This window comes from Cucurbita pepo, chromosome LG16 (genome assembly GCF_002806865.2).
Source record: "Cucurbita pepo subsp. pepo cultivar mu-cu-16 chromosome LG16, ASM280686v2, whole genome shotgun sequence".
Classification (NCBI taxonomy): domain Eukaryota; kingdom Viridiplantae; phylum Streptophyta; class Magnoliopsida; order Cucurbitales; family Cucurbitaceae; genus Cucurbita; species Cucurbita pepo.
In genome coordinates this window covers 4,793,361-4,865,144 of record NC_036653.1, presented here as the reverse complement: position 1 = coordinate 4,865,144, position 71,784 = coordinate 4,793,361, and the positions used below count along the sequence as shown (strand labels likewise).

General features: G+C 34.5%; 8 protein-coding genes and 3 long non-coding RNA genes across 12 annotated transcripts in view; 7 read left to right on the top strand and 4 right to left on the bottom strand.

Annotated features, from left to right (window-relative positions):
* Positions 1-716, top strand: part of LOC111777311 — a 6,948-nt gene extending 6,232 nt beyond the window's left edge. For both annotated transcript variants that reach the window (XR_002812382.1, XR_002812381.1), the window contains exon 4: positions 121-716. This is a non-coding gene — a long non-coding RNA (uncharacterized LOC111777311). The remainder of the gene's footprint in view (positions 1-120) is intronic.
* A 1,318-nt stretch (positions 717-2,034) lies between these two features.
* On the bottom strand, positions 2,035-2,993 carry LOC111777303 (auxin-responsive protein SAUR21-like). The gene has a single exon (XM_023656840.1). It carries the CDS (start codon positions 2,479-2,481, stop codon positions 2,185-2,187), a length of 297 nt encoding a protein of 98 aa, XP_023512608.1. The 5' UTR covers positions 2,482-2,993; the 3' UTR covers positions 2,035-2,184.
* A 1,151-nt stretch (positions 2,994-4,144) lies between these two features.
* On the top strand, positions 4,145-5,937 carry LOC111777298 (40S ribosomal protein S12-like). The gene is made up of 5 exons (XM_023656835.1): positions 4,145-4,250; positions 4,359-4,399; positions 4,805-5,093; positions 5,393-5,458; positions 5,564-5,937. The coding sequence occupies exons 2-5, from the start codon at positions 4,392-4,394 to the stop codon at positions 5,621-5,623; spliced, it is 423 nt and encodes a 140-aa protein (XP_023512603.1). The 5' UTR covers positions 4,145-4,250; positions 4,359-4,391; the 3' UTR covers positions 5,624-5,937.
* Positions 5,938-9,937: 4,000 nt separating this feature from the next.
* Positions 9,938-10,537, bottom strand: LOC111777310 (auxin-responsive protein SAUR24-like). Its single transcript, XM_023656846.1, has one exon. It carries the CDS (start codon positions 10,445-10,447, stop codon positions 10,160-10,162), a length of 288 nt encoding a protein of 95 aa, XP_023512614.1. The 5' UTR covers positions 10,448-10,537; the 3' UTR covers positions 9,938-10,159.
* A 6,507-nt stretch (positions 10,538-17,044) lies between these two features.
* LOC111777304 (auxin-responsive protein SAUR21-like) lies at positions 17,045-18,758 on the bottom strand. Its single transcript, XM_023656841.1, has one exon. The coding sequence runs from the start codon at positions 18,257-18,259 to the stop codon at positions 17,966-17,968; it is 294 nt and encodes a 97-aa protein (XP_023512609.1). The 5' UTR covers positions 18,260-18,758; the 3' UTR covers positions 17,045-17,965.
* A 2,278-nt stretch (positions 18,759-21,036) lies between these two features.
* On the top strand, positions 21,037-22,538 carry LOC111777313. Its single transcript, XR_002812384.1, has 2 exons — positions 21,037-21,233; positions 22,199-22,538. It is a non-coding gene; the product is annotated as an uncharacterized LOC111777313 (long non-coding RNA).
* Positions 22,539-24,322: 1,784 nt separating this feature from the next.
* Positions 24,323-27,067, top strand: LOC111777029 (pentatricopeptide repeat-containing protein At2g13600-like). Its single transcript, XM_023656474.1, has one exon. The coding sequence runs from the start codon at positions 24,323-24,325 to the stop codon at positions 25,790-25,792; it is 1,470 nt and encodes a 489-aa protein (XP_023512242.1). The 3' UTR covers positions 25,793-27,067.
* A 9,063-nt stretch (positions 27,068-36,130) lies between these two features.
* On the top strand, positions 36,131-36,726 carry LOC111777300 (auxin-responsive protein SAUR50-like). Its single transcript, XM_023656837.1, has one exon. It carries the CDS (start codon positions 36,220-36,222, stop codon positions 36,550-36,552), a length of 333 nt encoding a protein of 110 aa, XP_023512605.1. The 5' UTR covers positions 36,131-36,219; the 3' UTR covers positions 36,553-36,726.
* A 12,890-nt stretch (positions 36,727-49,616) lies between these two features.
* LOC111777296 (auxin-responsive protein SAUR50-like) lies at positions 49,617-50,466 on the bottom strand. Its single transcript, XM_023656834.1, has 2 exons — positions 49,898-50,466; positions 49,617-49,802 (listed from the first exon to the last, which is right to left on the bottom strand). The coding sequence occupies exon 1, from the start codon at positions 50,401-50,403 to the stop codon at positions 49,957-49,959; it is 447 nt and encodes a 148-aa protein (XP_023512602.1). The 5' UTR covers positions 50,404-50,466; the 3' UTR covers positions 49,617-49,802; positions 49,898-49,956.
* A 2,444-nt stretch (positions 50,467-52,910) lies between these two features.
* On the top strand, positions 52,911-56,187 carry LOC111776885. The gene is made up of 3 exons (XR_002812317.1): positions 52,911-53,061; positions 55,635-55,814; positions 55,925-56,187. It is a non-coding gene; the product is annotated as an uncharacterized LOC111776885 (long non-coding RNA).
* A 2,912-nt stretch (positions 56,188-59,099) lies between these two features.
* LOC111777494 (amidophosphoribosyltransferase, chloroplastic-like) lies at positions 59,100-61,221 on the top strand. Its single transcript, XM_023657133.1, has one exon. The coding sequence runs from the start codon at positions 59,215-59,217 to the stop codon at positions 60,958-60,960; it is 1,746 nt and encodes a 581-aa protein (XP_023512901.1). The 5' UTR covers positions 59,100-59,214; the 3' UTR covers positions 60,961-61,221.
* Positions 61,222-71,784: the final 10,563 nt, after the last annotated feature.

Below are 71,784 nucleotides of genomic sequence, written 5' to 3'. Positions count from 1 at the left end.
ATGAAAATCTTAGTTTCACTGCCATTGATATTTTTCATTGATGTTCAAGTGGCTCTGTAATTCTCCACCTTTTCAAATAAAATTCACTTTATAGTAACATTTGACTCTTATCTCCTACAGAAAAAGAAGATTTGAAAAAGGTTGTCAAAATTTCAAGCAAGATTGCTCTTTGTTCTCAAGCTTTCATGAAGTGTGCAGTCTAGAAGTGACATCAATGAAGGCTTCTTCTTTGCAGGAAATGGTCAATCCTCCGGTTGGATGGTTGAATCCAAACTCTTCTTCAGCCCTACTGAGCAAGTCTAAAAATGAAGGATGGAATATTACATAGTCAAAATGCAAGTGAATAGAAAAATTGGGGGAAAAATGGTAACAAATATGACAGATTTCCCTTTGCTCTTCATCCTTCAAGGTACGTATATTGCAGTGCGTTCATTGAAGGTGTCTTCTTTGTAAGGAATTGTGAAGCTCCTCCTGTGGACGATGGAAACCAAACTCTTCTTCTGCGTGGCTGAACAGTTGCTGGAATGATGGGTGGTTTAAGTAAGATATCGGAACACGCAAAATCGGTTGAGAAGGAACCAAAACTTGGCATAACGATCCAACTATATGCAGAATCATATAATTATTGAAACTCCTGAGTCCTTGCTTAGTACATTAAGCATTGATTAACTGTGAAGCCTACCAATTTGAACGAGCTTTTAGTTGATGTTTTTCTATATCATATGAGGTCAGTTGCATTGTGTCTCGATTGCACCCCTTCGGGACGTTTAGAAGCAATTGTGCGGCACTTACTCTCCGCACCGAGTGAGTCAACCAACTCAAAATCGCGTCGCCTACAACTTGATGATGTATGCTCAAGCTTCTGGCCTCGTTTGAGAATAAAGTTTTTAAAAAATGGGGTAGAGAAATTTTTAAAAGAGGGTTTGAAAGTAAGATTAAAAGAAAGGTTGAAAAGCAACATAACGGCTTAAATAACATATAACTCTAGTTAGAAAAAATTGACGACTAGTCGTATCTCTCTATAATACATTTTGGGGCATTTTAGGTCTATCAGGAATAGATATGATTTTGCAGAAACTTCTTATACTTGGGAAATACAAAAAATAAACTATACCTAATGAAAGCAATAAAGGAAAACAGTAAAGTGATATAAAGCAAAGGATTTGGCATGTAACAGGCATGTGGCTATGGGCAATATGTCTTGAACAAACAGGACCGTGACTCAGGATTAACTTGAACAAACAGGACCGTGACTCAGGATTAACTGACCCATTCCATTTTCTATGTTTTCAGATGGACCTACTTGCATTTCACCTTGGACTTGATTCGAGACTCGCTTCATAGAGCACGATATCCTTCAGCTTGGCCAGTTCCTGACCCTAGCCTCGGATCCACTTAGCTTCATACTGCAGGACTTTCGTCAAAGCAGTTGCTTACCGAGCACCTCGCCATCATTTTTCCACATGGAAGTATGTTAAGATTTGCAGTCACAGCTCCAAATTCATTGGCTGTTTTCTTTTTCTTGCCCTTGAAAGTTTTGAGGATCATTTATCCGAGCTAAAATTTTTACTCGGTGCAATAGTGTGAGATCCCACATCGGTTAGAGAGGGGAACAAAGCATTCCTTATAAGGGTGTGGAAACCTCTTCCTAGCAGACGCATCTCAGAACCTTGAGTGGAAGTCCGGAAGGGAAAGTCCAAAGAGGACAATATCTGCTAGCGGTGGGCTTGGGCTGTTACAAATGATATTAGAGCCCGGCACCGAGCAGTGTGTCAGCGATGACATTGGGGCCTCCAAGGGGGTGGATTGTGAGATCCCACATAGGTTGGAGAGAGGGATGAAGTATTCCTTATAAGGGTGTGGAAACCTCCTTCCTAGCAGATGCGCACTCGAAAGAAAAAATAAAATAAAAAAACAAGAATTTTAAAACTTTAAGGGAAAACCCGAAAAGAAAAATCCAAAGAGAACAATATTCGTTAGATAATTAGCGGTGAATAAGGCGTTGTTTGCAAAAAAAATCAAATTTTTATTTCAACTGATATTTGTCAGGCTGTTCAAGTGGCTTTGTAACTCTCCACTTTTTCTAATCTAACCATTTACATACAAAATTTTCCTTATACACTAAGATGAAGAGGAAAAAATTGTCAAAACTGTGAGGAGAATTGCTCCTTGTTCATAAATCATTCATGAAGTGTGCAGTCTAGAAGTGACATAAATGAATGCTTCTTCTTTGCAGGGAATCGTCAAACCCCCAATTGGTTGGCTGAATCCAAACTCTTCTTCAGCCCTATCGAGCAAGTCTACGAACAAAGGATGACTCAAGTACGATATCGGAACGAAAAACCGCTTTCTCTCGGTTTCTCCTACGTAAACCGGAATGTGACCTTTCGGAACATTAGACTGACATACTGCAGAAACAGACTGCATCTTGAGAATTTGCTTGGCAGCGCCAAGAAGTACCGAAAGCAAACGAATTCCCATCGCTAAATTTGATTGAAGTAAGACGACAGCAACAACAACAACGACGACGACGACGAAGAACTTCAAACGGGTATTGAATATGGATGTAGAAGTAGCTATAGCTAGTAAACTTCAATGCTTGGATGAGAAAATGTGAGAGATCTAAGTTGGAGATCAGCTGTTTGTTTGGTATCTATATATAGGCAACCAAGAAAGCTGGCTTCATCAATGGCTCACATGGGTTGCTCATTTGAACCAATTTATGGTAAGGTGGCCCCATCAGCCACAACATATGAAGCTCATATTCTTAACAAAGTGGGTCGCAGATACTTGGAGGTACTTCCAAATAGCATTACAACCATGTCAAGAAAACTAGATATTGCCCCCAATAAAGGCTTGGCGTCGCCCAACACTTGGCACAAATTTGGGGGCTGATATCTCCACATCCACAAAATTCTTGTTTGTGGCCGAGGGCTGGTATCTCCAAGTTGGTACACACTTGGAGCGTTTATGTTTGGAATGTGCGGCGTAGACACTGCAAATAATTTACTAATATAAGGTAGGATCATCTTGTGGACGTCTTGTTACATAATTGAAGGGACAGATTTTGAGCAAGCGGATTTTCTCCGGACCGGTTGACTAGTGAGTCTGTTGTCTCCACGGCCTTTTCTTTTGTCGTGAGTTAGATTGAATCAAGACATTTTTTAGACTTAATTTATTTACTAAATTATTCTTATCAATCAGGGAATTCAATCCGACCCAACTATAAAAATTTTAGTTGAGTTGGTTTGGACTATTGGATCATTAATTCTGTAATGACCCAGATACACCGCTAGCAGATATTGTTCTCTTTGGGTTTTCCCTTTCGGGCTTTATCCAATCGATGTGGGACCGCCCCCCAATCTACCTCCTTTGGGGCTCAACGTCCTTACTGGCACACCGCCTCGTGTCTACTCTCCTTTGGGGAACAACGAGAAGGTTGGCACATCGTCCGGTGACTGACTCTGATACCATTTGTAACGATCCAGATCCACTGCTAGCAGATCTTGTCCTCTTTGGACTTTCTCTTTCGGGCTTCGCTTTAAAACGCGTCTGCTAGGAGAAGGTTTTCACACCCTTATGGACAGGTATATATATATATATTTTGAAATATTTATTTGTTAAACATTTATTATTTATTTTTAAACATTTAACAGGTATATATATTTTTTTTAACAATAAATTTAGTCCCGAATTTGAATCTTAGATTTTGCATTAAATTTTAATTAATATTAATTAGTTTTGATTTACTAGTTTTTTTTTTCTCCTTAAATCTTAAATTTTGTATAAATTTTAAATTAACATTTATATTTTATAATTTTGTAAGTTGTATTTCAAATATTTTTCCCATTACTTGTTTTGATTTTTTTTTATAAAATATTTGTTAAAAATACTCCAAAATTACAGGATTTTTTGGGCAGGTATTTTCGTTGGCTTATTTAAAATAACCAATAATTTTTTTTTTTTTTTTTTTTTTTTTATAATAAAAAGTCCTAAAAACCGAACCAAAATCGATCGACTCAAACCGGTTTATATAGAAAGTTAACTCAGCCATCGGTTTGCTGACCGAATATTATGGTTCGTTTTTCGACCGAACCAAACCGAACAGGGCTAGGTCTCCAACCCAGAAGTAGGGTTTTTCCATCGGCGCATTTTATCCGCACTTCTTCTTCATAAAACCCCCACTTCTTCTTGACCTAATTCGCTGCGCCGTTGATCTCCGGTTCGATCAGTTTCTACGCTGTTCTCAAGTCGTCTTCTATCCTTATCCTTCCTCTTCTTCTTCCCCTTCGTAAATGCTTCTGTTCATATTGTTTGCCTCATTTTTCTGATTATTGTTTTGCGTTTGTGTGCAACAGGAAGGAGTAAAGAACTTGAAATCAAGAAGAAAAATGTCAGCGTGAGTTGAAACTTGTTTATTTTACTGGCTGCTAACTTTCCCCTTAAATTCTCATGGTTGTTTTTATTTTGAAGTTGTTGAATGCCTGCCCGTTCTTTCGTTTTTTGTATTGCTTCATTTGTGTATTAGTTATTGGCGATGCCTTGTAATCAATTATTCGAATGCCCACTATTTTGGAGTGTGAATATGAAAAAGGCTGTGAATGGTAACTTGTTTTGGGCTTAGGCCATATAGAATACGTGATTCGTGTGTGGATTGATAGATAGTGACTGAGGAGCCAAGATCTTTGTTGTTCCTGTCTAGCAGTGAATTAGTATTGAGATTTCTGTTGTTGTTGGCTTAGTAGTTGCTGCAAATCGCCATGTATTGCCCTCAATTGCCTGATTAACTAGATTTCTTATGCAGTGATGAAGGTGCAGTTGTTGTCGAGGCTCCGGCCCCAGCTCTCGGTGAGCCGATGGACATTGAGACTGCTTTGCAGCTTGTTCTTAGAAAATCATTAGCTCATGGTGGGCTTGTTCGAGGCCTACATGAGAGTGCTAAAGCAATTGAGAAGCATGCTGCTCAGCTCTGCGTCTTGGGAGAAGACTGCAACCAGCCAGATTACGTTAAACTTGTCAAGGCACTTTGTGCGGAGCACAATGTGAACTTGATGACAGTTCCAAGTGCAAAGACCCTTGGCGAGTGGGCTGGTGTAAGTGTTTATTCTATCTAGCCATGGAGATAAAATTGGTTTAACTTTTGCTGGGTTTTTTTACTATGATTGAACCTATACCTGCCAATGCTTGGCTAAATGTTCTTACCTTTTGATACTTAAACATGATATAATCTCTTCGTTTTTGCTTGTAATATTTGCATTCTACATCATATGCTTGATTTTAATTTCAAGATCCAATTAATATGTGTATACCAGCACTACTACGAAACACTTTCCCTCATCTGAGTTCACGATGAATATTCGTATTCATTTTCTTTGCATTTGTTCCAATGCAGCTATGCAAGATTGATTCTGAAGGAAAGGCTAGGAAGGTCGTCGGGTGCTCATGTGTCGTTGTTAAGGTACGCGCCGTGTCCATCACCTATGGAGAAAATGATCTATTCCATGTTCTTTTGTTTTCAATACAATTTTTGTTGTTTACTTGAATTTTGAATCTCTACCCCCAGGACTTTGGGGAGGATCACGAGGCACTTCACATTGTCCAGAAGCACGTGAGTTCAAGTTGATTATTACAATGGTGTTTGTTGGTGTCAGTAAGAAAGTTTTTGATCTTTAGTTATGCTTAGGTTGGTTCCCTGTTGCTGCTGAACACGTTTTTACCCTATAATGTTTTTCTTTGTTCATTGATTGGAAAGATTTTTGGCAAACAGCACACAATTTATTTATGAAGAGAGTCTCCTTGCCAAGGGTAAAAGGGAATTGATTTTTTTTTTATCATCTATTTACTAGTCATTAAGATTTACCTATTTCTGTTCTGTATGGAGGATAATGCAAGTCTTAGTTCTTTTTCCTACACAGCTCAGGCCATCAGTGTTGTTAAGTTTTGTTGTCTGAGGGTAATTTCAAAATTGGAATCCTGATCAATGGAAATTTGTCTATTACTTGTTGGAGGTGTAGGGATTTGATTATCAAGTGTTGGCTAAACGATTTTGAAAAAAACACACTTAGCCTTGTCATTTTTCGATTCAAAACTATTTGGAGTAGAAATCTTTTTGAAAATTTAGATGGGAGTTAAATTTATGGGATGATATTAGGTAAGTTATATGCTGAGATTTATTTCCTTAAACCTCTAGAAAACTATCAGTTCAATGCTGAGATTGTGTAAAATAAAAGTTCTTTGAAGGTGTGAATCATTACGGATCAACTTAATTATCTACTTATGTTCAATGGCTAAGACTCTTGGTTGGGTGTTTGAGTATAATTCTTCAGATGGCTTTGCTGAACTCAGAAACATTACTCCAACCCACCTCGCAGCCCAAGCTGTTGCACAGAATTGAATGCTTCAAGGCAGAGTGCTTCACATGGAAATTGAAAAAAAGAAAATATGATCTCCATGTGATCTGCTTATAATGAAAGACCCAACTGTTGCATTCCTGGACTCTGATATCTGATTTGGCCCATACCATTGCTTCCTAGTCTTCCTTTCCTAGTCATGGAGCCTCTCAGTTTGGAACTGTGATTGGACTGTCGTAGTTATGAGATCCCACATCGATTGGAGAAGGGAATGAAACATTCTTTATATGGGTGTGGAAACCTCTCTCTAGTACGTGCTTTAAAACCGTGAGGTTGATGGCGAGGCGTAATAGACTAAAGCGAACAATATTTGCTAGCAGTGTGAGCTGTTACAAAATACGGATGGCTCAACCCAACAAAACCCTTGGAACAATCTTGGTTCATATTAGAATGATGGGGTTATTTGATACATCACAACCTCTTACTAGGTTCCATCCAAAGATAACTCACCACTCAATTTGCATTGGACAGAAAATATATTGTTGGAATGCAACTAAAGTCCTACATTAGCTTGGAAAGAGTGGAAAGAGGAAGATCATGGGTAATGCAACATCTCCATTGGTATAAACAAAAAAGAATATAGATTAAGTCTCATGCCTTTCTTTTAGTCTCAGTTATGTAAAGTTCGTCAGCTATACCACACTAGTGTCATAGCCACTTTACCGTATAAACTGCATAGGGGGGTCTCTTGCTACATTCCCTGGTTTACCATCTTTAGAAACTTTCTGCCATGATGAATCAGAGATGATGGCAAATGAAATCCCATTTCTAAATTTGTTGCAGAAAAGTTTCTCGAGTGGTTGTGGACGACACATCTAAAGAGGAGGCGAGAACCCTCTAAAAAGATTTCTCTGGTTGATGAATATGTTCAGAGTCTAATTGTGTGTTTGAAGGCTCACTTGTGTTTGTGACTGCTGAGTGGTGCATGCTTCATTTCTAATGGACATGCGGTTGATACAATGTCACTACAAATGTACACACGTTTCACTCGTGGCAAAAAGAAGCAGTCATGTATGGAACCCATTAGTTAAAATTTTCTTTATGCAGTTTTCGTATTCTAAAGAGTCTTCCACTTCATTTCGGAGGATGATCTTTCGTGATTGAGTCATGATTCTATTGATATAGCAATAGTGGTAAAGACTCCACTTTCATTTCTATTGTTTAGTTATCTTCTTTGTTTCATGAGAATGATCGTTCATGATTGTGTCATGATTCCATTGATCTAACTATGGTTGTAAAGACAATGCTTTCATTTCTATTTTTTTAGTTATTTCTTTTGTTTCAAGAGGGTGTTCCTCCACGATGAGTCATAGTTCCATTGATGTAGCAATGGTCATTATACAACTTGTATAAATGGTCATAAACATCAATGAAAATAGTACGAACAAATTTCAATTTAGTCTCGAGTACTTTTAACTTAGAGGTATTAAAGTTCCTTCTATCTGAGTCTTACAATTATTCAAAATAGGTTGAAAGAAAATTCTCCTTCCTCCACACAAATACCGTCTACCTCCACCTACGAGAGACCCTAACTCGATCGTAGGCTTGGGCCTGTAACAGTGATGTTCTAGATTGTTGTTAGGAAGACCCTTTCATCGCTTTGATCAACATAGAAAAGAACTCTACATCTCTCTTACACACGCACGCACACTAAAAACATCCAAAACAAAGACTAGTGGAAATTGCACAGCCATGTGATCGACTTTCTAGGAAAGAGCTTATGGCTATATCATTGAACCTAATTTTCAGGTTGAATGAGGGACAGGGTGGATAATGTATTTTCATCAAATCAAAAATTATATCGTGTTTGGGTGCATATCAGTCCATCATAGTGACCAGCTGGTTGAGTTGTAAAGACAAACAATGGAACAAGGATGAGTTATGCTTTTCACTGTCTAATGGAGTTAAGTAGAGTTGCATCTAACTTTGAGCAGCTGGCATAGCTGGACTTTCCTAGCTCAACTCTAAAATGGATTGAATCTTATCATAGATTGTGGTTTGTGGGACTCTAAAAGACCACACCACAATGCGTCGAAGTTTCGTTTGTTTTGTTACTTCATGACTCAAAGCGCGTAGAAGATGAATATTTTGAGACCACAATGCGTAGAAGATGAATCTTATCATACATTGTAGTTTGTGGGACTCTAAAAGACCGCATTGCGTCGAAGTTTCGTTTGTTTTGTTACTTCATGACTCAAAGTGCGTAAAAGATGAATATTTTGAGAGACCGGTCTCTCCCCATCGTCGTGATATGGCAATGATGGCTCGTGACTCACGACAACCAACAACAACGTGCCATGTGTGTCCGCTTTGACTCGTTATGTATCGCCGTCAGCTTCAAGGTTTTAAACGGCATATGTTAGGTAGAGGTTTCCACACCTTTATAAGAAATGTTTCATTCCCCTCCCATTCCAACCAACGTGGGATCTCACAATCCACCCCCTTAAGGGCCAGTGTCTTCGTTGGCACACCACTCAATATTTGGCTATGATACCATTTGTAACGGATAGGTTTCCACACCCTTATAAAGAATGCTTCGTTCCCCTTCCAACCGATGTGGGATCTCACAATCCATTCCCCTTGGGGCCCAATGTCCTCATTGGTACACCACTCAGTATCTGCCGATACTATTTGCAACTCTGATACCATTTGTAATGGATAGGTTTCCACACCCTTATAAGAAATGCTTCGTTTCCCTTCCAACCGACGTGGGATCTCACAATCTACTCTCTTTGGGGCCCAGTGTCCTCGTTGGTACACCACTCAGTATCTGCCGATACTATTTGCAACAGTCCAAATTCACTGTTAGCAAATACTGTATTTGCCAACACTATTTATAACAGTCTTAAGTCCACCGCTAGCGAATATTGTTCATTTTGACCCATTATGTATCGCAGCCTCATGATTGACCCATTATGTATCGCAGCCTCATGATTTTAAACTAGAAATGTTCAGTGGATCGCATCCTCATGATAATGTTCAGTGGTATTTCTCGGTTTTGGAGCTTTGGATTTTGATTTTGAACTAGAAATGTTCAGTGGTATTTCTCCGTTTTGGATTTCTACAACGCTTCTAGTCTTGGTCGTCGGACGGTTGGTCACCATGCCCCTATCCACTCCCTTAAATAAGGAGAACATCTACATGTGAGAGGACCCAATGCAGTGCCCAATGGCTAAAAATGGACCTCTGGTGTTGAAAATAGGCCTAGAAACAGCTACTGTGAACAAGTATGGCACAGAACTGTGTATCAATTCGCAGTAAGGCACTTGGATTTAAATGTACTACAGTTGGAAAGTTGTTAATATCCACTCCCTTAATTCAATTGTTCCTGGTCTTCTGATTGGCCTGTCTTAAATCATGAACAGAGACCAACAAAAACCTGGGAGTTCATAAAACTTTCCATAATTATTATGTTCATGTCAACAGAATAGTTACTTTTCAAGAACTTTGAATCTTAATGCTACTTTTGGATTGAACAGTAAATTTTTTAGGTATAATGCTAATTCATCAGAGCATAAACAAGAGAATGATACAAAAAAGTTGTATTTGTATTAGAAATTTTGGTGAAAAATTCACCATTCCAACACCGCTAATTACACATCCGAAGGCAGTGTAATTGGGTTCCATCAACATTCTAACATCAGTCAGAATGCAAAAATCAGCAACAACATAAGGATCTCCAAGAAAAAAAAAAGGAAAAAGAGTAAGCCAAAGGCAAAAATCGAGAATCGTCCTAGTTCTTCATGGATTTAAGAGGATTGCAATCTAGAAGTGAGATCGATAAACGCATCTTCTCCACAAGGAATCGTCAAACCGCCTTCTGGATGATCAAATCCAAACTCTTCCTCCGCTCGATTTAGAAGCTGTTGAAACGAAAGATGATTCAAATACGAAATCGGAATCACAAATCGCTTCCTCTGAAACTCTCCAACGTAGACGGCCACATGACCTTTCGGAACCGCCGATGCATTTCCCGAGCTCCTCTTCAGCAATTGCTTGGCCTGAGGAATCAAAGACGATGGAAGACGAAATCCCATGGCTGAATCTGAGTATTGATTGAAGAGAAAAATAGATGTGATTTGAGTGTTCGATTTTGATTTTGAGAGTGCTAGGGTTTTGAATTTATAGGGAGGGAAAAGGGGTGGGGCTGCTGAGCGGTGGTTGGCCATTGGAGGGCCCTCCAAATGGAGAAATTAATGAAAATATAGTATTAATTAATGGTGTACTATATCCACTTCATTATTAAAGTGATGTTGATTAAGATAGGCTGTCAACTCAATTGAATAATTATCGGAATCAAATGCACTTGTCGACGACCAACTCGAGTCAGATTTAAAAATCAAGAGATCAGGTCGAGATATATAATTTAGTTTTGATACGGCACACACCATATTAGAATAAGTTGTCAAGTCCATTGATTTTTTTAAATTAAATGTACTGCCAATAAACTCGAGTTATTTTGAAAAACAAGTCAGATTAAGAATTATAGTTAAGTTAGAGATGTCCACTTTATCGGTCCCGAATGGAGAGAGGATTCTCCGTTTAAACGAAAATAGGTGAGAGAGTGAGGAACAATTTTTACGTTAGATAAATGGGGTCGGGGACGGGATTATATTCCCCATCCTGTATATGCCCAATTCTTCGCCCCACTTAATATAAATATATTTTCAATACTCTGTAAATTTTATTTAATTATTAAACTAATATTAAATTTTAATTTTTTTTTTAGAATTGGCTTATAAAATATATTAATTTTTTAGGATTTTTTTGTTTACAATATTTTTATATTTGAAAATGAAAACTTTAAAATAACTATTTAAAAAAAATATATAATAGACCCGTAAAAATTATCTATGAATAACTTGATCTCTTTGTGGGATTCTCCGCCCCGATCTCCGCAAGAATAAAAGGAGAATTTTCCGGGAATGGGAAGAAAATAGGTGGCAGAACATCTCTATTTACAATTTGATACACAATTTCTGAATGAATTGTCAACCTCATTAAATAACTTTTTAAGTCAAATGTATCATTCATGAACTGAGTCAGTTTCAAAAATCAAGTTAGGTGCGAAAGTATGATAAATTTTAAATATTTAAATAAAATTAGTTAGAAATTATTGTTATAATGTACTATTTCATAGTTATTAATTGATAAAATATCTTTTAAAAAATTATAATTATAGATTATTGCACATGGTATACTCATAAACCTTTTTTTTTTATAAATAAATATTTATATAAGAACATGGTAAGAGCTAATAATTATTAGTTTTTTATAACTAATAATTAATAGTTTATGGGAATATTTTAAAACTACAATAAATATTAATTGAAATATAATTAGAAATATTTAAGTATGTACTTTGAATGTGAACGAATCACATGGCTTCAACTGCCCCAATTTGGATATGAAAGATTAAACAAACATATAATTTGATTTATTTATTTATTTATTTTATACCTATTTTATTATTGGAATTGAATAATATAATAATAATGCAACATTTAAAAATATTTTTTTTTAGCCATCAACAAATGTTGGATGAAAGTCCCACATCGGCTAATTTAGAGAATGATCATGAGTTTATAATAAAAGAATACTATCTCCATTGATCTGAAACATCATACTATGGTAGGGAGGTGTGTTCATTAACAATAAATAATATTTATATAATTTTTTATTATTTTTTTTTAAAGATTATGCTTCACAACGATGAATCCATTAGTTGTACAGATTATCGTATAATCCAATCCAAACAGCTAGAACTCCACATACACCAGATGGCGAAATCATACTCCATATCTGTTCAAATTTGATTCGATTCAAATCAATTCAAGATACCTTTACTTTGCTACAAGCTCACATGCTAGAATCTGTTCTACACAGTTCGAATTTATCATCAATTTGTACGTTGTAGGCTCGCCACGACGCCATTGTCTTCCAGGTGCGACATGACATTAATCTTCCATAGCTTCACGCGTCCTTTCGTATTGTACTGATCTCTTTGAAGTGAAGGTACGAAAACGTTCATACAACGATTGTAATTAATGAAATCGATAGTCGGTTCATAATTTCCCAAGTGTGATTGAGAGATACCTAATGCACAAATGCTATATTGTATTACAATTTATTATCTCAGTTTTCTGTACCCCGATACATTGGTGGATCGATGTCTGATTCTAGCAAGAGAGGGAAAATATGTTACTCCAGTGAACGACATTGAGTAAGTATTGCTAACCTGTATTGCAAAATGGTTGAAGTTTAGGTTTCTTGATTGGATGTAGTTGATAGCGAATGTGTATTGTAAAATGATTGCGTATGGTTTATTTTATCTCTGTTGGTGAACAGAATTAAGTTTAGATATCTTGATTGGATGTGGCTGAACCTACTTTGGGCATCTGCCATACCAGATGGTATGGCTGGAGTCTCGTGTGTTTCCTAGGAAGTGTGTTGGATGGAAACTATGATAGTGATGGAATCCATTTCCTTTGTACACTTGTAGGAGAAGAAAATTGTGTCTGTCACAACAGTAACAAACTCCATTATGATGCGGATCGATTTGATTTCCCCTGCACAATTGTGTGCGGGACTTGCAGATCTATGACGTAAAAAAGAAAGAAAACATGATTGGTTATGTTGGATTAGATTGCATGTAGGCAAACAAAGAGAGTTATTTGTTTGAAGTAGACATGTTAAGTTGATAAACCATGGTTTCTGATGTTGGTCGTTAAGGTTTTCTCTCTCTAACTTAGCTTATACAATCTTTTAGCTCTCTCTCCCCCTTGAACATCCGAGGAAGAAAATCACATTTGCGTGCTTAAGTCGTGTAATGTGTTGGTGAAATCATTTAAATTTTGAGTTTCCCACTCAACGTTTGCCCATGTCAATATTGCACCAAAGAGGAAAAAATATCGACCGCAAGGACTTCAATAGAATCCAGAGAGGGAAATAAACAAATATACAATGGAGTTCATGAGTTGAAGGGACAAAGTTTTCTCTGTTGTCAGCGTTTCAGGTGGAACGACAGTTTCCCTCTTTCTGTAGTCATTTAGATTTACTTCCAATGCAATAAGTTCTACTCTGGTTTCTAGAATTAGAAACGAAAAATTAAGGTTAGGGTAACTGTGTGGAGGGGTTGATGTTTTCTCTCCATCTCTGATGATGTATGCAACGTAGAAGTAAGTAAGAGCAATGCTGCAGGGAATTGTCAGACCACAAATTGGATGGTTGAATCTCAAAAGTTTCCTCAGCCCTTTTTACCAAGGAGGGGGGTGGGGGGTGGTGGTGTTCAAGTAAGCAGCTGGAACCACAAATCTGTATCTGAATTTCCCCAAATAGACTTCGGAAATTTTAGACTTCTTCTGGGTAGAAGCACCCTGCAGTTTGAGAATTATTTGGTGTTACGAAGAATTAAATGCAAACATATTCCATCTTCAAGCTTGCTTGAATTGAAAGCAGAACGAGCGAATCTTGGTGGTAGCGTGCTTGCTGTGAATTTGAAGTAGAAAACTTCAATACTTGGATGAAAGTTCTCTGTGATTTGACTAGGAAGAGTTGTTGTTAAGTTGTTTTGAACTATATATAGAGTGATCAAGACAAGGTGAGAACGAAAGAATATCAAAATAGGAGTCCGGGAGACCTTCTTTATTCGAGGTCTCTCATGGGCTTGCCAAATTGGTTGGAACATACTTCTTTTCTTATTTGGCCTGACTTCTGGTTGCAAAGACCCACTTGTTTGAATGGAAGATAATAGAGTAGAAAACAAGTGGTCAAGGAAAACGGAAAACGGAAAACGGAAAACCAAATGCTGTGACCAAGAAAATAGACAGACCAAAAAAGAAAACACCTGATGAGAAACTTTTGATCACTTGTTCTGCCTCACTGATCCAATGCAATAGCTAAGAAATTAGACCACCACGAAAGTACATTTTGGTATGTACATAAGATACGCAACTTTGTATAGGCACTTCAAGTCCCTTTTAATTGACTCTTTAATTAGCAATATCATCATACAACTTTACTGGTTTGTATCTATTACTGCACCACCAAACAGGAATTTGCGTATTCTATATGAATTGTCTTTAGTTAGCACTTCTACCTCTCTTAAAATTAAGAGAAAATGTCAACCAAATCATTTATACTTGCTACAAAAATGATGGTATATAGTCATTTTATAGGTTTAAGTCAGTCTAGCAAATCTAGAAGATATTAGTATTCAAGTCAAGGATGATGAAGAGTTTGGAAGATTGATGCTTCAAGTTTGTTTTCCGGAAGATATTAGTATTCAAGTAAAAGTTGATGGAAGAGTTTACAAGATTGATCCTTCAAGTTGTTTTTGGTCAAGTGACTGACCAAGGAGCTTGATATTATTTTTCCTATGCTGAAAGCCTTGCTCACAGCTGTTCGAAAATCCAAAAGTCCCAAGAAGATTAGTATGCTCATATGGACTTTTCTATACAAGGATCTAAATACACCCGAATAACTTGAAAAGAAAAAGACTAAAATGTTGAAAATACCTCTAAACTTTTCAATATTTCATTAATATTCCCTAATTTTTTTTTTTCAATACACTTACGGTTAGTTTTTGACGAAAACCCTTACTCTTTTGTTTAAAAAAATACTTCTGAACTTCCTAAAATTTCACCAATACTCTTAAACTTCAAAAAAAGGTTAAAAATACCCTTACTATTAGTATATGGATGGTAAAGAGAATTGATATATGTGAGTTTGTGTTCATCAATTCGAAACATCTGACTCGTGATAATGGTTATTTAAGAAGTAGAGCTTGGTTGATACCTTAGGCAAGGAAGAAAGTTCCTTGAACCTAAATCTACAAGAGGAGAATGGAAAATCTACAAGGGGAGAATGGAAGAAGGGGGAAGTGTTGGGGTTTAGATAAATAGTTTTTGTAGTAGTAAATACATTTTTGAACTTTTCTGAAAAGTTGGTATTAATGCAATATTTGAAAATTCAAAGATATATTTAAAATGCGGTATCAACGATTTCCATCCATCCATCTAGATTTGAATGAAACAAAATATTTTTATTCCAATTATTCAAGTGTAAGATATAGGAGAAAGACATAATACATGAAAGGAAAATATCGTATCAAGAATAAAATAAAATATTAATGGTTTTACAGCTCACAACCAATATGCTCATTGTGAGAAAATTATGAGAAAACAATGTAGGTCAGCTTTCATGTGAACTTCACATAGGCTTGTTGAGCAATAAAAGAAGAAGAAGGGAAAAAAGAATGTAGGATCTCACAATCTGGATCAAGAACAGTGGATTTTTTCTCTACTTCTGACTATGTTTAACCTTATTGTCTCATTCAGGTTCAGCTTTGTGGGACTCCAACGGCTGTACTGATATACATATTACAAAGGCTTAGCTGCCAAGTCCGGTTTTGTTATATTTTCACCCGGATGATTTAGTTTTTCTAATTAGATTGATATTCAATACATTCAGACAGAAATAATCTATGCTATTAAATGGTGTGCTCATGTTGTATGCTGACAAGGCAAAAAGTAAGGGGAATGGTTTAGATGTTTCAGGCATGTCTCTAACAAAAGTGATCAACTATTGGTTTTGTTATGTGCTTAGCGTCATTAAGTTTTTACTTGGCCACAATTTTCAGCTCAAATGGGTCCTCTATTGGCTGGTTTTCCAAAGAGTTAGGTGACTTTGTTTACCCAATATTATATCTTAAATATCGGAAGATTATTATCTGGGAGACAGGACCATGTGATACAGTAGACTTCACAAGCACTTGCCTTCTAGTAGGCCTCATTCAAAGATTTCTCACCTCCCATTTCTTAGAACAAGCTAATGTCGGCATCTTTCTTCTATATGTACATGTTTTCAAGTCCCAAGCAACCCAGATCTCAAACTTTCAACCGCCCTCCAAGTTTTCTCATTCTAAATACTTTGACTTCCTGTTCTGAATAACAAAACCATGGGTTTTCATTTTGCGAAAACTGTAAATGCTGTGCAAAAGCTAGGACTTTCTTCTCTAGCAACAAACCAAGAATCATCAGTTGTCCGCAAAGGTTATTGTGCAGTTTATGTCGGAGAGAACCAAAGGAAGCGATTTGTGATTCCAATAGCTTACTTGAATCGAGCATTTTTCAAAAACTTGCTCAGTCAAACTGAAGAAGAATTTGGTTACAATCACCCTATGGGAGGTCTCACCATTCCCTGCAATGATGATACATTCATTGATCTCATCTCTCATTTGAATTAGTTGGGAAAGAAGATATATTGGTTAGACACAATCTGGTAGATTCGATTTTACCATTCTTCTGTACAGATTTTTGAGGGAGAGATAAAATGCCTCCCCAAATGGTGTATACTGGATTAGATATTCAAATCTTAGAAAATGAAGATATTCCATTCAAGTTCTTCTCTTTACATGTTTTTTCATTTTTGGACTCCTATGCATTATTTTTCCGTTAGCATAAACGTAGATAGATACTAATGTTATTCTTCTGCATGAATTTCATTTGAAAAATAGTTTCAAAGGACTGTGTAATCACCTTCATTATAGAGATTAGAATATATGAAGTCTACATAAAATAGAACATAGTCCAATTTTTTATGAACTCATATGAATCTTGTATTATTCTGTTACNCTATTAATCTGTTTATCGTCTTCGGTAGAACTTCAGTTTCATAGTTCTTCAAATCACCAGCATCGAAGTAGACAAATACATTGTATAAGCATCAGTAAATTTTATCTTAAAATGATTGTTTCTGGTTATTCTTATATTTCTTTTTCAATGTAATTAAATTTTGAGCAGCTTCCATGCCAGCCGATATGGATTAACCTGCATTGCATTTTTTTACTGAAACTTTGAACATATGGAAGTGTAATAATAACAAGGCCTGTTTCTCAGGATCTCTCTCTCTCTCTCTCTCTCTCTCTCTCTCTTTTTTACATTGAGAACACTGCAAAGCACCGTAATAATGGAGATTAAAATTCATATAATAGATTAGATTTTCACAATTTCAGTATAAAAAAATCCTATTTGGTTAGGTCGTGATAACAGATTAGATACGATTTCAACACATAAAGAGAGTTAATTGCTTCAAGATGACAAGTCAAAAAGCTTTGGTTTCTGGGAGGGGCACTTTAAAGTTCTTATTTATTTATTATTATTATTATTTACTTACGTTAAATATATTCTTTTCAGTTGTTTCAATCTGGGATTCCTACTCAAGATTCATCCATGTAATTGCATTCAACATAAGAATATGAGAACTTCGATGTAATTCAGAGAGAAAAATGGCATATATATTGAATGCGTTGATGGGGCATAGTTTTCTCTTTGAAAAAAAAGTCACTTTACTGCTCGGTGCAATTGCAGTTTTTATGTGCTATTGCCGTTTCAGGTGGGAAGATCAGTTTTCCACCCTAAATACAGTCATTTTGATGTACTTCCTATACATTGATATTCTACTATGACTAGGACAAGTTGAAAAAAAAAAAAAAAAAAAAAAAAAAAAACAGGTTGGCAAAACTGTGTGGATGGTTGATCTTTCTTCTCCATCTCTCATAATATCTGCAACCTAGAAGTGAGATCAATGAAGGTCTCTTCTCTGCAGGGAATTGTCAGACCACCCATTGGATGATTGAATCCGAACTCTTCCTCGGCCCTTTTTAGTAGGTTTAGAAAAGAAGGATGGTTCAAATAAGAAATTGGAACCACAAATCTCCTTGTTTGGATTTCCCCCACATAGACTGCAATATGTCCTTTGGGAATATTGGACTTTACTTTTGAAGAAGCGCCCTGCATTTTGAGAATTTGCTTGGTAGGAAGAAGAATTGAAGGCAAACGGATTCCCATTTTTAAATCTTCTTGAAGTGAAAGAAGAACAAGCAACTGTCAGTCGTTGTGGCCGATGTTGATCTTGAAGTAAAAATCTGCAATACTTGGGATGATAATCTATCTGCAGTTCGAGTTGGAAGATGGTTGTTCATTTGGTTTTTATGTATATAGAGAGTGAGGAAGAGGAGGTGTGAACAAAAGAATATCAAAGTAGGTGTCTGGTTGGACCTACATCATCAAGGCTCACATGGGGTTGCAAAATTGGTTGAAACACACTCGTTTTCTCATTTGGCGCAGCTTCTGATGGTACACATCCACTGTTTAATGGGAAGATATTAGAGAAGAAAACAAGTGGTCAAGGAAAACCAAAAATCAAATGCTGTGACCAAGAAAATAAACAGACAAAAAAATCAATGTGATAAGAAACTTTCAATCACAAGTTGCTGCATCATTTGCCCAATGCAATAGTAGCTGAGAAACGAGGGCACCACGAAGTACACTCCAGATTGTACATCAGGTACTCACCTTTGTACAATAAACTGTCTTGGCTCTCGTATAGGCACTTCAAATCCTCCTCACTAACTTCCTGTTCAGCAATATTATTATAACTTTACTGGTTTGTATCCATCAGATGCCCCCACCGAACAGGAAACCGAGTTTTCTACGTCTACAAGCACTGTCCTCAACATCAAGAGTTATTGGAGTAAGCTTGCACCATGCTTGATGTTTTCATATTGTTCAGTTAGTCCATAACTTAAGAATGACAATCTTTTGAAAAGCAATAGTTAAGGAAATGGTCAATCTATATTTTTAATTATTGGCTAAAAAATGCTTGATCCCTAATAGATGCTTATTTTTTTCTTATTAAGATCTCATTAAATGTTCAGAACTTGGACATCCACTCATTGAGAGGGAATGTTGCCGGTCAGCTTTCATGTGAACTTCAAAAAGGCAGGATCTCTCAATCTGCATCTGGTAAAATTTTCTCCACTTCCAGCTATGTTATAACCATCTTGAATATGTTTGTTGTCTAGGCTTATCGATTTGGTTTGTGAGACTCCAATAGCTGTACTAATATGTCATCAAAGATTAGCTGCCAACTTTGGTTTTGTTCATATCTTGAGCCAGTTGGTTTAGATTTTTTTAATTATATAGGCTTTCTTTCCATTTAGACAAACAATATATTCCATTAAATGAATGTTTCCCTGCTATTCGTTGGCATGGCAAATAATTAGGGGGACGGTTTTGTTGTCTCAGCCATTTCTCTAACAAAAGTATTATCGATTGCTTATGTAATGTGCTTAACTTAACTAACGAGCTTTCACTCGGCCACAATTTTCAGCTCAAATGGGTCCAGTATTTGCGGGGTTTACCAAAATGTTAGGTGACTTTGTTTTCCCGATATTATTTTCCAAGTAGCTGAAGATTATTATCTAGAGTACAATACCATGTGACACAGTATACTTCACAAGTACATGCCTCCTAGTTGGCCCCATTCGTAGATGTCTTACCACTCATTTCTTAGAGCAAGCTAGTGGCCACGTCTCCCTTTTTAATCTATATATACATGTTTTCAATTCCCAAGCAACTCAATTCTCAAACTTCCAGTTCACCACCAAGTTTTCCCTTTTTCTCTCAACTGCTATTGTTCTACTTCTACATTCCAAAATTCAACTCTTCCAACTTCCTTAGAGAAAAACAAAAAACCATGGGTTTCCATTTGGCAAGAGTGGTAAATGCTGTGCAAAATATTGGACTTTCTTCTCTAACAACACACAACAAATCGTCGGCAATCCGCAAAGGTTATTGTGCAGTTTATGTAGGGGAAAGCGAAAAGAAGCGGTTTGTGATTCCAATTACTTACTTGAACGAGCCATTTTTCAAGGACTTGTTAAGTCGAGTTGGAGAAGAATTTGGTTACAATCATCCTATGGGAGGCCTTACTATTCCTTGCAGCGATGATACATTCCTTCATCTCATCTCTCGTCTAAGTGAGCCATGAGAAAAGATATATTTGTTAGATTAGTCACTTGTAGATCAGTGTCATTCCGTTGTACACTTTTTTGAGGGAGAGTCAAATTACCTCCCCAGTTGATGTATACAAAATTAAGCTTGCTAATGTCAGAAAAGGAAGAGATTATTTCCATGGAAGTACTTCCCTTTATGTCAACCTTTCTCATTTTCATGTTATATTTGAGGATGTAGTTCAACGTGAATGGTTTATTTTCAATTCTTAATCTACATTCATTCATCATTTTTCTAAATAGTTGAATTCGTAACAGAGATTTTGAGCAATCAAGGACCATTGAGATATCAATTCCATTTTTTACATGGACTTCATTTTGGCAAACAGTTCTAGAGAATTATTGATTGCATCACAAGTTTGACCATTTAACTATAGCATATTCCTTCCAGATACTTGGCTCCAGCATGACAGCCAAATACAACAAAACCGTTATAGGATCAAATCTAGAGTTAGTAACTAGAATAGTTTGTTTAGATGACTTTTGGCCTAGTATCTCATTTCATTTTATGAACTGGCAATACAGATGAAAATTTCTTGTATTAGCTGACTAAATTTGGCATTAAAGTCAAGTCTGACATTGATGGGTAGCTTGGTGGAACAAGTTCCTGTGCTGTGGTCATTCTGGTTTTCTTTCATTATCATTGGAACCTTCCTTTGTCATTCAAGAAACATGATGACGTTAGCTGACGAGAATTTTAATTTCAGAGCTTTCATGGATATAATAGCTTATAAAGATCTTGTGGAGGAGACGCGCTAAAGGTAGGTAGAGGATATTGAGACACTGCTTTGCCTTCAGCTGTTTATTCCTGTTACACCTAGTGAAACGATTTATTTAGTACAGAACTTCATCAAAGCATGACATCTCCATCTAATATTTCCATCTTGAAAGCAGCAAGTTTATTTCATGCATCTTCTGCTCAACTCTGACAACATATATCTCTTCACAAATCACTACATTTGAAAAGGGTAATATTCTCTCTGTAATACATTTGTGATTTCTTGGCCTTTGCTGATATATATATCTCTTGGCACAAGCAAGCAAGCTAAAACGTGCATCTTTATTTCCATTCTAAGCATTCTGTTTGTGGAATCATATTCATATGGTTCTAGAGGGCACATGCAACATGATGTCCTAAAAGTTGAGTTTGCTATTAAATTAGTTCTAATTTTAAAACACCTTTTTAAGATCAAATTGTTTCTTGTAAGAATAGCTATAGATGTCTGGAAGCTTATCCACTATTCTAAGGCCATCTATTTATAATGAACAATGGAGCCTTCCCTAATTTAAACTGGATTCATTCCAGTTTGTTCGAAAGAGCTCAAGCCCACTGCAAACAGTATTGTCCTATTTAGGCTTTTCATTCTGGGATTTTCCTCAAGGTTTTAAAATGCGTCTGTTAGGGAGAAGTTTCCACACCTTTATAAGGAATGTTTCGTTCCCCTCTCCAACTGATAAGAGATCTCACAATCCACCCCCCTTGGGGGCCAGTGTTCTCGCTGGCACACTGCTCAGTGTCTAGCTCTAATACCATTTGTAACAACCCAAGCCCACTTCTAGCAGATATTATCCTATTTGAGATTTCCCTTCTAGGATTCCCCTCAAAAATTTTAAATGCGTCTGTTAGGGAGAGATTTTCACACCCTTATAAGGAATCTTCGTTCCCCTCTCCAACCGATATGGGATCTCACACCGAACTTGTAGGTTTGCTATGTTTTTAACCCATACACATGACATTTACTGTATTTGGCTGAAAATTCCATGTGGCTCGTCAGACAAGTATGTCTCACACCACGTCCCATATAATTAATGCATTTAATAGAATTTCAATTTTTTTTTATCAATATATTGAGTCATTCTTTGCATTTCTTAGACTAAATATCTCTCTCCGATCATAATTCATAATCATTCTCAAAACTCTCTATTTGGACAGACAACCATGGATATTTGCTGAGCTCATCCTCCATTGATCAGGAAATCATGTGGTTCATACAGCTGCATAACTCCCCATACCCTCTTTTGAGTCTATGCAGAGTAGAAAGAAGATTTTTAAACTTACTTCACCAACTACCACTGTGAGTTCATATGGTCCCAACTTTCTGCGTTTAACGTATTTCTGCTTCTTTTGCTACTTTATTATAGGAAAAAAAAATGGCACTGCTTGAGATGAAAGACAAATATCCTTTTTATATGTTTCAATCAACAGTAAAAAGAGTCAAAATCATGTAGCATTCATTTCCACATGAGAGAGAATCTGCTTTCTGTTGCCTTTGTATGTAAACGTTAGCTCATACAATTGTCTTTTTTGGCTTGCTTTCAATTTGCACCCACTCCCAGTTGCTTTCCTTGGACACCATTCACATATTTGGTCTCTCCCCACCCTCCATATAACCAAGAGCCTCCTAACTGTGCCCCTAAATTTAAGGTTCTCACCCACCTAGCTGTCCCTTTCCAATCTTCTGCTGGTCCTCAAATTGAGTAATGGCTGATTCTGTAGGACACTGTTCAGGACCAAAATGGGACACTGATACCCTCTCAGCCCTGAGCCCAAACTGCAAGTTGAAAGACAGAGCCATGTGAAACCCTTGTGAACTCTGCTCTAACCAGACCCCAACCCAACCTGCTTCTTCCTCCATTGCCTTAGAACTTTGATATCTTCCTTTCCCACCAATTTATCAATATAAATACGGACATAAACTTGTGGTTGAATTGCACTTTCAGTTCATTGTTCATTAACGACGAAAAACTGACATGGGAACCATTTACAGAGTGTCATTGTAACACCCCAAATCTACCACTAGGTAGATATTATCCTCTTTGAGCTTTCCCTTCCGAACTTCCCCTCAAAGTTTTTAAAACGTGTCTGCTAGGAAGAGGTTTCCACACTCTTATAAAGAATGTTTCGTTCTCTTCTCCAATTGATATGGGAAAAAAAGTTCTTAAACGGTGCATTTTGAGTTTTTTTTTTTTTAGTCAACCTCTTGTGGCAAGGGTTTTATGAGAAGAATGGTTACCGTGATTTCTTTCCCATACCTTTGATCTTTTTCTTAACCAAATTTATGTTACTTATTCTTTGGATCAACAATGTTAACGGAGCAACGAGCAATTGATCTGATAATGAATATTCTATCTACACTTTTAATTAAACGCAATTTGATTTGGAGAAATTCAATGTAGATGTAAATATAGATGTCCACAGGGTGGAGAAGCCTTATCTATCCCCGTTTCTTCCTCCTATTTCAATTTTTATTTTCACACAATTTTTCATTTATTATTATTATTATTATTTTTTTTTTTTTTTTTGTTTTGCAGGTCGAGTTCCTTGCCTGAATTTCATATATATATAAATTTTTTTTAAAAAAAAATTCAATGGATTATTTTTATTTTTTAATTTAATTTCTATTAAAAAATGTTAAATATCTGCATAATTTTTAAAAACTTGCATTTCAATATTATAATATAATATAAATAAGTCGTTTTCAATATTTATATATATATATATAATGAGCGGGTTTGAGACGAGAAATATAATATTTGTCCCTCCCCACTCACTTCCTTATTTTTCATTCAAATGGAGATTCCCACCATATTTAAGATGAGTCACCGTTACCCTAATTGTTGCAAGTTAAATAACATCTACGGGTCTAAATATTAAACTGAGAGATTTGGTGAAGTATAATTTTTTACCGCAACTTAAAATTTTCGATTACTTTAATTAAAATAAATTGCTTGATACTAAACTCAAATATNAAAAAAAAAAAAAAAAAAAAAAAAAAAAAAAAAAAAAAAAAAAAGCCATTAAATGGTTGTAGGTTGATTTAATGATTTTGAAAGTTACGGTATAAATTTGCTATGCTATAAAAATCAAATGTATTTTTATTAATTTAGCCTGAAAACCAATAAACTTAATTTTAAAATATTGAAAATTAAATCCTCGTCAGCAAGCTTAATTTGTTCTTGCTTGCAAAATGGATCATAACTGTAGCTTCTCAACTGTCATAACGATATTGCTCCATTGACGAAACTACCCCTGATTATAAAAGCAAAAGACTGCCAAATGCCCCTCCTCCTGCCTGTTGCTTCCTCCATTCTTTCGATGTCGAACCTTCACCATTTTCATATTAGACGAAGTCTCGATTCCTTCGCCAGTTTTTTGCGCCATTCTTCCCAAATCCAAAATCTCAAAGCCATTAAGAAGCTTCACGCCCAACTGCTTAGAACCCACTTCCAATTTTCCTCCCCAGATCTTCACTCTAAGCTTATACTATCCTACTCCCAAATCGTCCCCAATTTTGATGCGCAAAGCTTAAGCAGCTTCTTCAAATGCATAATTCCCAGAAGTTCTTTAACCTTCAACGTAATGATTTCTGACTTTTATCGACATGGGTTTCCAGATTTTTCGTTAATAGCGTTGTCTTTCATGCATTCCAATGGGGTTCCTATCGATACGTATGCCCTCTGCAGCTCTTTGAGTGCTTGTTCTCTTGTTCAGAATGCGGTGTATGGACAACAGATGCACGCCTTCGTGGGGAAATCAGGTTGGTTATGTAGTGTTTTTGTGGGGAGTGCGATTGTCGATATGTATGCAAAAAATTCGCTGATTAATGATGCAGTTAAAGTGTTCGATGAAATTCCTGTGAAGAATACGGTGTGCGCAAATGCACTATTGGCTGGATACGGCGACGCTGGCATGTGGATTGATGGACTTGAATTGCTACGGAAGATGCACGTTTTGAATTTGAAGTATGACCAGTTCACTCTATCAGCTTCTTTACGTGCGTGCACTGGTTTATCTGCAATTGCTTTAGGTAAGCAAGTGCATGCTTATCTACTACGAACGGTTTATGATATTTCGAGTGATGTTCATCTTCAAAGCACATTAATTGAAATGTATGGGAAGAGTGGTATGGTGGAAAAAGCATGGAATGTGTTCGTTTTCGCAGGACTTGGACACAAAGAAGATGGGAAAAGGGATATTATAATGTGGACTTCTATGCTTAGTGCATATGGTAGAAACGGATGTTACATAAGAGTAATTGAATTGTACAACCAGATGTTGATGGAAGGGATCAAACCAGATAGGGTGGCTTTTGTGACAGTGATATCAGCTTGTGGTCACACTGGTCAGGTGAATCTTGGAGTCAAATATTTTGACTCCATGCAGAGTGTTTTTGGGTTGGAACCTGGTCAAGAGCACTATAGTTGTTTGGTTGACTTGCTCTGTAGAGCTGGGGAATTGGATAAAGCATGGAAGCTCGTAAGTGATATCAAAAGTAGCGATCACAACGTACCTCTATGGGGAGCTTTACTCCGAGCTTGCTTGGAACATGGAAATATTAAGTTGGGTAATTTGGCAGCTCGTATGGCACTTGAACTGGATCCTACGAACGCTGGGATATTCGTTATGCTATCAAATCTGTATGCTGGTTTTGGCTTGTGGAATGAGATAGAGCATTTGAGGGAATTTGTGAGAAGGGAAGGGTTGTATAAAGGTGTTGGATGTAGCTGGATAGAGACCACAAGTTGAGCATTTCTCAAATAACCTTACGTAAATGTTGAACTGCTCTTTAGAGAGTGTGGGGGGTCTCTTCTCATTGAGCCCGCTTGGATATTTGGGTTGGGTCAAGCCAGTTCGTAAAGAAGCTAGTTCGGGATTGATTGCTTATTGAAAACGAACCCCCACTGAAAAAAGAAATTCGATTAGGCCTTAGCTTAGGTGCCCATTCCTAAAGCCATGAGAATTGGTCAGAAAAACGTTATAATAAGGAATCGGAGGAGGATTCGACGATTTTTTCCAGTAGCTTTGTTTTATGGGAAATGGTTTATTGTGAGGTGCTATGATGAAAATTGTTTCATTGAGCCTTAGAGAGTAGCTTGTATCATTGTTATCCGGCCTCACTGCTCAATTGTCATGCTATGTAACATAAAGAGAGTTCTGAACTTTAGTGAGCAAAATAAGAGGGTGAAAGTACAAGTTGTCAGATCATTCATTAGATCTATGGATCTCCCTCTACCTAGTTCAGTACTTGTATAACTCTCGCTGCCGCCACCATCTGCTTTATATTTTTTGTAACTTCCTTAGTTCCCATATGTACAAAGATGCTTCCCAGTCATGTTAACTGGCTAGTCAAACACATACCCTCCCTTCTTTCTCATAAAGCACGTATTCTTGGCATTTTGCCAATTCAATCATCAAATTACCTGCGGCCTTGGCTCTCCTCCCCCTGTCCTCGCCAGGTACGAATCTCCACTATAGTATGATATTATCCACTTTGAGCATAAGCTCTCATGGCTTTGCTTTGGGCTTCCCCAAAAGGCCTCATACCAATGGAGATGTATTCCTTACTTACAAAACCATTATCATTCCCCAAATTAGCCAATGTGGGACTCCCTCCCAACAATCCCCAACATACCTTGCTATCTATAGTTTTGCATTTCAACTTTTACCATGCAACAAAGTAAATGAGAATATTACGTCAATGCCGGGCCAGTTAGAGGACGCTGTGAAAAAAAAACAGAACAGTGCTAACAAAGATTATATCTCAGGCCAGGTACAGGTACAGGTACTTATGAACTTGTTTTTAGATAATTTATACAGCTTGCAGCACTTAACATGGGTCAGGCTGAATTTTTCCCTTTCATTAATAGTAGTTGTATTTGTCCATTTTGAGATCCTGAATGATATGCACTCCTAACAAATGTTTGTACCGTTGGACTTAGCAAATGTCTGGTCCCTTCAATCTGATCCCCATCTCATCCATTAGCATCACTGCTTTCTTCAGTATGCTGAATTGCTTATAGCTTCTCGATGATGTCTGCTTGAAAGAGCTTCACATCTTTGTTGACGTTTGAACAAACAATTGAATGATGCATTTATTTTTAGTTTCTCAATTGATGCCCTTCTCGAAGTGGTATGGTTTTCCTATCAGGAATATGTATTAACTCATTACTTATTTAGATTTTCTGCGTCATTGATCAGACTCAATTGGTCTCAGTTTTTCTGCTGACAGAGAGAATAACACGATGCAACTTGTCATTGAATATATTTTTCATTTAATGTTCTCTATCCCACAAGTTCTAAATGGCTGAATAAATCTGATCGGCTAGGATGATCCTAAACTTTGAGTTCCCCATTCTGTAATGGTTGTATAATCTTTATTTTTGCTACGTTTACATGATGTGATACTTAATGCTTCTAACAAGCTTTTTGATCTAAGTTGTGAGATGGCCTCCTTGTCATAGCTTATACTTTATAGGTTCAAATTGTTTTGAGTATTCTTAGCCTTAACGAGGGACTTCCTGCCTAATATCCACGAGTTTCACTTTACAGATGAAAGAAAGTATTAGTCTATTTGTTTTCCATGATGGTTTGATGAGCCTGTAAGCCGTTAATCTTGCTGAGATGACTTTTTTATCCTTGGAAGCTCAGATTTCTGCGTAGAAAACAAAATAAGGTTGAAGAAAACAAGTGCTCAGATATTTTTTGTGACTTGATAAGGTTTTGGGTTTCTCATAGGCTAGGAAACCATGGGAGAGAGACAATTTTGTCCAGGGGTAGTTCTGTCAACTTCCTGCCTTGCCCATCTCTCTCTTGAGACACTCGGTATTCTCTATCCAGAGGATGATAGGCATGCCCATAGACACATCTTGGCGACAATTTTAAGAAATCCATGCATGAAATAGGATGTAATTGTTGACAGTTTTCAACTTTGTTATGGTAGGAAGTATATGCATGAGTTTACAAGCCAGTGGTTACTTGGCATATATTCAGATAACACGTATTTCTGTGTGCATCTCATGGAGAAACCACATGGGAAGCTATCCAATCCCATTGAATGGAAAATTGAATCAAAATGCTCGACGTTGCAGTATACAAGAACTTTATTGTAACACTTGAGTAAAGGAGGGGTACATGAATGAACTGAGACCACATCCGAATGAAAGCGATCTTAAGGATAAGATGACTAAGAAATATTTAAAAGAACTGAAAGTTACTACTTGTACCAACAAGGTGCACTTTCCTTTCTGGTAGCTCAATTATAGAAACCTCAAAGTTAATTTGGCGTGCTTTGTTTGGAGCAATTTTATGTTGGGTGACCTGAGAATTTTTCTAAGCGTATGAATGAGGACAAAACATGTTGAAAGGACTTGTGTTGATGTATAAGGATAGTCTTCAGTCTTAGAAGCAAGGAGTAAGTAATATGACCATATTGCAAGGGAATGCTAGGGTCATCATGTGCCAAATTTGAATTTCTAATCCTGGGCATGGGTGGTGATCGAATGGTATCAAAGCGGTACCTCTCTCAATAAAATGATGTTCGAGGACGAACTGAGGCAGAAGCTGATGGACATGTGACTCCCAAGTAAATGAGGAATACATGAACGAGACCACATCCAAATGAGAGCGACACTAAGGATAAGATGACTAAGAAAGACTTAAAAGAATAGAAAGTTACTACCTATACCAACAAAGTGCGCCTTGCTTTTTGGTAACTTAACCATACAAACTCCAAAGTTAGGTGTGCTTTGCTTGGATTAATTCTATGTTAGGTGACCTCCCGGAAATTTTCTCAGGAAACACGTGAGTGAGGACAAAACATGCTGAAAGGACTCATGTTTGTCTATAGAGATAGTCTTCACTGTTAGAAGCGAGAGGTAAGTAATGTGACCATATCGCAGGAGAATGTTGGAGCCATCAAGTGCCAAATCTGGATTTTGAATCATAAACATGGGTCGTGATAGAATGGTATCAGAGTTGTACCTCTCCTAGTAAGATATGATTCAAAGACGAACCAAGACAGAAATTGGTGAGCATGTGCACTCAGGTAAAAGAGGGACATATGAATAAACGGTGTGCATGTGCACCCGAGTTAAAGAGGGGCGTATGAATAAACGGAGATCACATCCGAATAAGAGCAATAAATGGAGAAACCACGTTCCAATTCCATTGAGTGGAAAATTGAATCAAAATGCTCAACTTGTTGCAGTATACAAGAACTTCATGGTACTTTATTAAGGAGTCACTTAACAATACAGTAAGGTTACGAGAAGGGATAATTTCTATTGTTGATTTTCTGTCATGTGAACTAAAGAAAGTAAGAAACAAGAACCTAAAATTTGGTTCATTTGAAATAATGGTGACCTTCAATTGTTGGTACATCGAGTGTCCATCTCTTTATTAATAGTTGCAAAACCTTTTATACAGCTTCATTAAGATTATTTCCTAAAAACTAGGACCAACATCAACCATTATATTTCATCGTTTATTCATTTATGGTTTGAAATCTTGCAGTACCTCCCGCTGAGCTGCCAAGCTTTTGAAATGCAGTGTATCTTCGCACGTCCATCGAGTTTTTTCGTGTTAAAGGACATGTTTGTCCTTCTATTACAAATAACTGGTGCTCTAATATTTAGTCCTTATCCTTTAGCATATAGCTCCTTTCTTAAGAATTTTGATTTCTCCAGCTTACTCATTTATCTTTTAATCTGGAACTTACATCACTGGCTTTAGGGCATTCGACGTTTTCGCTTCTCCTAGTTATTTTTTAGCCTTTTGGCTATATTATGTACTTTTGAAGTTGAATATTCTCTTTTAGCCTTCTCATTTGGTCATATAACCTTATACTCTTTGGAGGTCTTTTTATATATGTATACGTTTTTGTTCTTTTTCTATTCCTTACTCAGCCAAGATTAAGGAATGATATAATAAATTGTATTTTGGTCTTCCTTGTCTGGTTTGAACACATTTAGAATCTTTTACGTTCCTAAATTTGGTTACTTTTTATGATCATCATAAAGAAGTGATTTAGATTTCCTATGGAATGTTATCTTGAATAAGGTTTTCATGTTGCTGCTTCATAGTGAGTTGTAAATTATTAGCCCTTTGCATAATTATCCAGGCCTGGACAACTCAAGGCTAGACTGCTAGTTTTCTAATTCTAACAGTAGTATGAAACTTAACAACTGATCAGGCAGACATGAGATGTAAGCATTGTTCAATACGTTTAATTTGCAAATAGAAACTTTAATAGGGTACCTCTTGTTTGTCTGTCCAAGTCCTAACAGCTATGGTGGCTTTTTCGTCGGTCAGATTTAATTGTAATGGTCGAATGTTCTGTTTTAATAGAGGGTACTGTCTTAATTCTAACAGCCCAAGCATACCTGATATGAACCAAGAGACATCATTCATATAATATACTTCAATGAAGATGTGAAGAAAATGTTGTCAAAATTATCAAAAGAGGTTGCAATTCATGTCACATTGAAGAGGAATGAAGTTTGATGGTTATAAATTTTGGGTGGGTTGCAATATAGAGTAATTTAGAGTTATTGTATTTTAAGACTTGTTATTTAATTTCGGTTACATTTACATAATGGCTAATTATGGCCATAAAGTAGGAATGTTACAACTCTTGGAATACCTTGAGTAGTTTCATTTTTTAGGCTATATAAAGCCATGTATGTTGTATTTGTAAGGTAGACTTGGAAAATATAGAAAGAAGCATTTGTGCTTTTCTTTAGCCAATGGCTAAGTTTCTTTGCAATTCTATGTAGTTTAGATTGCATGTAGAATCATTCAAGCTCGACATGATCAATCTTGCTTGTGGAGTGATTCGAATCTCAAACAAGTGTTTGAGATATTTGATCAACAAGAATCATTGAAGCTAGACATGATCGATTTTGCTTCTGGAGTGATTCGAATCTCAAACAAAGTGTTCTTGGCTTGAGATATTCGATCAACAAGGTAATCCGAATCTTACTCCCCTTGTAGTGATTCCTTATCTTATCAATACCGCTAGTAGATATTGTCTTCTTTGGATTTTCCCTTTTGAGCTTTCCCTCAAGGTTTTTAAAATGCATCTACTAGGGAGAGGTTTCTACACCCTTATAAAGGGTGGTGTTTCGTTCTCCCCCCCAACTGATGTGGGATCTCACAATCCACCCCGTTCTATGAAGTCATATTATCTTCTGTTGTGCTCTGTTTACTTGGTCGTTCATATGCTTTCTTTCCTAAACATATAGACATTGCATATTCGGAGCAAAGTTCATAGGATGATCATTCACAGACCTTTCTCTAGTACATGACCTTTAATGGGGATGGGACCCTACGGCCCTGCTTTTGGTTTGGACCTGCATGTGCAGTCATGTTCATCGTGACGTGATTTCGTATCAATCTCGCCCTTGTTTCGCATATTTGCTTACGAGGTACAGCACAATCCTATCCTCAAGTTTTATATTTGCTCCATCGATGTCTAGATGGGTCCAGTTGTTCAATTCCCATCCCAATCAATCATTATTTCATTGTGTATATCCTTCTAATCCAGGCTTCTTGTACTCTACACCCTCATTCTGTCATTTTTCCTTGGATAATCTTTTAACTATCTTAACTGTATACATATTCTCATTTGAATATTGAATTGCTGCAGATCACAACTAAACTTCCAGCCAGAAAACTAAAACGGCAGCCTGCTGCTGGCTACATTTTCAGCACGTCCATCAAACCGGTCATCTTTACAACAACACCTCACATGGGGTAAAGCTCTGCTAGTCAGACTGTCACAAAAGAGGTATTGTCCGCTTTGATCTGTTACGTATTACTTTTAGCCTCACGGTTTTGAAGACACGTTTGCTAAGGAGAGGAGAGGTTTCCACACCTTTATAAGCAATGTTTCGTTCTCCTCTCCAACCGACATGGGATCTCGGTCATAGAGATATTGTAAAAGTAGGAAGGCAAGGAGGAAAGCAGTGAGAGGGGAAAATGGTTAAGAGTTATGGTAAAGTAAAAGTGGGAGATTTGAAGTAGTTGGGGTTGATCTGCCTTACTATGTTGTCTTCTTCAGAAAGAAGACTTGGGGACAAGAGTAACATGGCCTTCCATGTGCCAAACACAAGGAATAGTCCCCATCAAACTCTCTCTCAAATATATATATATATATATATATATATATATATATATTATATTCCTTTTACTCCATTGGCTCACCGGGTCACCGCATTTGGATGTGAACCATCGACCCTTTTGGCCTTTTCACTCTCTCTGTGCGCCCTGTTATTTTTCCTCTGTTTTTTCCACCATTCATTTCTTTTTCATGGAACATGGAGGAGTCCCTTTTATGACACTGACCCAAATTTTCTTTTCGTCCCATTTCTAGTTTAACGTGATATTAGAACAAGAGATGATTAGGAACCACGACCCTTCACCATGGTACATGATACTATCCACTTTAAACATAAACTCCAGTGGTTTGACCTCATACCAATAGAGATGTATTCCTTGCGTATAAACTCATGATGTGGGACTCCGTCCCTCTGTCGAATCTTTACGATATCGCAACAGTAGTTCATACAAACATAAACAAACCATATCTTTTTCTTTTTATTTGATTTTATTTGGTTTAGGTATTGTTACAAAGTGATTGTTCTAAAAAGTACAAAAAGATTCTGTTTTTGTATTCTAGGTTTGGAAATATGGCCGTTATTCACGCAATCAACTGTCATAAGATGTTGGGGAAAAGCTTCTCTAAAGTAGCTTTTAAGGCCCCTAATTTTGAGGGGTTTTCTGTCTTTTCACAATGGCTTACCCCTTTTTCCCTTTTGCCATCATTTTGATTGCCTTCTAAATCAAACATAATCATACTCCTATAATAAATTAAATAAAGTTATTTTAATTTCTTTTTAAAAATCAAAATTATTATCGAGAAAATACTTGAAATTTTACTACATAACTTTAAACCCGAGAACCAAAGTTACCAGCACTCCTACCATATCTTGACTTATCAGCTTTAATCTACGAGGGGGATATTCCAAATCCACATGTCAAACATAAGACGGTATTTTAATCTCGAACTATACAAATCCAACTTGTAACATCGTCCCTAAGGTTCGAATCGTAACCGACATTATACAGAAAATATTATTATATAGAGAGAGAGAGAGATGAAAGTATTGATAATATAGAGAGTGGGGATAAATGTCTTGTTGCAGGCAGTTCTGACTTAGTGGCTGTAGAGATTCAAGGACCACACCAAAAATAATAATAATAATAATAAATAATAATAATAATAATAATAATAAATTATAAATAAATAATAATTTCTGATTCACTTCATTTTATCACCAAACATTGCTCTCCTTCTAATTAATGCGTAGGACATCACTATTTTATTATTCCTTTTTTTTTTCTTTACCGAAAAAATTAAATTAAATTATTTATATTTTCTACAAATTTATTGCATGTAAATAAATTTTATATTTTATATTTTTTTTTTCCTCATAAAATATCTTCTCAAAAGGGGCCCACTTTTATTTCTTTAATATAAAAATACGAACCGGATAAATTAAGGGTGGAGAGTATACAAACGGTTGGTTAGCTCGAGTTTCCACATTTTTAACCTAATCTAACTGTTTTTTTTTTTTTTTTTTTTTAACACAAATAAATTTTATTTGGATTTTTCGAGTTATTTATTTAATGTTAATATAAAAAAGAAATATCTATTTATTTAATTATTTCATTAATATTTACCGCTCAATTCCAATAAATAAGTTTTAACCTAATTTCAGCTTAAATAAGATAATTCTATTTGCTTTAATGAGTCGACTATCATCTTTGTTAAATGAACACGACGACTCTCCACAATTGTACGATATTGTCCACTTTGAGTAGAAGCTCTCATGGTTTTGCTCTTAAATTCTCAAAAGACCTCATACCAATGAAGAGAGTATTCTTTAATTATAAACCCACGATCATTCCCTAAATTAGCGGACATGAAACTTTCATCTTCCAACAATCTTAATAATAATATCATATTTCGTATCACAAAGGACATATACTATAATCATATAGAGAGCCATCATACTTCAAAAAAATACCTATAAAAATGTGACAATAATTTAATATCATAATTAGTAAAGTTATTTATTTATTTATTTATTGGGTATTTTTTTAAGTGTAATTTTTTCCGTAACAATATCACTTTTTTCTCTCTCGCGGAGTTTCGACTATGTTGCTTTATTAAACGTCGCCAAAATTATTTTCTTTGACATTTTTGGCAAAAATTTAGTTATCATTAAAAAAATCGCTCGTAAATTAATATTTGGAGTGATTAATTACAAACCATATAGTAAAAAAAAATGAATTTCGATAATTCCAATGTATTTGCATGAGTAGAAGAAGAGCACATGGGTTTGTAATTGTAAAATAAATTTAAAATAAATAAATAATAATAATAATAATAATAATAATAAATTTAGAATTATTAGAATCCCTACGTCCAAACAAACACTAAAATTCAAAACTTTCAACAGAATTTGTACTCCAACAGTACACTTCCATTCTTCGTCCGTGATCTCACCAAATATATATATATATTTATTTATTTATTTATTTATTTATTTATTTTACATTATAATATATTTTCAAAAATATTTATGAGTACCATTATTATATTTTATATTGATTTTTCAATTTTAGCAAATTATTATTTTTAATATTTTTATTTTTAAAAAAATTGGTTTCATAATTGTTTTGAATTTAATAAAAATATATGTTTTAATCATGAATTCATTTTCATTTATATTATATATTTTATATTTTATACCATTATTTATTTATTTTCCTCGAATTTTAATAATAATCTAATAATTGAATGAGACAATTCTAATTTACTATTTTACCCTTTCTTTTCGACGTTTTCTTTTTTAAATTATTAACTATAATATTGAGATTAATCTGAAATTTTCATTTGAATGAATTTGGATTCACTTAGTCAAACCGAAAATGATTTATTTCTATATAAGTAATAATGTAAATGTCTATATCATAATCAACTTTATTTCTCTTTTTTCCTATTTTCTTTTTCTTTCCACCGTGGAATTATGGAAATATAAATTAATTTTTTTTATTTTTTTATTATAATTATCGGCTCTTTTAATTATTTCTTATTCATAATTTCATATCCTCGTTATTACCTTCATTTATATACCTCTCTTTTACTTAAATGTCTGGTCGTGTTTTATTTCTATCATTTAAAACAAATTTAAAATTTAAAAGAAAAATATAATTTTATATTATTAATAATCTTGTCGGTGTGAGATCTTACCACTAGTAGATATTGTTCGCTTTGGTCCGTTATTTATCATCGTCAGTCTCACGATTTTAAAACACGTCTACTAGGAAAATAAGTTTTCACACTCTTATAGAGAATACTTCATTCCCTTCTCCTACAGATGCAGGATCTCCTTCCCTAAGGGCCCAACGTTTTCACTGGCACACCCTCAGGTGTTTGTCTCTCATATCATTTATAACAACTTAAGTCTATTGCTAATAGATAGTGTCCAAAATTTCCACATTTTTTATAAGAAATGCTTTGTTTCCCTCTCCAACCGATGCAGGATCTCACAAACCCGTGTGAAAACCTCTCCCTAACAGAGTCCTGAAAACCTCTCCCTAAAAGACCCTTCTCCAACTAACGGGAGATCTGAAGGGTGTGAAAACCTCTCCCTAACTGACACGTTTTAAAACTGTGAGACTAACAATGACACGTAACGATCTAAAGCAAACAATATCTACTAGTGGTGGGTTTAGGCTGTTACAGTCGATATTAAATAATTAGCCACATTATTTCGGGGTTCCGGGGTTAAAAGGTAACAAATTCTTAGGTTGATTAAGTATTGAACTCTATGTGAGGGTCCAAGTTGGCATTGGGAGAGCCAACATCCAAAGCAAAAGTAGACCCATCTGGTTTTTGGCTCCCACCATCTCATAGGACACATTACCCAACACTCTCATGGCCTGTCCTTCACTCCTTTCCTCTCATCCCCTAAACACAAGCCCTTTTCCCCTTAATAAATACCCCTTTCTCCACACACCATCCCTTCAACTCCATTTTTTTTCTCCTCCCTCCAAGCCCTACAGGAGATTTCTTCCCATTTCCCACACTCAAAAACACCAACACAATGGCCATCCAAAAGCTAAACAAACTCCCCCAATCCACCGTCCTCAAGCAAATCCTCAAACGTTGCTCGAGCCTCGGTCGAAAGACCAACAACGCCTGTGCCTACGACGCCGACGACGACCTCCCCCTCGACGTCCCCAAGGGTCATTTCGCCGTCTACGTCGGCGAAAACCGTAGCCGATTCATCGTCCCTATCTCCGTCCTTACTCACCCTGAATTCCAATGCTTACTCCGTCAAGCAGAAGAAGAATTCGGATTCGACCACTACATGGGTCTCACCATCCCTTGTCAAGAACACGTCTTCAGATCCTTAACATCCTCCATGCTTCGATGAACAAACCCCTCGTTCCGAAACGTTACATGATCTCGAGCTCTTTTCTTCATCATTTGATGATGGGATTTTCGTGAAAACAAGAATTTACAAGAATTTGAAGATGGCCAAAGAAGAGAGATAGCTCTATTTCTCTTCCTTTTTTTATACATCTTCTTTTTCACTTTCTTTTTCATGGATTTCNTTTTGACTTCTCTAACTTAGTATCCAATTTCCAACCTCAAGATCTCAAAAGGGTTGAGAAGAAAAAAAAAAAAATTATTATCTCTTTGTAAAAATAGCGAATGTTTCCCTCATTGAGGTGATTATACTTTACACCCTTTGAGCGGTTTCTCCTTTAATGAAAAGTGCATGAATTATTATTATTATTATTCTCATGTCAATATCAGCGTAGCTCAATATTATATTAAAATTTTTTAAAAAAAATACATTATTTAGAAAAAATATTGAAAAATAAATAAATATCCAAATGGACAGCTAGTTAAAGAAGTTAGGTCAAAGAATATTTGAAGGTACATTTTTAAGAATTATGTGTACGGAATCTTTAAGAATATTATTAGATTCTTAATCTTAAAAAAACATATATTGTCATTTAAGAAAATGTGTTTTTTTTTAATTATTTATTTTTGTTCTTAATGTAATGAACATTATTTTGTGCATGTGAATCTTCAATCTAACTGATCTCTAAAGCAAAGATTCCATTTTTTTCTTTTTTCCTAAAAATGGAAATTTTAATTGTTATTTATATTTAATTATTTATGTCTGTCATTCATATGTTTGATACACATTTCATCGAATAATAAGATTAAAAATACCATTTTGGTCACGTAGTGTGACACTGGGTATTATGAATTGTAACTGCACAAGCCTGTAGCTAGCCGATATTTTCTGTTTTAACTCGTTACGTATCGTTGTCAGCCTCACTGTTTTAAAACGCGTCTACTAAGAAAAGATTTTCACATTCTTAGGAGTGATTCGTTTCTTTCTTCAACCGATGTGGGATCTCACATGAATGAACTGAGGTTATATCCGAATGAGAGCGGTCCTAAAAATAAGAAGACTAAAAAACACTTATTATCTATATCAACAAAGTGCATCTTCCTTTCGGGTAGCTCAATCATAGAAACTCTATGGTTAAGCGTATACATCCTAGAAGAACTCCGTAGAAAAATATCAGAGTCATGAAATGCCAAATCTGATCATTAAATTTTTATCCATGTGATCTTTAGACTTTAATAATTACATATATATATATATATATATATATATATATATATATATATATATATAATTTTAAAAAGTATGAATAAATTGTTAATTCTAAATTTAAATTTACTTTTTAAAAATTGTAAATTTTTTATGGCGTATTAAATACTATATTTTTGTTTAGTGACAAAAATAAAATAAAAAAATAAAAAATACTAATTAATATTTTAATTACTAATAATCCAATCAGAAAATAACATATGGCACCATTTTTATTAATGTCTATTAAAAAAAAAAAAAAAAATTTGTTGTGGTTGGATTGGATCATATACTTTTGCATGTGACACCATTGTCGGGTCATATTCATTCTATAAAATATAAATTTTTTTTTTTCAATTTTTATTTATTAATTTTTCTTTGTTTTAGTTTTTATAGTAACATAGTTGACTTCTTCTTAAGCAGTCATAGTTCAATCAATCGCTTACTAATGACGTGTCGATGTTACAGTATCTTTAATCAATTAAGTTATTATCGATTTTGTATTTAATAAATCTTAAAACTTCTAATTTTGTGTCTAACATGTCTAAACTTCTTCCATAATTTTTTAAATTTATCACGCACGAATATATTAATTTTATATAATTATTATTTTTTTAATAACTACGAGACTAAATACATACAAATTTAATTAAATTTGTAATTTAATAATAATAAAAAATAGCAAATTGCTAAAAATTCCTCACATCAAGGATCGTTTTCCAAAGCATGGGTAACCAAATAATGGAGGATATATTTTTTTTTAAGATTAAATTAATCAAAATATCATTTAAAAAAATTAAAAAATATTTTTAATGGTTTGAAAAATACCCTTTTAACTCTAAAAAAATATTTAAGAAATTAAAATGGTATTAATAAAACTTTTTTTAAGTTTAAGAGTATATTTTAAAGGGTTTAATATTTTTTAAAAAATTTTAAAATTTAATATTTTTTTAATGAAAGTTTAATATTTTTTTAGATTTTTGAATATTTCAATTATATATATATATATATATATATATATAAAAGATGTTGTTTTCAAAGCAATAAAGTGAGATGCATTTATGTAATTTATTGTTGATATGAATCCTTTTTATGTGATTGGATGTGTGCATTTGATAATCCCAAAATTTTTAGCTTTTAAGAATGGGAAATTTAAGGGTTTGGATTGGATCCTTTTTGTGTTGGAGTTTACTAGAAAAACAAGTGTTTAAATCATTATTATTAGATCAAAAAAACTTTTGATATTAATATTTAATTCTACGTGAGTTGGATTAATGGTCTTGTATAATTTTGTGATATGTCACGATCGTATCAAATAGGGTCATAGGAATGAACTGATACCACATCTGAATGAGAGTAATAGTAAATAAACGTACACCAACAAAGAGTGTCTTTTTTGGAGGGCCAGCATTTTCGGTCCACGAAATGTTTTGTTTCTTTCTCTAACTAATGTGGGATCTCATAGTCCACTCCCCCTAGGGCTAGCGTCTTCGCTTCACACCCTTATAAGAAATGTTTCGTTCCCATCTCCAACCAATGTGGAATCTCACAAAGATATTGTCCGTTTTGACCCTAGGTATCGCCATCAGCCTTACGATTTTAAAATTCTGATCTAAATCTTGGGTATATACCATTAGAGGGTATTCTCGTATGAAAAGAAAATTGAATAATTCAAAATATATAAGAACGAAAATAAAATTTTTGAAAGATGGACTAAATTCAAGCATGTTATGTGGTAGGGCAAGCATAAAAGTGTCGGTTTCAAACACATATATTCCCTACCTGTTATTAAAGCGATTATTTATAAATCTACAAACTAAACGTCGATTCAGTCTCACAACTCGAGACTATACACAAAACTCAACTCATCGACGGAGTGAAGGGCATAAAGGTCCAAAAGTGGCATAAATCTCGAGCAGAATTTGGCGAAACATAAACCCTAAAAGTACTTAGAACACTTTTTCCTTAAGATTTGTTAAAAATGGGTTATACAAAGCTGGCATTGCTTGCCCTTTTACCCTTTTTTCTTTTCAAGTTTCTACCTTTTTGTCCACCATTCAATCTCTCCCATTGCTTTGTGTTTGTGTGGTTTGTTTTATAACTAAAGTGGACCAAAAAATAAGTGAAGAGAAAAGAAGATAATGAAGGGGAAAGAAAGGCTGCCATGGTTGGAAAAATGGTCCCTTTTTTGCATATTAAATGCATCTTCTTTGCTTTGTTTTGGTTTGGTTTGTAGCCACAGATTGTAATGATATTACTATCCCGTTTGAGATCCCACGTCGATTGGAGAGGGGGAGCAATCATTTGTTATAAGGGTTTGGAAAACTCTCCCTAACATACGCGGTTTAAAACGTTGAGTGGAAGCCTGGAAGGGAAAGTTCATAAAGGACAATATCGGCTAGTAGTGGGTTTGAGCTGTTACAAATGGTATTAGAGTTAGACATTGAGTAGTGTGCCGGCTAGGATGTTAGGCTCCTAAGGGGGTGGATTATATAAGATCTCACCTCAATTGGAGAGGTGGGTTTGGACCGTTACAACTGGTATTAGAGTCAAGACATCGAGCGATGTGTTAGTGAGGATCTGGGCTCTCAAGGAGGGGATTATGAGATCTCACATTGAGTGGAGAGAAGTGGGTTTTGGGCTGTTACAAATGGTATCATAGCTAGACACCAAGTGTTGTGCAGCGAGGATGCTTAGCTCCTCTCACTAGGCTCCCAAGGTGGTGGATTATGAGATCTGACATCAAGGGGAGAGAAGTGGGTTTGAGCAGTTACAAATGGTATCAGAAGCTAGACACCGAGCGGTGTGCCAACGAGAATGCTTGGCTCCTTAAAGGGGTGGATTATGAGATCTCACATCGAGTGGAGAGAAGTGGGTTTGAGCAGTTACAAATTGTATCATAAGCTAGACACTGAGCGGTGTGCCAACGAGGATGCTTGGCTCCCAAAGGAGTGGATTATGAGATCTCACATCGATCGGAGAAAAGAACGAAGCCTCCCTTGTAAGAGTGTGGAAAACGTGTCCTAACAAACCTTGAGAGGAAACCGAAAGAGAAAGTCCAAAGAAGACAGTATCTTCAAGTGGTGGGCTGTTACACACTATGTAACTCCTAAATATCAGTTAATTCAAATAAGTCTCAGTAAACAAATTTAGTATTACTATTAAATCAGACTTAGTTTTTCAATTCATGACCGAGTCAAGTACCGATAACTACTAGGGCAACATTTTCGGTTCATTTTTTCTTTTAACTCATCCCACGCTTCAACCATGGTCATGTAAGTAGCTCGTAGTACTTTTTTCACTTTTTCATTCGCTTTATAGAGTCACAGTTTTACTTACCGAAGACAGCCACTTAACCTAAAACATTCCGTTGTCAAAAAAATCATATATAATTTTAATATTCTATACCTCGGACAGAAGTCATCGACTCATTATGGGGTATCTTTCAAAAGTCTCTCTTATATTCGTTCTTCACGGGTTGTAACAATCACGAGATCAAATTAGGGTTTTTTTTGCGCAAAAAAAAAATAATTATTATTATTTTAATGGGTAATATTTAATAATTTGATGCCCCTACCAAATTAAAGAAAATAATAGAGCCCACACTTTAGGAGAAACACAAAGGACTATGAATTGAAATCCAACTACACAATATTTCATAAATTTAATTTCTCGTTATCTTTCAATCAATTTCAAGAAAAAGAGCATAAAAAAAAAAAAAAATTATGATCAAGTTGACTAATAAACTATTTAAAAAAAATTATTATTCATCAACATCGATCGATTATACGACGTAAAGTCGTCCAATTCGAGTATACATCAACGTCATGTTGATGATATGTTCATTAATGTGTTCGTATATTGGTATGTCGTCACTTGACACACCATTTTTAACTAACTCTAAACCTTAGTTGAGGCGGAGAACGTCACAATCGTGTATAGTTAATCGTGTCGCCCATGTGAAGACCGAGAAATTTGTACCTACTTTCTCTTATCAGCGCCTAAATATACCACGGTGTTAATGATAAAAATCAAATTAAACTATATAATCTTTTTATTATTATTAAGAATAAAAAATAGAAATAGAATTAGAAGGTTCTCATTCCTATTTACTCAAAAATAAAATATAAATTAATTAAATATTAAGAATAAAATAATATTAAAATATAATATCTGAGATATATTCTGTAACTAATATATTCTTCAAATATTATATCTCAACAATTATTTAAAGATGTCAGTTAAAAAAAAAACATCCGATGTTGATAGGGTTTGGATCATAAAAAAAAACATTCACATATGATTTAGAATCATGTTCCGAATGAGAAAACAACTTTTTTTAATAAATGATAGTCAAGATTTACCGTGAGATCTCGTCAACTTCTCCATACCTAAGGTTATATACTATGAGCCGTTGTTATTTCTCTCTTCCTTGCTTATATAACGTCTCTTTCAAAAATCTATCTCTGCCTTCGTTTTCTAAAACCTTCTCTTAAAATCGAGGACAGAGGCTCGAGCATACGTCGCTTGGCCGTAGGCGACGTAAGAACAAATTGGCTTACCTCATTTGTCGTTGGAAAGTGAGTGCTGCACAATCGCAAGTCTGCTGCCATTAAAAGTGCGATTGTGAGAGCGTTTGTTTGAGAGGGGAACCAAACATTCTTTATAAGCTTGTGAAAACCTCTCCCTAGCAGATGCACTTTAAAAATCGTGAGATAGATTGCGATACGTAAGAGACTAAAACGGACAATATTTATTATTATGAAATTATTTTTCAGCATAAATTTTGAAAATTTTAATGTAGAATATATATATATATATATATTTTCAAAAGAAGTAATAAAGATGGATATAAATAAATAAATAAAATATTCCATACTATGAAAACGCGTGGAAGGGCGAAGGAATGGGGCAGTGATCGATATCTACGGTGGGGGACGACATGTCGGGATCATATCTAAGGAAATATTACTTTGGAGTAAGACTTTGTCGGGTTTTATTATTTTTATTTTTTTATTAATTTCATTTCATTTTCAAACCTTTTTCATTCTCCCTTTCCAACCTCAAATTCTCAACAAACAAAATTCAAAAGAATAATAATAATAATAATAATAATAAATAAATAAAACCCATAAAATGAATTTTCTTTTTTCCAATTTTGTCATTTTCTAAATTCCAATTATCTATTTATTATCCTTATTTTATTCCATATATTTCACTTAAATTAAAAATATATAAAAATTCCGGTGACGAATTAATTTAAAAGAATCTAAATTCAATACATTATATTACCTACTCGACGAACTGTCATCATAAACCAACACAAACCAACACAGATGATATGTATGATTAGAAGCTTATAAGAATTTTGGCGTATCTGTATTATATTATAATAAAATGGAAAATGGAAAAGACAATAATGAAACTGTTTGGTTTTATATTAATAAAAAAAACGTATAACATTCACATATGGATGTCACATGCATATAATACTATAGTACAAATATTCAAATGTATTATCAGAATTCGAGAAAATAATAATAATAATAATAACGTTGAAAATTGGAACAAAGTAAATAATAATAATAATAATTAATTTGGAAGTTAATTAAATAAGATTTACACTGACATTTTTAAAATTTTAATCTAATTTTTAAAAATACTAATGTTTCTTAAAAGAAAATAATTATTTGGTATATATATATATATATATTATTAAAGGCAAATTGGAGTTAGGGGTCAAGTTGGTCACGTGGCAAGTTGCAGAAGCAACGTTGCTTTCAAATGGCTACCCGATTTTGGTTCTCCAAATTGCCACAGATCCAAATATTCGCTCTTTTTTAAATAATTAAATATATAAATAAATAAATAATAGCTTTTTGTGCAGAAAAAGGCAAAAGGGCTGGGGACATTATCGTCTTTTCACTAAATGGCAAGAGTACAAAATCTGTACTGTTATAGGACGGGCCCACTTATGGATTCATGATACCATCACCTGTCTGTCATTTCCGGATTCTAAGGATGCTACGTGTACGGTCCTTAACGTTAGAGATCCTGACCGTTGGATTGGTTTTTGTTGGATTCTTTGTGTTGTTCGTTCTTTGAAGGCCCAATGGGCTTGTTTATGAAATTGGGCCTTAAAATGAGTTTGAATTGATGTAATTTATATTTTAGTTTTGAGAGGAATTTATTTTCTTCTTTTTTGTGTAATTCTTTTTCATTATTGTCATATATATACATATATATATATATACATACATACATATATAGATACATACATACATATATACATACATATATATATACATACATACATATACATACATACATATATACATACATATATACATACACACATACATACATATATAACATACATACATATATATACATACATACATATACATACATGCATTATATATATATTTCTCTAATTATTATTATTTTTAATATCTTTTCTATCCTTTCNGTCTTTTCACTAAATGGCAAGAGTACAAAATCTGTACTGTTATAGGACGGGCCCACTTATGGATTCATGATACCATCACCTGTCTGTCATTTCCGGATTCTAAGGATGCTACGTGTACGGTCCTTAACGTTAGAGATCCTGACCGTTGGATTGGTTTTTGTTGGATTCTTTGTGTTGTTCGTTCTTTGAAGGCCCAATGGGCTTGTTTATGAAATTGGGCCTTAAAATGAGTTTGAATTGATGTAATTTATATTTTAGTTTTGAGAGGAATTTATTTTCTTCTTTTTTGTGTAATTCTTTTTCATTATTGTCATATATATACATATATATATATATACATACATACATATATAGATACATACATACATATATACATACATATATACATACACACATACATACATATATAACATACATACATATATACATACATACATATACATACATACATATACATACATATACATACATACATACATATACATATACACATACATACATATATATACATACATACATATACATACATACATATATACATACATATATACATACACACATACATACATATATAACATACATACATATATATACATACATACATATACATACATGCATTATATATATATTTCTCTAATTATTATTATTTTTAATATCTTTTCTATCCTTTCTTTTATTTTTTAAAAAGTATTATATTAATAGATATAATGATATCTTATATAAATTATATTTAAAGTCTACGAAGTTTAGACTTATTTGCTATTTAGTCCTTGAAATTGTATAAATTAACCTTTTGGCCTCTAAGAATAGCACATGCATAACATGTGAGTGCTAGCTAGTTATACAAAGGATGAACATCAAGCTCCACGTGATTGTAATATAGAAAGCAATTTCTTGTTAAATAACAAAATTCACGAAATAAATAAATAAAGTCAAAATATTATTTTGAATTATAAAATACAAATAGACATATTAACTCTGTCTTTCGTGTTGACTTGAGAATATATAGGTCAACTAATTAAAACATATATAATCAACTAAATGATTAAAAAAAAAATTTGAATATTCACCTGTTTACGTGTTGATATAACAACCCTAGATTTCTACTTATCTCAAAGTCGTTACTGTATATATATCATAACCATTTTAAACGAAAATAAATCACTCAAAATTTTATCATAACTCAATCTCGGGGCATCCACCTGCAGTCTCGACCCAAACATCTGCAGCAACCCAGTAACCACTCAGCCCTGTTGCAAAACACAACCCATCGGACGCATGCCAAAAACGGGACTCGCGGATCCACCTACAGTCTTGGCCTAGACACATGCAGCTAGACGCCTGCACCCTCGACCCAGACATCTATAGCAACCCTAGTAACCACTCGGACCCGTCGTAAAACACGACCCGTCGGACGCACGCCCAGAAACATGACCCACGACCCGCACGCATACAGCAACTGACCCGACAACCCCGTAGGAGTCTTGCCTTTACCTGAAAAATAAGAGTAAATGGGTTTAGTTTCAAAGAAATGAGTTTAGTTTGATACATAGAGTGGTTTACATCTCCTATGCAACTTGTGATTGAATACTACTTTATGTTAACATCCAACAAGTGGAAACTAATTAAATTCAACCCTCTCATGTTCCGTTCTCGTTATTGGTTCTTACATTAAATATTCTCGTTCTAAATAACTATTTAATTACATGTCGGGTGGAAATTCTCCAATCTAATCGTGGTTGACAACACTATCCACTTTACTTGTATCGAGACTTCTCAACATAGTCTAAAAGTAAAAACCCTGAAAGAAACGTTGGAGATATGAACGAATATATAATCTTGCATTCATACAAAAGCTAAACCGGGATTTTCTTCCCGAGTGATCCTAACCCGAATGGTCAAATAGTAAATAAGTTTGATTGGTAAGTAAATTTTTTATAGGTCGTTGTTTTATCTAAAAAATCGACTACTAAAATAGAAGGGGTTCGTACATTAAATTATGTAAAAAAAATTATATATATATATATATATATATATATATATATATATATATATATATATATATATATATTTATTTATTTATTTATTTATTTATTATTATTATTATTATTTAGACACTCAATTCAATTGTCTACTTTCCATCATATATATAAAATAATAATAATAATAAATAAATAAATCAATCAATTTTGTTTTTTTTTTCCACAAAAACATTATTGTTTTTTAAATTTGGTTCATTTGGGTATTAAATGGATCTTGAATTTTTTATAATTATAAAAGAACAATATAACCGAATAATGTGAGTTTTTTTTTGTATTTATAAAATAAATAAATAATAAATTTCTACTAAAATAAAAATAAAAAATGAAAAAGATTTTGTCGCGAGCTGAAATTATTATAAAGAAAGTAAATTGTAAAAATGGTTGATGAATGTCAACGTGAGTGTCGCTCAACAGTAATTGACTGTTAAAACATTGGTAAGAGAAGGAAACAAAGCATTCTTTACACTAGCAGTGAGTTTTGGTTGTAACAAATGGTATACGAGCTAGACACCAGACGGTGTGGCAGCAAGGACGCTAGATCTCCAAAGGGTGTGGAAACCTCTCCCTAACATATGCGTTTTAAAACAGTGAGACTGACGACGATATGTAACGGGTTAAAGCGGACAAGGACTTGGACTGCTACATTGACGTGTAATTCTTTGTTTTTAGTGATTCAAAATTCTATTTTTAACGAGAATAGGAATAGTGCAATTTGGAAGGCATCTACAAAGACGAAAAAAGAATATTATACAGATAAAATGACAGTGACATCGATCCAGAGTCGTTACCTAGGATGACGTAATTAATACAACTTAGAAGTCCCCAAAATGTAAATTCCAATATCTATAGGTCCTTACCAAGCAATTTTTGAAGTGTCAACGTTGGACCCATTTCAAAGTGGAAGTCAACGTATTGTTTATCTTTTAAGTCAACTAATGGAAAAAGGGATACTTGTGTAATAATGATAAAATAGAAGGGTAGAATTACAAATAATAGAAAATGTATACAACAAAAGGGACACATATTTAACTTTTTTTTTTTTTTTTTATTATTCATAAATTTATTAGACAATTTCTTAATATTTAAATTTTTAAATAAGTTAATATTTTAATATCGAGAGAATTAGCTGCCAAATGTATCTATTATAGCCGTAGATCTTTAAGATTCAACGTCAACTATGTTACAACAAATTGTTCGTGAAAAACATTATGAAACAGCGGAAAGAGTGAACAATTTCTTATAACGTTACAAAAAACTACATAACGTTATAACTATTCTTAAAGATTATGAATTATTCGAAGTGGGTCGTTTAACCATAGTACGAGCACGAAAAATTAAGCATTTTTTGTTATGAACTCTTTATGTAATTAAAGTATTTACTCGTTCTCGAGAGATATGGAACACAACTCTCTGGATTTCAATGGAAGCCACTTGTTGCTCGTCATTGATCGTTGTTGTATTATTTTTTTGGTTTTGTTGTTGGATGATGGAAGTCCCACATCGGCTAATTTAGGGAATGATCATGGGTTTATAAGTGAGGAATACTAACTCTATTGGTATGAGGCCTTTTGGGAAGTCCAAAGCAAAGCCATGAGAGCTTATGTTCAAAGTGGACAATATCATACCATTGTGGAGTGTCGTGTTCGTCTAACATTTGTTACTTTCGACTTTAGTTTATTTGGTCTCTCTATTCTTAAAACGTTTTTGTCGTTCTCTCTTTTTAAAAAGAGACCATTATAGCCTTCGTTCAAAGCTAAAAGTACATTATAAAACTAATATTTATACTTAATTTTTTAATTATTATTATTATACGTAGGAGTTTAATTTAAATTTCGGACCTCTCGATTAAAAATATATATTTAAATCAGGTGAAATATCATATGACCGACTCAATAATTGTTGTTATTGATTCTCCAGCTAGATTACTCATTAGAAAGAAGACTAAAACATACTTTATTATATGTTTTTTTTGTCATGGGTTGCCGTGATTTAAGGCCTAATCTCAATTACATTAGGTTAAAAAAAATTAATTTTTTTCTTTTCTAATTTTATATTTCAAAAGTTAATTACAAATTTTACATTTTTTTTAGAGTTACGGTAGAAATTTAAATCTCGAATCTCATTAAAAAAATATATATATATTAATTATCATTGAGTTATGTTCACATCGGTTAAATTATCGTTATCGTATATTAAATACATTTGTAACTTTGAGATATGAAGTGAGATTAGAGATTCGAATCTAGATTAGACAGTTCAACTATGTTTAAATTGGTCTAGATTATAAAATTGGGTAAATTTTTTTAATTAAATATAATTAATGGAAATATTATTTAGAATGATAAAAGGAAAAAAAGTAATTGTGGAACATATTTTTACTTAAAGAAAAGAAAAGGAAGTGAATGATTAATCAAATTAATGTTATATGCTATGGTGGGTGGAATCATTTGGATTAGACCAATATATTAACATACATTTTTCTACTGCTTTAGACCAACCTTTAATGTGATGTCACATGTAATTAAGTTTTGTTCACGCTCGTTTCGATAATTATTTTATTTTATTTTTACTCATAATTTTTTTGTTTTATTCTACTTTTTAAAAGTATATTTAAATAACGCCTTCATTTTTAATTTAATTTTAAGGAAGTGTTAAATTTGTAAAGTTGGTTGATGAAGACTAAATAGTTCTTTTTAATTAGAAGAGATTAAAAAAATCAATTCAAGTATTCATGACAGGAATCTAGAAAGTTAACAATTTTTTTTTTTTTTTGAAAAAAAAAGGGTAAATTAAGAGATGATATTGATTCACCGCTTAGTGAAGTTCATGATTGTTTGAGGGAAAAAAAAAAAAAAAAAAAGAGGGGAAAAAATGATTGTTTGGTAAAGTTCATAAGAAAAAGAAATTGCAATTATTATGAACCATTTTTTAAGGTTGCAATTGTAAGCAAAGAATGCTTTAATTTTTCACACTTTTTCTTCTAAAGTGAAAAAAGAGACTCTATGTTGACTTTAATTCCCACTTGTCTGTTCTTATTTAAATCTCTTTAATTATACATTAATTATTGTTAATATGATTGATTATGAATTTCACTCCTCAATCAATAAACATTAATGGTATGAATCACATCAATCCACCTAAATTAAACAAAACTCAAATGGTACAAGTTTACTGGATCAAACATAAATTTCTATTTGAAAGTTTGTGGTTCGATCTGTGACAGACGATTTTGACCTAAAATCTTGATCACTTTGGCCATTTTTTATCACATACAAATTTGAACTATTCTATCAATGAACAATAGAAAAGGATTTTAAGCACAAATGCACAGCGCAGTATATACATATATTTGTCTGCAATTTTCTACGCAAGAAGTAAATGGAGGCCTCATTAAGGCATTTACAGGCTCTGATTCATAGCAGACTGACTCGCTAAAGCAACCGTTAAAGCCCGTCGGGCCGTCTCTCTGGCCGAATCTGACCAGAGGAGGACCGTAGCTTCGGTATGATCCGAATATTACCAGTGTGATATTTGTNAAAAAAAAAAAAAAAAAAAAAAAAAAAAAAAAAAAAAAAAAAACGTATCGACTTACCGGAACCAGATTCAGCGATTTCCGAGTCGAATCCGCGGCGATTCAGCCACTCGAACGCTTCAACTATCAGCGAATCCGTACAGTAAAGGTCTCGATTCGCCTAAATACTCGAGGTTTTTTCTGACATCTTTATCGCATCGCCTCTGCAAATCCTTGATACTCGAACTTCGCGACGAGTTATTCAACTCGGAGCGAGCAATGACTCGGATAACCTCTTCGAAAACCGATTCGTCGCACGGAAGCGCCAGAGGACCTCGCGTAGCGAAGCCGTATTCCTCTTCAGCCTGTGAGAGCAACTTCCGGAAGATCGGATGGTTCAGGAAGGACGCACGGACAATGAATCGCCGACAGCCACTGCCAACGCATACGGCAACGTGATCAGCGGGGACATCAGTCGGCGGTGCTCTGGAGGCCGCTGCACGTGCCTTCTTCCGCCAGTGTTGTAACATTTGTCGGAGCCGGACAATGCTCCGGATCTTGTTGCTTTTCGCCACCACCGACGACATTTTTGTTTTCTCCGGCGAAGGTTGCAGAGGGAGAGCGTGATTGAAAGAGAACGATAGCCCTTAGCGCAGTATGTTGCGGGGATGTATCATACAAGATTCGAAGCCTTAATAAGTACCAGTGTACCAAATTACCCTTCAACTTCAACATATTTACCATAATATTTTTTCTTTATTTTAAATTATAAATTTAATTTTTAAACCTTATTTTAAAATTAAAAAAATATTTAATACACTAAACCATTTAACATTTTTCTCGGGAATTTTTTTAACAATATTTAAACCATAAATCCATAAATAAATCAATTTCCGTTATTTGTTAGAATTTAGTAATTTGTGGATATTTTATTTTATTTTATTTTAAAAATCACTTAAATAAAATTATTCTTACTAATTATTAATTTAAAATTTCAATGAATATAATTTAGTTATCATTTATTATTTTATACAATAAAGTTGGTCCCATAATATTTGAAATTTTTGGATAAATATGTCCATATAAAATTAATTTAATGTCATAAGCATCCTTTTCTTTTTATAAGATATGATTTAAATAATATCATTCTATATCTCAAACCATACTCTCAAAATAGAAGTCATGTGGCTCATGTGGTGACAATTATAAATGTAACATTTTTATTAAATATACTGCCAAAATTTAATTTGTCCGTTTTGACCTGTTACGTATTACTCTTAGTCTTACAGTTTTAAAACTCTTATAAGGCTTTGGCCCATTACGTATCGTCGTTAGTCTCACGGATTTAAAATGCGTCTATTAGAGAGAAATTTCACTCTTATAAGAATGTTTTGTTCTCGCTAGACACTGTCTGGTGTCTGAATTTGATACCATTTGTAACGGCCCAAACCCACTGCTAGCATCTACTAGGTTTCCACAACTTTATATGGTCTGTTACGTATCATCGTCAACCTAACACGTCTACTAGGGAGAGATTTTCACACTCTTACAAGGTTTTGACCTGTTATGTATCACCGTCAATCTAACGTGTCTACTAGGGAGAGGTTTCCAAACCCTTATAAGGGGTCGTCAGCCTCACAATTTTAAAACATGTCTACTGAGGGGGAGAGTTTCCACACCCTTGTAACGCGTCGTCAACCCCACGTTTTTAAAACGCATATATTAGGGAGAGGTTTTCACACTCTTTTAGGAATGTTTCGTTCTCCTTTCCAACCGACGTGGGATCTCACAACTAAAAATTTCTCCGGTCACAAATAGTTCTCCAACTGAAAAAATTCATATATTATGGTAACATCGGTATTACTCTCGGTAACTGGTTGCCACATCAGCATGATTGTATGATATGGGTCGAACAATATTAAATAATTACTTGAAATATAGATGGAAATATTGATAGTAAAATGGTAATTAGTTGAAATTTTACCAAAAAGACGATGTGGTGCATCTCTTAACTTGGCAGCAGTGTGATTCATTAGACTGCCTAATTTAAAATTAAAATTCATTTTTGTTGTTATTTTCACTCCTTTAATTTTGTTTACTTTCATCAATTTAGACTTAATAAAATAAGAAACACCTAATTTTCTCCAATTTTTCCAAAATTAGAGAATAACCCATAATTTAATTTCTTTAATTTTCTAAATTCTGGAAATATTATAAAAAATTGTAGAAATTCTACTCGACAATTATAAATAAAGGACATTACGTGACAGTCGAGTAAAAGAGATGTATATGAATGAACAGAGACCACGTCTGAATGAGAGTGATTTTAAAAATATGATAGTTACGAAATACTTAAAAAATTATAAATGTATATGTAAACTTCACATGGGTTGAAGAGAGAAGAGGTGTGGAAACCTCTATCTAATAGACACGTTTTAAAATCGTGAGGATGACGGCGATATGTAACGAATCAAAGCATATAAGCAGATAATATCTACTAGTGGTGAACTTGGGCTCTTACAAATGGTATCAGAGCTAGGTATTGAGCCGTCGCTGGCCCACAAATGAGTGGATTGTGAGATCTCGTATCGGTTGGAGAAGAGAACGAAATATTTCTTATAAGAGTGTAGAAACCTCTCCCTAACACATGTGTTTTAAAACAGTGAGGTTGACGGCGAGAGGATGTTGGCTTTCAAGTGGGGTGAATTGTGAGATGTCACGTTGGTGGGAGAGGAGAATAAACTCACATTCTTTATAAGAGTGTACAAACCTCTCCCTAACATATGCCTTTTAAAATCGTGAGACTAACGACAATACGTAATGGAAACTTAAAATCGTAAGGCTAACGACAACAGAGGTGTTTTAAAACTATGAGGTCGACAGTAACAAATGCGTTTTAAAACCGTGAAGCTGATAGTAACAAATGCGTTTTAAAAATTAAAACTGTAAGGCTGATGGTAACAAATGCATTTTAAAACTGTAAGGTTGACAGTAATATATAATGGAAATCTCTACTTAATAATAACATGTCCCTGAGCTTAATGACAATATGTAAAAAAAATATTTTAAAATCATGAGAGGCGCAACCATATGGTGTATGGCCAATTCACGGAGGTTTAAAATGGATCCCGGCAGATTCAGAGGTGTTGCAGTACGCCATTCTTCCTGAGGCCTCTTCGGGAGCGGATAAATATCTCTCGTTTCTCACCTCGATCACCGATGTCGAAATCTCCGGCGACTTGCAGGTATTTTGAGAGATTGTTCAAATTGAAGAGCTAGGCAGGGTTACTTTTTGCTGTTCTTGCGATGTTCTGTAGTGCGTAACAGAATTAGGTTTTGTTTTCCTTTTGTGCTCTTTATGCCCTGAAATTGTAGTTACATTATGGAACTGAGAAAGAATTGAAGCAAAGGACTAAAACCTAAAGGGAATGATTGAATATTTACACTGCACCCAAGCGGTTCATTTGTTGAAGATAAGGGATTCTATGGAATTTAGACTTCTTAAATTGCTACACAATTCAATTGCTGGTTGCATCTTGGGCTGTGTTTATACTGTGTTTTAGCCACTGGGAAATGATTAGGAGGCTTCAGAAGCCCATTTGCAAATGCTTGGTTGACATTTTCTTTGAAGCACAAGTGAAGAAGTATTCAAAATTTTAGCTCGAGGATTAGACTCTTGGGGAGATATTGAAATTGAAGAGAGCTCTTGAGGAAGGCTAGAAAATTAGGAGAAATATGTTGTACTAGCCCTAGCCCAAGCCCACCATGGAGAAGTATGTTATAACAACTCAAGCCCACCACTAGCTAGCATATATTCTCCTCTTTGAGATTTTTCATTCGGGCTTCCCCTCAAGGTTGGAAGTTTCCACACCCTTGTAAGGCCGGTTGAGAATTGTTGGGAGAGGAGTTCTACATCGGCTAGGTTGATCATGGGTTGATAAGTAAGGAGTACATCTCCATTGATACGAGGCTTTTTGGGGAAACCAAAAGTAAAGTCACGAAAGTTTATGCTCAAAGTGGACAATATCATACCATACCATTGTGGAGATTCGTGATTCCTAACAAGGTTAACCGATACACCCTTACAAGGAATGTTTCGTTCTCCTTTCCAACCGATGTGAGATCTCACAATCCACCCATCTACTAGGGAGAGGTTTCCACACCCTTATAAGGAATGCTTTGTTCCCCTCTCCAACCGATGTGGGATCTCACACACGTGCTAGGACGACAATGCTTTTGGAGGAATCTTTGAGAAGTTATGCTGACATCAACCACTGGGTAAACCATTGCTTCTCAATCTGGGACTAATTCTACTGTAGAGACAAATGAAAAAAGTTCATTGATTTCCTTTTTCATAAACCAACTAATCCTGATCACTTGTGTGAACTACCTAACCTCTCCCTATTTTTTAGGTGATGTAACTCGTTCTCGTGGCTTCTTCCTTCCCTGATATTACCTGAACCTTTAATTCGATTGAACTCCTCTGCCTACTTACTTGACTCCCCTTCCCTGAACCTATTTACCTTATTGATTAACCTGACCTTCACCTTTCTTTCTTTGACTCTATTCTCTGAACCTCGCTCCTTCGCCTCGTAAACTATAAGTCTCGCTGCTGCTTTTGAACTTAAAGTGGCAGCTACATAAATGGTGGTTATGTTTTTTTTATTGATGTTTGAACATTGTGTGAGCTGAGCTGCATATAACTTAGGACTTTCCTCTTTGTCTTACTATAATTCAAAATATTTCCTTCACTTAGCTTCATATATGGATATGTTAAGTGCAATACAAACTCTTTGGTCTTCTCTGAGCCATGACTGAGATGTTTAGTGGTTTGCTCTTTTTGCTCGACTGTAGTAAGCCTCCTGACTTTCAATCATGCCCAGAAATCAGTTTTCTTGCTCTCCATTGCTTGTTGTCGTCGTCGATGTGAAATGCAACGTAGAGATTTTTTCGTAAAAGTGAACAATACAATATACCTTTTTATTGTTGTGAAATTTTGAGTACTATGAAGGTCATGAAGGTCCAACCTTACTTTTGCCAATTAACTCTTCACCTTCTATGGACTGTCTTAAGTAATAAGGGTCTTAGATGTTGGAAGCTCCAATGTCCTGGGTTTAAGTCTCTAGCCATTGACCATGTTTTTAGTTCACTTAGCTATGCTCACTTTCGTGTCTCTAGCCATAAAACTTTAGTGTAAAATTTTTGTTATCTTCAAAGCTCACCATGGGTTGGGCAAAGTAGCTCAGGATTAGTGAATTTGGGTGTAACAGCCCAAGCTCACTGCTAACAGATATTGTCCGTTTTGACCCATTACGTATCGTTGTCTGCCTCACTATTTTAAAACGTGTATGCTAGAGAGAGGTTTCCTTGTTCCCCTCTCCAACCGATGTGAGATCTCACAATCCACCCCCTTGGGGGCCAGCGTCCTCGTTGGCACACTGCCCAGTGTTTGGCTTTGATATCATTTGTATCTGCACAAACCCACCGCTAACATATATTATCCGCTTTGTCCCATTATGTATCGTCGTCAGTCTCACAGTTTTAAAACGTGTCTGTTAGGGAGAGGTATCCACACTCTTATAAAGAATACTTCGTTCTCCTCTTCAACTGATGTGGGATCTAACGCATGACCCAATGAGTGGAGGCCTCCCGATTATGAAGAACACCGATGGGGGAATAGATTTGACTGTTAAATGTACATCACAAAGACTTATGTTTAAACCTCATCTAGTCACTTCCTTTTGCAATCTAAATTTAAGCAACTGGAAGATTGCTTCATGGTTCTTTCCTGTACTATTATGGATTCAAACTTTCCCAGGTAATTTCTATATCAGATCGGATTGGATGAAGGACAAAAAGAAGGATACTAACGATGAAGACTTCGAGCAATCGGAACTGTCCGATGCTCCTGAAGATGACAGGGACTGCAAAGGTGATGATGCTGATGAAGACATTACATATCCTCATCTGTGCTGAGGCATCGGTTCACTTTCGCAAGGTTCGTCATCGTAACGAGTTCAAGCAACAAATTTACTACCTCTGTCCTTGTCCTTAGCTTAGCCTTGATTTTGGATGATATGATTTTGAAGCCCAAATTGTTATTTGCAGAGCAAGAAGGCACTAAAATATCATAATGATGCTGCTCAACATTCTCCACTATACCATCCAGAATCTATGATCATCATCAAAGGTAATAGACAGAAATTGCCTATTCTACCCGAAATTAAAATATCGATATCAACAAAAATGTCCCGACAGATACTCGTATTAGTATTTTTCATGATTTAGATGTCTTATCTCCTCGATCTCGGTATTGAATCGTGTTCGATTCACAAAAGGGTGTTTGTTGAGATGAAATATTGTTCCCATCATTGCNGTTGAGTTGTCAAATATGTTTGCAATTTCATGCTTTTGATTTTTTTTTTTTTTGCTGTTTTTGGTGGAAAAGAGAAGATCCTTTTAAATTATTCCATATAGTTTTCTTCCATTGATTAAATGTCGAATTGAAAATAAATAATCTGTCCAATAAAAATCAATTGATTGCTACACTTTTATTTATTTATTTTTATAAACATTGTACCATTGAAGAATGTTAGTTCATATTATTTTTAATTAATAGATTCTTCCATCATCTAATAAATAAATATTTTAAAGGTTGTTTTACTTCACTGGAAAGTTTTATTAATACTATATTTTTTTAATGTTATTTTTTTAATTTTTAAAAAAGTTTAAGATATTAATTGAACTTTTGAAAACTATTTTTTTTAGTTAAATGTTATTTTAAAACCATTTTAAAAGTATTTTAGAGACAAAGGGTAAAGTTTAAGCGCATTTTTATTAATTTTTTAACGTTTAAATTTTGAGTTTAGAATTGTATTACATTTATCGGCTCCATTTTCTATGGATTAATTTAAGAGAATTAAATTAGTTTCATTAATTTTTTATCAATATCAAAATAATTTAAAATTTTCCCTTTTCACTTTATTCATTAATTTTTATTCTTTTGTTCGGACATGTACCTGACATAAGGACGGGTGCGCTTATTCTTAGGTCAACTCTTGGCATATTAATATTCTTGGACGATGGACACTTCAACTATTCTTATACTTGGATAATCGATCTTTAGCTTGTTGGTCTATTTGGGTCGACCTTTGGCTTATTGATCTCGTTGGATCAACTTTTGACTTATTGTTCTTGTTGAACTAATTGAGAAGTCTCGTGCGCTCTTCTACCTGATTTTTAATTATTGTCGAAGGGACTTTAGGAAGGAAAATCATGCATATGTTTAATAACCAATATTATAAAATTAGGTTTTGAGGCAGGCCTCATGAATCATGATTTTATAGATAAAACTTAGTATAAAATATAAAATTCTCAAATTTTTCAGGGAAAGCTAATTTGGCTCATACTTATCTTCAACCATTATCCCAATGTTTACATTGTGATGCTAAAATAATAATATAATAATATAATAATAAATAAATAAGCGTGATGTGATAGGTTAAAAAACACACACAAATAAAGACTCCGCTCACACATCAAAAAGAAATATAACGACTCATGTCTAGGAATCGGATCAGAATTTGAAATCCAAATTCGACACTTAATGGACCCACCAACTCATCCTAACATAGTTACATTACGGTACGACTCGTGTCTAGTGCACTGCAAAGTTACGTATTTTTTTTGGTATTTTTTAATTTTAAAATAAGTTGAAGGGTATCAATAAAAAAAATTATTTTTGAATTTGGTTTTTTTTTTTAAGCAAATAAAAGACAATGAATTAAATTATTTTAAATATATATATTTTAATAAACTCCATGTCAGCAAAAACTCCACGTCAGCGGTGAAAAAGAAAAGAAATCTCCACCTCAGACTTGGCAGCCATGCAGTTTGGAAAAGCCATGTGCTGACGTTTCCATCAAAACTGAATTTTTTTAATAATTTTTGACAACTATTATTACTTAGTCAGCGCGCATGGAATTAAATTTTCATATGACGTGTCAATATTTCCAATATTTTTAAACGTTCGCGGATTTTACGTGGAATAAAATAAATCAAAATTGTTATTTTACAGCGAAACATAAGAAAAAAAAAAAAATAATAATAATAATCGAGAAATTTGTTAGATATTTTTAACTTTATAAACTAACTTAATATATTATATTTTGTATTATTATAAAAAAATATATATTATGCTTCAAATTAAGTAATTAATTAATTAATTACTTGTAAAGAAAATTCCTATCATTGAAAATTTGATGTGATTGAATTAAATAATAAAAAAAAATAGTTTGAACCAGGTCAATGGATTGTACTGACACGTCATCATTCAGAGTACGTGGACCTCTTTAACCATGGTCCCTTCCCTCTCCCTCACCACCAAAATTTGGTAAAACAAATCGAGTGGATATTTACAAATATATTTATTAATTTTTTAAATTTATTTCACTTTAAAATGTTTAAACCTTAAATAAAAAATGGGTAAAATTTTAAAATTTTATGGAAAAAAAAACCATGGAAATTTGTTTATTAAAGGTAAATTTTAGGGTAGAAATGGTAATAAAATTGTTTTATATTTACCAATAAGGTATAAATTCAATATATAAACGTACATAAAAAGTCCAAAAATAGTATGATTATTTATTTTTTGTTTTTTTGTTTTTAATTAATTTCAAATTAAAAAGTTTTTTAAACCAATCCCATTTTAAACAAAAATCATATATTATTTATTTTATTATTAGGAAAAAAAAATACTTTCTTTCTTTCTTTCCTTATAAACTTTAATAATAATAATAATAAATAAATAAATAAACTTTAATTACTAACCACCAAAATTCTGTTACTCACTTTTTAAAAAATAATAATAAATAAATAAATAATATATATATATTTTAATTCGTTAATGTAATATATATGGTGGATAAATGAGAACAATCAAAGCATAGAACCTGATCTAATTTGAAAATAAATGGTTGAGTTATGAACCTATTTGAGTCGTTAATCGAATCAGTTAGGTCCAAGAAATTTTCCAATACAACCGGTGTGTGATGTCCCACGTTGGTTGGGAAGGAGAACAAATCACGGAGCGTGGAAACCTTCTCCTATCATACGCATTTTAAAGCCGTGAGGGGAAGTCCCACGGAAAGCTCAAAGAGGAAAATATATGCTAGCAGTGGATGTGGGTCGTTACGGCCCGTATTGAATTATTTTGGAAAAATGAAATAAAAAGAATTTGAAAAGTGGAAGCTTTTGAGAGTGTTTATAAACCTAGAGACGACCATTAATAGAATAAACAAAAGCAAACGGCTTTCCCTCTTCTCCGTCGCTGAGTTCACACAACGCCACCGTCTTCTACTCTTATCCCCAGTTTTCCTCCTCCTCCTCCTCCTCCTCCCATGGCGGCCGCCACCACCACCCTCACCCTCCCTTCTCTCTCTTCTTCTTCTTCTTCTTCATTTCTCTCTCCTCCCAACCCCTCCGTTCAAACCCCTCTCTCTCTGTCTTCTAAAACCCTCCCTAAATCCTACTTCCCCTATTCTCACTCCCACTCCTTCTCCCTTTCCAATCCCCCTAAACCCCTCCTCCTCGCCGCCGCGGCCAAAAGCCCCATCTCCGAGTTCTTCTCCGGCGACTATTTAGACGACAAGCCTCGTGAGGAGTGCGGCGTTGTCGGAATCTATGGCGACCCCGAGGCTTCTCGCCTCTGCTATTTGGCTCTCCATGCGCTCCAACATCGCGGTCAAGAAGGCGCTGGAATCGTCTCTGTTAACGAAAACGTTCTCCAGTCCGTCACCGGCGTTGGCCTCGTCTCTGAGGTGTTCAGTGAAGCCAAACTTGATCAATTGCCTGGCGATTCTGCTATTGGACATGTTCGTTACTCCACTGCTGGATCTTCTATGCTTAAGAATGTTCAGCCCTTTGTTGCTGGTTACCGATTTGGCTCCGTTGGGGTTGCTCATAATGGTAATTTGGTTAATTATCGTTCTCTTAGAGCTAAGCTTGAAGATACTGGTTCCATTTTCAATACTAGTTCTGATACTGAAGTTGTTCTTCACCTTATTGCGATTTCTAAGCATAGACCTTTCTTGTTGAGGATTGTTGATGCTTGTGAACAGCTTGAAGGGGCTTATTCTATGGTTTTCATTACAGAAGATAAATTGGTAGCTGTTCGTGATCCTTTTGGTTTTAGGCCTTTGGTTATGGGTAGGAGGAGTAATGGGGCTGTTGTGTTTGCTTCTGAAACTTGTGCTCTTGATTTAATTGAAGCTACATATGAGAGAGAAGTGTTCCCTGGGGAAGTTGTGGTGGTTGATAAAAATGGTATTCAGTCCCTTTGTTTAATGGCTCATCCACAGCCTAAATCTTGCATATTTGAACACATATACTTTGCTCTCCCGAACTCCGTTGTTTATGGTCGTTCTGTCTACGAATCCCGCCGAATATTCGGGGAGATACTTGCCACCGAAGCCCCTGTTGATTGTGATGTTGTGATAGCTGTTCCAGATTCAGGAGTAGTGGCTGCACTTGGCTATGCAGCCAAAGCTGGGGTGGCCTTCCAACAAGGCCTCATAAGGTCACACTATGTGGGGAGGACATTCATCGAGCCATCGCAGAAGATTCGTGACTTTGGCGTGAAGCTGAAGCTATCGCCGGTTCGAGCAGTGTTGGAAGGGAAGAGAGTAGTGGTTGTTGATGACTCAATTGTTAGAGGCACCACATCTTCAAAGATTGTGAGATTGTTAAAGGAAGCAGGGGCAAAAGAAGTGCATATGAGGATAGCCTGCCCTCCAATTATAGGATCATGTTACTATGGAGTTGATACACCAAGCTCTGAAGAACTGATATCCAACAGGATGAGTGTGGAGGAAATAAGGGAGTTTATAGGGTCTGATTCACTTGCTTTTCTGCCATTTGATAGCTTGAAGAAGCTTTTGGGCAGTGAATCTCCAAACTATTGCTATGCATGCTTTTCAGGCAACTACCCAGTTGAGCCAAGAGAGATCAAAGTGAAAAGGGTAGGAGATTTCGTTGATGATGGCTTGAATGGGAGCTTGGAATCCATTGATGGAGGATGGGTTCAAGCCAATAGAAACCAGAATCTTGATAATCATCCCACAGTGGAGAAAGTTGGGGGTATCTGATCTTTACTTCTAAACTAAACTCATCTTGCTTTTGTTTGTCTTTCTTATGTCCGTCACCATTTTAGAATTATAGAAGTGATTACTGATGGGAATGCATAATTTATAGTAATAAGTTATGTAATGATTAATGGGCGCTGCAAAAAGGACCTTGTTGCTTATGCTGATTGTGCATTCTTTGTTGCTTTAAATGTCACTTCGAATGTCGTTTGGTCTGACGGTTGTTTGTTATAGAATAAGTCGAATGTTCTGGGTATACTCCGACCCGAACGCCCTGACTGTTGTTAAAATATAACAGTAATAATAAAAGGGGAGACAGGATGCTGTTACTATGGCTAGTTCGGGGAGATCTTGCCAAACATGGTATGATTTTCTTGGTTTTTTTACTCTTGTAAGGCGTAGTATTTTTGTGATCAGCTGTAGATTTGTTTTTGCCTCTTTGAAATCTCTTGAAAAATTGATTTGATTGGATTTTTGCTGGGTGAAGATATGTTTCTGCTGATGTTTATGATCCTAGCAAATTGGGTGTGCTTGCTTTTACATGGAACTAGTCTATAACCTGTGTGTTCTTGTGTTCTTGCTATTATTTTTAGATTGAACGAGTGTATAACTTGTGTGGTTCTTACTATTACTTTTAGATGGAACTAGACGGTAACGTGCATGGTCCTTGCTATTACTTTTGGATAGAACTAGTCTATAATCTGTGTGGTTCTTACTATTACTTTTAGATGGAATTAATCGGTAAAGTGCGTAGTTCTTGCTATTAGTTTTAGATGGAACTAGTCGGAAACGTGCTTGGTTCTGCTATTAGTTTTAGATGGAACTAGTTTATAACCTGTGTGGTTCTTGCTATTACTTTTAGATGGAACTAGACGGTGATGTGCGTGGTTCTTGCTATTACTTTTAGATGGAACTAGATGGTGACGATGGTTCTTGCTATTACTTTTAGATGGAACTAGTCTGTGTGGTTCTTACTATTACTTTTAGATGGAACTAGTTGGTAACGTGCGTAGTTCTTGGTTCTTACTATTACGTTCAGATGGAACAATTCGGTAACGTGCGTGGTTCTTGGTTCTTACTATTATGTTCAGATGGAACTATTCGGTAACGTGCGTGGTCCTTGCTATTAGTTTTAGATGGAACTAGTCTATAATTTGTGTGGTTCTTACTATTACTTTCCGATGGAACTAGTTGGTAACATGCATGGTTCTTACTATTACTTTTAGATGGAACTCGTCGATTACATATGTAGATTTTACTATGATTTTTAGATGGAACTAGTCGGTAACATGTGCAGTTTTTACGCTTACTTTTAAACAGAATTTGTCAGTAATTTGTGCAATTTTTACTATTACTTTTCGATGGACTAGTAGATAACGTGTGCAGTTTTTACTATTACTTTTAGATGGAACTAGTCAGTAACGTGTGCAGTTTTTACGATTACTTTTATACCGAATTAATCCGTAACGCGTGCGTTTTTCACTATTACTTTTAAATGTACTAGCTAGTAACATGTGCGGTTATTACTATTACTATTACTTTTAAGTTTCGATAACTATTGTGAGTTTTTCGTGGCTCGATGAACATGTAATACTTAATTACAAATATAAAATAATAATTTAATTCTCAAAAAGCTCAAATAAAAAATTAAATGATTATTAAACAATGATTTAAAACATAAGGTTACCAAACCCTTTTCCAAACGAGTACTAAATCAAAGAAGCCCATAGGACACCATGGGCTCATCATAATTCAACCTAATTGGGCCTTTTCTATCTAAATCAGCCCATCTTAAGGCCCAATACTTCAACCCTAACCCATAGTTAACCATGGGCTCATATTTAACTCGGTCTATTAGAGATATCTCTTTAATTCGTGGAGTCGGGACCTACCCCAAATGAGGTGAGGAATCCAGTTTGAATGAAGAACGGGAAGGAGTAGGAACATATTTTTCTCCATGGTTAAACAGGGCCGAGAACATAGATTATATTTTCCACCTCTGTCTTGACTCCACGAACAACAATGTGCATTTTCCTTTTCAGTAGTCCAATTATAGAAACTTCATAGTTAAGCGTGCTTTACTTGAAACAATTCGGGAAGGACTTGTGTTCGTATGTGGGGATAATTTCCGCTCTTGGAAGCAAAAAGTAAATAACGTGATCATATCACAAGGGATGAAAAAAAACGTCGGAATCATCTGGTGTCAATTACCTTTTCAATTTGAAAATTCGTAATGAAAAAGAGTGATGGGGGAAACAATTAACAACAATATCCCAACAATATAAATATGTATATATATTATATATATGAAGAAAAATTAGGTCATGTGGTTGATGAGCTCAAAAATTTAGGTCATATTCGATTCCATCATATATTATATTATATATATATATATATATATATATATATATATATATATATATAGAACTTCTTTTGTTGGTATTGGGAATTGAAACCCTTAAACCACCTTATCTCTAGGACACCCCCCAATCACCTAATACTAATATGTTGCCATGTCCTAATTTCTCTCAACCTCTACCTAATATTTTATTTTATATTCCGATAAGAACTAGGTCGATAAATGTAAGCTCCTGACGATACCGTTACGAGGAAAAGGCTCGAACCTAGAACTACACCCATAGTTACGTCAAACGAGTCACGAACGAACCTATAAAAGTGTTTGATTTCTATTTTGTTCTTAAGTTTCAAAATATTACGTTTTTCTACTCGAGTTTTGAGTATAGTTTGTATATGGTTCTAGGTTCTAAAATTTAAAACTCTTGCCCCTGTCGTTTCAGAATAATTTTTAGAGATGTATATGGGTTAGGTTACAAAATTGTTTCGAATTGGGTTGGTGATTCGGGCAGCCAAAATAGAGTTCACAACTCAACTATCTATTTTTGGGTATAACGTTAAAATATCAAACATTATAAGTCATAGACTATCACTAACATTGATTACAAACATTAAATATTCGTAAATCTTTTTAAAAGTACAGTAGGGTTGGGTGTGAGATCTCACATCAGTTGGAAAAGGGAACGAAACATTCCTTATAAGTGTGTGGAAACCTCTCCTTAGTAGACGTGTTTTAAAACTATGAGTCTGATGACGATACGTAACGGGTCAAAACAAACAATATCTGTTAGCGGTGGGCTTGGACAGTTACAAATGGTATCAGAACAAAAAACCGAACAGTATGCCAGCAATGACACTCAACTCCAAGAGGAGTGAATTGTGAGATCTCACATCAGTTGGAAGAGAAGAAAAAAAAAAACATTTCTTATAAATGAATTTTGGAACCAAACAGATACGTAAAACTTCCATTCTTTTTCCTATAGCTCGAGTATCAAAAATATAGAAGTGGGTAGCAAAAGAATTCTCGAAGTCGAGTGAGCACGAACGAACCGTGGTTAGATAAAGGGTTTGATTGAGAAGTAGCATGGCTTGGCCTTCCAAGAAGACAAGGGGCAAAGACGTTAATGGCCTCTTAGAGTCATAATCATTCATTCCCCTTTCTTTGGTTGGCCCATTAATTATTCCATTGTCTGTCTCCAAAACCCTAATATTCAAAGTTTGAATCTGAAAACACAACACAACACAACACAAATTTGTACCAAATTTGTCGGACAAAATACGTAGAAATCACAACAACTTTATGCATCTTTGCTTTGTTCTTATCCGATGAAGAACAGTGGTTCATGTTTTTCTTTGTTTATTCTTTCATGTTCTGTTCATCTTTTTATCTCAACTAACATAATATGTGGATGTCATTCAAGTCCAACCATTAGATAGGGTTATGACAATGGAGAATGATTTGAGAGAAAACGAAATGACAATGGAAAGATTTCGAACGCTAAACACGGTTGAAGACGTGTATGAAGTTTAGTCTATGTCGTTAAAGTTCTTAGTGGTTCTTGTTCTTGTTAATTCGTTGTAGTTGAGTTAGCGATTGAAATGGAAGATGATGGAAGAAAAGTTTTATATTATATTAGTGTAACAGCGGAAGTCTACTGTTAGTAGATAGTTCCCTTTTGGCTATTTACGTATAGTTTGTTCCCTTCTTCAACTGATGTGAGAACTCCAATCCACACCCGCCTGGTTCTGGTTCTGATATAATTTGTAACAGCTCAAGCCCACTGATAGCAGATATTGTTCGCTTTGGTTTGTTACGTATCGTCGTCAGCTTCACGGTTTTAAAACATGTCTAGTAGGGAGCAGTTTTTCACACGTTTATAAGGAATGTTTCGTTCTCCTCTCCAACTGAGGTGGGATCTCACAATTATAATATTTGAGAAACATACGAGCAATGTGTAGGAAGGAATCCTCTTTGCTCATAAATTCAGGTAGTGTATAACTAGAGATGTCTATTTAACTTGTAAAGATCCACCCCAAATGGGGTCGGGATTCCGCGATGAGAAAGAGATGAGGGAGTAAGGAGAGATTTCTCCCTGTTAAATAAATTGGACCAGGGTCGGGGATTATATTCCCTACCCCACCCGTCTTCATCCCACTTAATATAAATATATTTTTAAAAACTTTTTAAATTCCAATCGAAATTCCAATGGGTTTTATGCAGAGATGTTCATTTAACCTCATGCGAGAATTCCTATGAGATCCCATATCGGTTGGAGAGAGAAACGAAACATTCTTTACAAGGGTATGGAAACCTCTCCTTAGCAAACGTGTTTTAAAACCTCGGGGAAAGCTCGAAAAAGACAATATCTGCGCGTTGTGGGCTTGGACTGTTACAATTCCCCCATTAGGTAAATGGGGCTTCTCATTCCCGTCCGAGCCCAATTCCCCACCTCGCCTAGCGCCCGTTATACGAAATCAAAATAAGGTGATTAATTAATGTATGATTAGGTATTGGGTGTGATGGAGAGACCTAAATTCACTGCTCATTTCTCAACCACTAAATTCTATACTTGTCCAAAGACACATGACAACCTAATTGGAGCTCCATAAGCCACAAACCAAAGCCAAACCCACAAGAAATATTGCATCTTTTTCCCCTTTTTCCTTCTCAAAAGTGTTGCCTTTTGGCGATAAAGTGCATTATTTTACCTAAACAATTACTACTTGGATTGTGCTCCAAAATAAACCCACTTGGAAGAACCCAACTGCAAGTGCTTTCAAATGATATAAAGAATGAAGCTTCGTGGAATTTAATGTAACCAAATCCTTGCATGTATTGTGTCTATTGTGTATGTGAGATTAGATGATGTCAAAAGGGATCTTTGTCTTCTTAAATCATCCAAAGCTAATTATTTGCTTACCTAATTTTTGGTTTTGTTTAAGGAAAGGGTTTGTGTTCGGTTTTGTGAATTCAAAACAGGATTGAAACCCTAGTTTAGAATATGGAATTGGTACCTAATGGCTCGAGTATTTCACTGTGTCTCTTGTAACATGATTGCGTTATCTTTTGATCTTGACCCACGTGTATCTTAGGAAAATTTATAGATGGTCATTTGAATGTGGTAAGATTTGTAACAGCTCAAACCAATATTGTTCGTTTTTTATCATTATCAGCCTCACAGTTTTAAAACGTTGTATTAGGGAGAGGTTTCCACACCCTTATAAGGAATGTTTTGTTTCGCTCTTCCACAAATGTGGGATCTCACAATCCACCTCCCTCAAGGGCCCAGAGATAAGAAATGCTTCGTTTCCCTTTTCAACCAACGTGGGATCTCACAATCTACCCCCCTTAGGGACCCAGAGATAAGAAATGCTTCGTTTCACCTTTCAACCAATGTGAGATCTCACAATTCACCCCCTTTAGGGACCCAATGTCCTCGTTGGCACGCCTCCCAGTGTCTGGTTCTGATACTATTTGTAACAATTCAAGCTCACTACTAGCAGATATTGTCCGTTTTGGCTCGTTACGTATCGCCGTCAGTCTCACGATTTTAACATACATCTACTAGGAAGAAGTTTCCACACTCTTATAAGAAATATTTCGTTTCCCTCTCTAACTGATTCGGGATCTCACAAGATTTATTTAATAACCTCACGTGCTTGTAATACACAACTCAAACAATGTAGCCATAACCACAAGAGACTCATCTTGAGCTAGTGGTTCATCAGCTCAAGAGAGACATCCCAAAGGGCAATTACTTAGCACCATAAGCTAAGCCCTCTTGCCACATGCTTCTATACCACCTTATCTTCAACTACAACTTGCCACAATGTGCTGCAATTAATACATCACCCCTTACTTTTGCTCCATTGCCACTCAATTTGTGGCACCCCTACTCTCGAAGCAGCTCGAGAATATGGTTATGGGTTTAAGGGCGTCCATATCGACCATCGAAGATAAGTTTAACGGTATCAGCTAGGATGTAAATAAATTGACTCGAATAAACACGTTCTACAAATAGCTTTACACTATTAGTCGAGAGGCATGTAAATTAACTCGAATAAACACCTTTTACGAAGCATTTTACACGAGAGCTAGTTTGAATGCAATTCGTTCGGTAGAGATGTGAGTCGATTTATTGGTTGGTATGGAACATAATAAGCATTCTTTGGATGCCTTCACACCACTTTTATCTCATGTCCCTTATCTTTTCCAATTCCCTTTACCCTGTGCACCCGCCAAATTACATATTTGCCCATGGAAATATTGCGCCTACACAAAAGATATTCGGAATTTATATTTTACTCTAAAAACATATGTTTTTGAGTAAGGGTGCACGTGGGTCGGATTAGATTAGGTAGAAATTTTTTTTTGGACCAACTCAAAAGTTCGAGTTGGTTAGGTTGATAACCCAACTCAACCCAGCTCTCTATTTTTGAGTTGGATTGTCAAGTTGTTGTTGAACGCATGGAAGCTACTAGCTGCTAATTGCTGGAAGAAGAACTTTGAGATGAGGAAGAAGAACTTGAAGGTTGAGTACTGTGAATGCGTGTCTAGAGTGGAGCTAGACAAAACTGAGCTCGGATAATTTGGCTTGAAAAGCTTTTGCCTTTCTTTGGGACCCTGCGTGTTAGACTTTTCCTTTTTGTAATGAAATCAGATCGGTTCGGATTGACCTGATTCTTTGCACACTGAACTTGAAACTGAGTCAAACTTGATCGAGTCCTAAAAACATAACTCGAAATGCTATCTAACTCAACTCAACCCTTATAATTCGGTTTCGGTTCTCAGATTCTTGAGTTTAACATACACCCCAAAACATCAAATGTTGTAAATTTTTTTAATCCAAACAATCCTCCAAAAATAATAAATTTAATCATTCCTTACAAAAAAAAAAAATAATAATAATAAAAGAAAAAAAATGTTAGTTCATTTTCTTTAACTTTAATTAAATATCAATTTCAATAATAAATTACTAAATTAAATAAAAATAAAATAAATATCCATAAGCAAAGAGTGAATAAAAAAATTAAAAAATAAATAAATATGAAAAAGGAAAGTGATAAAAATAATATAATAAAAAAGATTTTTTAATAATTTTACTTAAATAAAAATATTAATAACATCTCCATTTTATTAATATTTTAATGAGTATTTTTTAAAAAAATCAACACCTCGTCATCGAAAGCAGCCCAATATAGCTACGAAAATGAAAAAATTTAAATTCAAATATAAAAATTATAGAAGATAAAAAGATTCCTATCTTATTAAAATAAATTATTTATAAAAAAAAAACTAAAATAATGAGTATCCCTCGAGTAAAATAGGATCGCATAAAAGAGTCAGATGCTTCTTCTATTCTTTTATTCTTTTCTTTGTCGTAATAGGATCTTGGAATTGAACCAAAAGCCACGCTCGTGAAGTAAATCATCACACCTACTGTTCAAATTAATTGGGTGATCGATTCCTTATGCAACATACGACTCGTACTACACTACTTTATCCGTAAATGCATTTATAAGTATTTTTTAAATATCTTTTATTTTGAAAAAGTTGAAACAAAAAAAATAAATAAATAAAGCATGAAAGTGGAATTTTCTTGGTTGGGTAAAATAATCAAACACCTTGTGCGCAAAGCAAAACTGCACCGCCGCCGCCGCCGACGCCGCCGGCGGCTGCTGCTCTCCAAAAAAAGCAAAAGAACAGATGTGGAAAATCACCAACAGACCTCAGACTCAATCGATTCATCCAACACGAAATCCAAAGTCATCGATCAATTCATTGAAACCTAAAAAATTCAACCTCCGCCGTTGAATTTCGGCCATTAAACAAACGAAATTTTGCTTTTACGGCAACAAATTTCACAGAAACAGTCAAAGACGTAATAGAAAAGAAGAAGAAGATGCGAACATTTGCGAACCGATGCTCTGTTCTTTACGGACATTTCATCCAATTTTAGGGCTCCAACAAATCCATCAAATCCGAACGCAATGGCGGTTCCCCCCCTTTTTTTTTCTTTTTCTTTTTTTAATTTCACAATTTGTAATTAATTTATTAATTTAGTCAATTATTTTTTTTTATACTACATATTTTCCTTTTTTTAAATTAAGAAAGTAAAATATTTTGAACTTTATCCCTACACTATATTTAATATTATTTATTTTCATTTCATAATTTAAATAAATAAATTGATTAATAATTATTATTTTTTTCTAAAATTAAATAAGTAAAATTAATTCAAATATTAATATATAGAATAATGTAAATACATTGAACGGATATAAAGTAGAATTTTTAGATTAAAATGTCAAAAATATACGATCATTTTATAAGGTTGGAATAAAAGAAAAGGGAGTGAAGGTCAAAATTGGAATTTTCTTTTATGGTAATTCTTATCTTTTCCAAATAAACATTTTAATTTAAACACAAATTTTAATAATAAAAATAAAAGTATTATTTGACTATTTTGTTTTTATTTTCTATTTTTTTAAATTGTTCTTCTTTATCACAATTTCTTTTGGTAAGTTTAAAATACCAACACGTATATATTATTATTATTATTATTATTATTAAATTTTAACTTATCTTTTAAGTAAATTTGAAAGTTCCCTATTAAATATTTTATTTTTAAATTTAGACCCATATTTAGGATTTGAAATATTAGACCTCGGTTATTACAAAATGGTATCAGATAAAGTCTCTTTTAGTAAGACGTGATTTAGGGACGAATCAAAGTAGAAACTGATGGGACATGTAACACGTGAATCAATGAGGGATACATGAATGAACCGAGATCATATCTGAAAATATGATAATTAATAAACGTTTAAACGAATCGAAAGTTATTACCTTAAAAATATATATAAAATAAAAATTTAGAGGGTAGAAAAAAAGGGAGAATCTTGGAGGGAATCTGGGCCCACAATGAAGTGGGACCCACTGCTAAACAAAAGATCAGAATCCACTTGATCACAAATAGACGTAAAATGGATTACATTGGATCCTCACAGACCCATCCGGTGGTGCCACGTCATCGACGAGCCACAACGAACGGTCACTCTATCGTACACTCCCCGTGATTTCGGATAATGTAAAAAGACCGAAATGCCCATGCTCTGCGGCGCCTCCGTCACTGAAAAACACAGGACAAGGCTGTCCAGATCCACGCTCCAATCCATTAGCCTTGTCTCCCAACATTATCAACCAATTTCTTTAATTAATGTTTCTTTTATTTATTTTCTTTTTCCCAATATTCCCTCTAAATTTTTAAATACATTTACAAAATACTCCCTCATTCTTCAACCATTCTCAATTTAGTCCCNAAAAAATGTTTTTTTTAATTATCAAATAAGTTTTTTTTTTTTAATATAATGTATTATCGAGATGTCAAAGTTCAATTCTTCTTTTATCATTAAATATTAAATTTAAATAGCATTATTAAAAATATTTATTAAAAAAATCAATCAAACATTAAAATATTCATAATAATGGACTTTTGAAATATCATATTTTTTACACCATTTTAAAAATTCAGTTATTTTGAAGATAAATTATTAATCAATTCAAAGCTAACCGAAGGTATTTTTTAACCTTTTTAAAAATTTAAGGGTATTTTCTATATTTTTTTAACTTTTTTTTAGACAAAATGGAAAAGTTTAAAAATATTTTTATTAATATTATTATCTNTATATATATATATATATATATATATATATATATATATATATATATATATATGAACAATTATAATTTTCTTCATTTAAATTTTAGTTTTAAGGATAACAACCACATGAGGGTGATTATCTTCTAATTTTAATTTCTCATCCTAATAAAAATTAAATTTTATAAACTGCTAAAAAATAAAATATAAGCTTATATGGTAGAATACTCACTAAATCCATAAAAGAAAAAGAAACAAAAACGTCATAAAAAATTTAATCTTCAAAAAAATATCAATAAAATCTAAAAAATAAAAATAATAAAATAAAATAAAACTAATAAATTAAAATTTTACAATTTTTAAAATAAATTGGATATTTAGAAAATTTAATTTCCATTTTTTTTTTTCAAATTTGAAATTATTTTAAAATGTAACATAGGAAGGAACAATTGAACGTGGAGGTGGAAAAGATAAGTGTGTACGTGGGGCCAACGTTATTGACCAAATATCTCGATCAATTTTTCATTATTTCTTTTAGTTTAATAATATATATCTGTTGACATATGCTCAAATTGATAATGATTCTTTAGAGAACATCGAACCAATAACTTGTAAAAAGATATTTGTAACTCGTATATCGAATAAGTCCTACGACTTTAATAACTTAATCGGTTCGAGTGAATTTAAAAAGATAAAATATAATCCAAAATTGTATACAACTCAGACGTGTTCTCTTCTCGAACCTTATTTTAAATAAGGTTTCGTTCCAGTTGATAAGATTTTGTAAATTTAGACGATGATGCGGAACCTA

Excerpts from the sequence above, each read along its gene's own strand:
- LOC111777300 (XM_023656837.1), top strand. The coding sequence starts at position 36,220 with ATGGCCATCCAAAAGCTAAACAAACTCCCCCAATCCACCGTCCTCAAG.
- LOC111777296 (XM_023656834.1), bottom strand. The coding sequence starts at position 50,403 with ATGTCGTCGGTGGTGGCGAAAAGCAACAAGATCCGGAGCATTGTCCGG.
- LOC111777303 (XM_023656840.1), bottom strand. The coding sequence starts at position 2,481 with ATGGGAATTCGTTTGCTTTCGGTACTTCTTGGCGCTGCCAAGCAAATT.
- LOC111777029 (XM_023656474.1), top strand. The coding sequence starts at position 24,323 with ATGCCCCTCCTCCTGCCTGTTGCTTCCTCCATTCTTTCGATGTCGAAC.
- LOC111777298 (XM_023656835.1), top strand. Across the intron at positions 5,094-5,392 it reads CCCTTGGCGAGTGGGCTGGT|CTATGCAAGATTGATTCTGA; the intron begins GTAAGTGTTTAT and ends GTTCCAATGCAG. Across the intron at positions 5,459-5,563 it reads GCTCATGTGTCGTTGTTAAG|GACTTTGGGGAGGATCACGA; the intron begins GTACGCGCCGTG and ends CTCTACCCCCAG.
- LOC111777304 (XM_023656841.1), bottom strand. The coding sequence starts at position 18,259 with ATGGGAATCCGTTTGCCTTCAATTCTTCTTCCTACCAAGCAAATTCTC.
- LOC111777494 (XM_023657133.1), top strand. The coding sequence starts at position 59,215 with ATGGCGGCCGCCACCACCACCCTCACCCTCCCTTCTCTCTCTTCTTCT.
- LOC111777310 (XM_023656846.1), bottom strand. The coding sequence starts at position 10,447 with ATGGGATTTCGTCTTCCATCGTCTTTGATTCCTCAGGCCAAGCAATTG.